Raw genomic sequence first — 65,417 nt, 5'->3', positions numbered from 1 at the left:
CTTTGTGTTCCATTCCGAGCTTCAATGGAGCATTCTCATTTTGCAAACCCTTGCACTATCATACACTTGGTGAACAGAATGAGGGTGGTCTCCCATTACTTTGAGTGTTCAAATGGTAAGCTCAAGGTTTCCTACGCCTAGTTGGAGGTGGAGAGGTTCAAAGCCAAGGCTGAGAAAGAGAAGCTCTGACATTGTATAGGCGTGATGAAGTAGCTGGTGGTGGAAAAGAGCATGACCAAGGAGGAGATGACCAAGGCAATGGAGGAAACACAAGCCCAAGCAACCAAGGAGGCCCAAGTTCAAGCTATTGAGGAATTTCACATGATAGAGCAGTACAAGTAGGAGTTGGATGATTATGCTACCAATTCCTACATGCTTGGATTCGAGCATTGTAAGAGGTGGGTCTCAAGGTTGTTCCTTGAGGTGGCCAAGGCCATTGTAGACTTTGATCCCTTCGCCCTCGATGAATTAGCAACATGGGCCAAGAGGAAAGGGGACGAGGTCAAAGAGGGTGAGGTCGACAACTAGATAGAAGAGAGCAGGCAAGCTGATGGAGCCGATCTTGTGGCCAGGTAGTGAGCCTTGAGATTTTTCGTTGATCTTTTGAAAGTTTTATTCTTGATATAATCACTCTTCTTTTCTTCTAGTATTATGTAGCTCGGCATGCGTATTTCCCTCACTTCTCCTTCTCTTTTCTTTTTCTTTTTAACAAGTAGATAACTCGGTTTTCTGAGCTTTTTTGGACATATAAATTATGAACATTAATAGAAATATACCTTTTGGGTTGAGTATTCTTTTGTTCTTTTTTCCTTTTCCTCTCCTTCTTTGAATTGTTTTCATTTTGAAAAATTGAGGACCTAGTGGGCCTACATAGGTTGAGGACCCTTGACTACGTGCTCTTTGATGAGGGCAGATTTGGCCCTCCAATGGCATTATGACACCTGACACCTCATGAGAACTAAGTGATAACTAACCAGGTAGCTCGCCACTTCCAAGCAGCTCACCACTTACAGGCAGCTTGCCACCATGCAGCACTCGCAGGCAGTAGGCAGCTCGCTACCATGCAACACTTACAAGCACTAGGCAGCTCGCCATCATGTAGCCTGGCACCTTACAGAGCCTAGCACTCACAGGCAGCTCACCACTAGACAGCTCGCCGCCATGCAGCACTTATAGGCAGCTCGCCACCATTCTGCCTGGCACCTTACGGGTAGCTCGTTTCCTAGTCAGACCGACCACCACATGACAACCCGGAGGAGCTCACGAACGTACCCCGCATTTTACGGGATTATGACTTGTAACGACTATACTAACTCACCTACTCCCCGATTCAGGCGGGAATGGGCAACCTCACCAGTTGGTGGCATTATCCCCACCTAACACGAAAACAGGTCCCATCACAGCAGGAATCCATGAACTGCTCCACCAAACCCGCGAGTCCAGTATATAAAGACCTCACCCTCCAAAGGAGGAAATGAAGGGAGGCGAGAAAAGAGATGGTAACCCCTGCTCTCTAGCTCTCTAACTCTCTGATATCATCTTCAAGCTCTCTACTGTGTGCTAACTTAGCCATCGGAGTGTCCCCACTGGGTAAGCCTCCCCGGGTTCTTTGATTCAGCTCTTGCAGGCAACCAGTTCCCGCCATCTACAAAGATGAGCAGATCATCTCCTGCAGGGAGCAGCCGGGTTGCACTACGCCAAGGAGCTCCGCTTCAGCCCCTAAGTCATCGGCCACCTGGGAGCAGATGTGATGACGAGGTACTTAGCCACAAAAAATGATACGTAACCAGAAATGATTACATCATTTGGCGCCGTCTATGGGAATTACTACAAAAAGCTAAGTTCTCATTCTACAAAAGCTAAGTTCTCTTCTTACAAAAAGCTAAGTCCTCTTCTCCTAGAAAATAAAACCTCATCATTCCTCTTCGCGAGGTCCCCTCTATAAAGATGAGCTCTTCGTGGCTTCCGCGGAAGTTGGCGGCCAACAAACTACATGGGTGCCCTTGTTGGTCGAGCCTTCCAAGACTCCCGTGCAAGCTGGCGACCTAAAGTCAATAGTGCTGCCCCCGTTGGTCGAGCTCTTAGTAGCTTCTTGTAGGAGTGGGTGACTGGCACCACGAGGCTGATGCAGTGCAATCATAGCTCTAAGGCACCCACCTGGTGACCTGCGCGCGGCCTAGTAGCCTGTGTACGACCTGGCAAGCTGGCCCAGGCGCGAACTCACAAACTAAAAGGCACCAGCCTCAGAAACAAGTAAGCAAGCTCTAGCTCTTAGATTGTGATTTCTAGCTCGCAGTGTACTATGAGAGTACTAACTTAGCCATCGGAGTGACCTCACCGGGTTAGCCACCCCGGGTCCTCTGACATTTAGTTCCTTGCAGGTCTCTAAAGAGCAACGAAGCTCATCAATCTAGCTTGACACCTAATCAGCCCAGAGCCTCACAGGTAGCTTGGTACCCAGGCAGCTTGACACCTCAAAGGCAGAGACCTCGGTGATACAATAAGACCCATTCGCCTCTTCGGCATGGGCAAACTTCAGGAGTGGACTAGGAGTCGCTCCCCAAAGCCTAAGGGCCACAATACTGCATAAGACCCAGCCGCCTCTTCGGCATGGGCAAATTTCAGGAGTGGACTACGAGTCGCACCCAAAGCCTAAGGGCCACAATACTACATAAGACCTAGTCGCCTCTTCGGCATAGGCAAAGTTCAGGAGTGGACTACGAGTCGCTCCCAAAGCCTAAGGGCCACAATACTGCATAAGACCCAATCACCTCTTTGGCATGGGCAAAGTTCAGGAGTGGACTACGAGTCGCTCCCTAAGGGCCACAATACTGCATAAGACCCAGTGGCCTCTTCGGCATGGGCAAAGTTCAGGAGTGGACTACGAGTCGCTCTCAAAGCCTAAGGGCCACAATAATGCAAAACACCCAGTCGCCTCTTTGGCATGGGAAAAATCTAGTAGTGGACTACGAGTCGCTCCCGAAGCCTAAGGTCTACAATACTGCATAAGATCCAGTCGTCTCTTAGACATGGGCAAAGTCCAGGAGTGGACTACAAGTCGCTCCCAGAGCCTAAGGGCTATAGTACCAAACTGGCAGAGACCTCGGCACCCTACGGGCAGCTCGCTTCCAAGCAACTCCAAGAGCCTAAGAAAATGAATCAGCGCTTACGAGCTCGTCGAATTACGGGCCAAAAGGAGAAATCTACTCCCTTCGCCGAGTTACTTTTAGCTTGGGAGTGGGGGGCAAATGATGAGGGCGGATTTGACCCTCCAATGACATTATGACACCTGGCACCTCATGAGAACTAAGTGCTAACTAACCAGCTCACCACTTACATGCAGCTCGCCACCATGCAACACTTGCAGGTAGTACGCAGCTCGCCACCATGCAGCACTTACAGGCACTAGGCAGCTCACCATCATGTAGCCTGGCACCTTACAGAGCCTAGCACTCACAGGCAGCTCGCCGCCATGCAGCACTTACAGGCAGCTCGCCACCATGCTGCCTGGCACTTTACGGGCAGCTCGTTTCCTAGTCAGACCAACCACTGCATGACAACCCCGAGGAGCTCACCATCATACCCCGTATTTTATGGGATTATGACTTGTAACGGCTATATTAGCTCACCCACTCCCTGATTCTGGCGGGAATGGGCAACCTCACCAGTTGGTGGCATTATTCCCACCTAACACAAAAACAGGTCCCATCACACGGGAATCCAGGAACTGCTCCATCAAATCCGCAAGGACTCCAGTATATAAAGACCTCACCCCCCAAAGGAGGAAATGAAGGGAGGCGAGAAAAGAGATGGTAACCCCAGCTCTCTAGCTCTCTAACTCTCTGATATCATCTTCAAGCTCTCTATTGTGTGCTTACATAACCATCAGTGTGTCCCCGCCAGGTAAGCCACCCCGGGTTCTCTAATTCAGCTCTTGCAGGAACCAAGTTTCCGCTGTCTACAAAGATGAGTAGATCATCTCCTGTAGGGAGCAGCTGGGTTGCACTACGCTAGGGAGCTCCGCTTCAGCCCCTGAGTCATCGGCCACTTGGAAGCAGGCGGGGTGACGAGATACTTAGCCACAAAAAATGATACGTGACCAGAAATGGTTACATCACTCTTAGATGGGTATGGTCTAGTTCGTTGCTTATTTAGCCAAGGTGACCAAGCTCTCATAGCTCCAAGATCACATTATAAGGGAGGAAACCACTCGTCTTTTTCCAAGTGTGGGAACTTAGTTCTACGGGGTTGTGCTTATGAGTCCGTGCGAGGACTTTTCCCTGGATATGTAGTTGAGGCCAGCCATTGGTTCCGGGCTAGCTAGGTGGTTAGCCCTAGTTGTAGGACCAAGGGGTTAGTCTCATTGATCTTTGGCCTTCGAAGGCCGAGCTAATGAGGTGATTGGAAGAATCCAAGTTGGTCGGCCTCAGGCCATTGGTGGTCGATAGGGTCATCCTTTGTGTTATTATTGCTTAGTGTGTGCAGTGCCATTAGTGCTCGAAAATTTCATACATATGCAAGCAAATGAAGAGGACAAAACTTTTATTGCTTGTAAGTGCAAATTATAATGCTTAGGTACTTAGGGCTGCCATTAAGTTTGGTGTCTAATTGATAGTACATTCATAAATTTACAAAGTTCTAGGTGTAGGGTATGGAGATCCCACCGAAGTCTTGTAACTGGTAAGAGCTCAGACCTAATGCTTTGGTGATCTAAAAGAGCCTTCCCAATTTGCACTAAGCTTGTCAACATCAAGCTTGGGTACAATGACCTTTCTCAGTACAAGGTCTCCCACTTAGAATTGCCTACCATAAACCCAAGCATAGTAGTACATTCGTAAATTTGCAAAGTTCCAAGTTCGGGGTATGGCATTCCCACTGAGGTCTTCTAATTAGTAAGATCTTGGACCTAATGCCCTGATGATCCTGAGGAGCCTTCCCAGTTCAGACTAAACTTGCCGACATTGAGCTCAGGTGCAATGACCTTTCTTAGTATAAGGTCTCCCACTTTGAATTGCCTACCGTAGAACCGCGCATGGTACTTCTTGGCTACTCTTTGCTAAGGAACCATTATGATTTGTGTCAATCTTTGGTCTCTTCTAGGAAATTGGGGTTGGCCCAGAGTCCTTTATTGTTCACTTCTTTGTTGTATTTCTCAGTCCATAGTGTGGGAGTACAACCTTGACTAGGATAACTTGTAAACCAAAAGTTAGGATGAAGAGCGTTTCTCCCATGGTTGTCCTAGTGGTTGTACGATATGCCCAAAGGGTGCTTGGAAGTTCCTTGACCCATCATCCTTTAGCTCGGTTTAACTACACTTAAAGTCCATGTAATGTGGTTTGTAACTTTGGTCTAAATGTTGCTCTAAGGATAGTGAACAGCCATGAACTATTTATCTATGTCGAGCTCCTTGCAAAAATCCTTGAACTTCCTATTTGTGAAATGGGTTCTATTGTTTATGATAATTACCCGAGGTATACTGAATAGGCAAATGATTGATTTCCATAGGAACCCCTAGGCATTCTTGGTTGTGACATATTCCAAGGGTTCAACTTTGACCCACTTGGTGAAGTAGTTGATGAAAACAAGAAAAAACTTTTTCTAGCTAACTACAAGTGGGAACACACCAAGGATGTTCGTTCCCCATTGGGTAAAGGGACATGGACTAGTGATGGGTGTCAAGGAGACCGTAGGATGATGAGGTATATTTGAGTACCTCTAATAGCGGTCACACTTTTTGACAAGTGGTGTTGCATCTTGCTTCATGGTTAGGTAGAATACCCTTACCAAAGAGCTTTATAGGCCAGTGTTTGGCTTTCGAGGTGATCCCCATAGATCTCTTCATGCATTCCATTCAAAACATAGTTTACTTTGTTGGATCTAAGTAATTTCAAATACGACAATGTTTGTGATATTCTGTACAAGTCCGTCAATGATGCGATACGAACCTGCCCTGTATGTAGTCTTCCTAGCCTATACTTAGTTTTGTGGAAATGTGCCATTATTTAGATAATTGAAAATAGGATCTATCTAGGTTGGTTGGGATTCAATGGGTAAGGCATGCAGAGGCCCCTCGACGATGCTAAATTAGGGAAGAGTGTCAACACAAACCGTACTTTTGATGTCAGAGTTGACCGAGCTAGCTAGTCAAGATATGGTGGCATCCTAAACATTCTCTAATTAGGTTTGTAAACAAATCAAATTCCAATTGAATCTAGCTAGATTTGAATTTGAAACCAATATGATTCATAATATGCGAATTCGATTCAATATTCGACGGACATCTAAAACTCAAGTTCAAATTCTAATTTGATTTCGATTATTAAGTCAAATATTTGATTCAACCGATTAATTTGACTTTTCAAATATGAATTTGATTCAATTCAAATTCTATTCAATTAACTTCTTTTTACTATTTTATGCCTATCCTATCTAATAGAAAAAAGTAGGTTTCAGTGGATGTTCTAATTCATTAGATTCGATTCAATTTTAGTTCATTTGATAACAGTGCCAGGTCTCAAATGTACATTTAACAATGAGAAACCCATTGGTCCAAATAGGTTTTGTTTTAAAAAATAAAAAATAGGAATTTAATGCAAAGAGTCTTGAAAAAGCCAACACTTTAGAGTGTATAAGTTATCTACTTGTCATTCAACCTCTTGGTGTATCTCTATTCTTCAACCATCTTGTAAGCCTAAAAATATCTTGTACAAATACAAACATTTGATAAATGAAAACGAGATTGACCGAATACAAGAGATGATATAGACATATTTATTAAAAGCAAAAAAAGGATGCTAAGACATAGAGTAGTTGACCTCCACTGGTAAATAATTTGCCTATCTGATTTCCAACTTGAAGTCAAGGATGATGGGTATGTTGAGTGGTAAACCCATAAATCTCTTGAAAGTAATCAACAACTGATTTCATGTTCATTTGTTCATCAACTGAAAAACTGTTTGACGAACAAGACAAATATTTTAATGTTGGATAAAGCATGAGAAAGTGAACCAAAAAGAATCATTCAGAGATATTTGGTACTTTAGTTCTCTTGTAGGTTGTGAGTAACTTCAACTTTTACTCCTCTAAGGGCTTTCTTGGCCTATTCAATGTATCAAAATATTAATGTTACCTTCATTTGAATGAATTGCAAGTTGTAACATAACTTGGATTACTGATATAATGAAATCTTACAATATAAACAAGTATATGTTGTAGTTACATTAATTAAGTAAACAGATGCTTTTTTCTATACAAGAAACAGAAGAGCTCGCACTTGCACAAAATGTAGGAGTGCAACAATCTACCATGTTTACGGCTGGCTCTCCAAGATCATACCTAACATCAGCTAATATGTACAAGAACATGCAAACATTTCTAACATTACTTGTCCTCATTTGGCTAATATGTACAATACTAATTTTCTATATACAAATGAACATTCAGAGGCTAGATGCTAGATGTTTATGTTTTAGGACCTGAAAAGTGAGGTCTAAGTTTTCCTATAATGATTATTGTCTATAGTGCTTCTTCATTTATAAGACACAAGTAACAGTTGATCAAAACTTACAAGGAAAAAAGAATGGAATCATGTATGGCAATTCTAAGTAAAAAAAAATTAAGACATAAAACAAACAAAATGAAAGTTGGTTGCAACAACACATAACCATATAATGAGAAACCCAATGTGTTTAAAAGTGTACATTTCAATGCTCAACTTTGATGATCATGCCTCGGTGTTCATTTGTATATTTATATTTGTGCTTGTAACTATTTTTTTTAAAGACATTTTACGGTATTATTTAACAGTAGAAATCACTAATTGCATATTTAGCTGAGTTTCTTGTGAAAGGAAAGAGGGGGAAGATGAAGATTTCAGCAGTAGAGAATAAAGGAGAAGAAAAAAAGAGTAGGAAGTCAACCAGGATTGTAAAATTAACCCTAGCCACCTACCTCTCATTATATTTATACTTAACTTAAAGGATGAGATATTACAAGGATGCACTTAGTAGGGCGACTACTAATATAGCTGAACAGTCACAATTTAAAAAAACATAAACTAATGGGCCTAAAGCCCAACAACTTCCTAACTAAATAAAAACAATTCGGACCAACTCAACACTCCCCCTCAAATTGGGAGTAAATGTAACACATTCCCAACATGCGTAGATTATGCTCCATCTTATTCTTTGCAACACCTTTTGTCAGAACATCAGCGAGCTGCAGATTAGAAGCAATGTATGGAAAACAAACTTCTCCAGAAGTTACTCTTTCTCTGATAAAATATCTATCCATTTCAGTGTGCTTAGTTCGGTCATGCTGGACAGGGTTATGGGCAATGCTAATTGCTACCTGGTTATCACAGTATAGCATCATAAGTTCTTCTTCCTATACACCAATTTCTTCTAATAGGGAACGGATCCAGAGAAGTTCTGAAACTCCATGTGCCATGGCCCTGTATTCGGCATCAACACTTGATCTTGCCACCACTATTTGTTTCTTACTCTTCCATGTGACAAGGTTACCCCCAAAAAGGGTGCACTCTCCTGAAGTTGATCTCCTGTCATCAAGGCATGCTGCCCAATCTGCATCTATATAAGCCTATAGTTTCAATTGTCCATGATTAGTAAACAATATGCCTCTGCCCGGGTGTCCCTTCAAATAAGCAAGAATCATGTCAACTGCCTCCCAATGCTGGACTTGTAGAGCATGCATGTATTGACTTACTACATTTGCTGCATAGGAAATGTCTGGTCTTGTCATACACAAGTATAGCAGCCAACCCACAAATCTCTGATATCTCCCAAAGTCCTTTACTGGTTCACCTTTTGATGCATTGATTTTATGGTTCTGATCAATAGGGGTGTTGATTGCTTTTGTTCCAAACTTCCTTGTCTCTTGAAGAATATCCAAGACATACTTCCTTTGAGACATAAAAATTCCATGTTTTGATCTTGCAACTTCAATGCTTAAAAAGTACCTCAGTGATAACAATATCATCCACATAAACAATTAGGGCTGACACCAAAGATCCCCTTCGCTTCACAAACAAGGTGTGATCGGATTGAATCTGAGTGTAACTAAAAACAATCAATGCTTTTCTGAATTTGTCAAACCATGCTCTGGGAGATTGTTTCAATCCATAAAGTGACTTCATAAGCTGCATACCTTTCCCTTTTCAGTATTATTGTAAAAGCCAACAGGAAGATCCATATACACTTCTTGTTGCAGATCCCCATTTAGGAAAGCATTCTTCACATCAAGTTGAAACAAGGGCCAAGAGTATGAGGCAACAAGAGAAAGAAGTATCCAAACAGAGGTCATCTTTGCAACTGATGCAAATGTCTCTAAGTAATCAATGCCATATGTCTGTGTATACCCTTTTGCAACAAGTCTTGCCTTGTACCTTTCTATACTTCCACCTGCTTTATATTTTACTATGTAAACCTATCTGCATCCAATGGTCTCCTTGCCTTCTGGTAGATCCACAATGTCCCATATTTGATTCTTAATCAAAGTTGCCATCTCTTCCTATATAGTTGTCTTCCACTCAGGTTTGGAGAGAGCCTCACTAACACCCTTGGGTATAGACGTTGAATCAAGAGATGAAAGAAAAGCACGGTAGGAAGGAGAAAGTCCACTAGAGGATAAGTACTGTAAAATGTAATGAGCAGTACACTTTCTCTTCCCTTTTCTGAGAGCAATAGGGAGATCAAGGTTATTTGTAATAGTGTTAGTAGAATCAATGAGAACTGAAATAGTAGAGGGACCAAGAGGAATACCTGAATCCATGTTAGCCAAATCTGAAATCTCTAGGGAATCGACAGGAAGTGATGTGAGTTTTGATGTAATGGAATCAACCTCCTTGTGAAGTCTTTGTTGTAAGTAATGCTGAGAAGCAAAACACAAACGAGGTGGCAAGGTAGATGACATAGGGTGGTGGTCAAGCATACGGGTAGACATAGGGACTGGAACTGGGAGAGGAATAGATTGCTGACTCACTTCCCCAAAACACTCCCCCTGAGAAGGATTTTTTGAGAAGAAGTACGTGGATTCAAAAAAGGTGACATCCATGGTAACAAAACGGCTCCCAAAGATTGGATCATAGCAGCAGTACCATTTCTGATTCTTTGCATATCCAAGGAGGACACACTTCTTTGCATTGGGATCAAGCTTCGAGCGGTGAGGACCAGAGATATGTGCGAAGCAGACACACCCAAACACCTTGAGAAGAATATGAAACATCTCCCCCTGAGGAAAAAGGAGACTGAATGGGGTGCTAAATCCAAGTATACGAGAGGGCACCCTATTAATCAGATATACTACTATGAGAACTGCATCATCTGAAAACCGAACTTGAACTGTAGATGTGATCATCATGTTTTTTGCAATCTCAACAATTTATTTGTTCTTCATTTCTACAACACCATTCTATTGTGGACTGTAGGGACAACTGCTCTGTTGGACAACATCATATTCTAACATATATGAGGCAATGTGTCTTTCAAAATATTCCCTAGCATTGTCGGATCTGAACACCTTTATTCTTGTTCCAAACTGTGTTAGTACCATCTAATGAAATTGACTCACCAAGGATGGTACTTCATCGAGGGATCTCATAAGGTAAATCCAAGAGTATTGCGAGAAATCAACCACAAATAAGAGAAAATATCGATAGCCTCTCATAGAAGGAGCATGGTAAGGGCCCCACACATCTGAATGAATAACATCAAAAGAAGAAAAACAACTTTTATTACTAGGTTTAACTGAATGTCTACAATGCTTTCCAAGTTGACAACCTTCACACTCTAGATGGAAGTAGAGTGGACTCCACTAGTGCCACCTATACCATGCTGTCCGCTTGTGGCTTAACTGGAACTGGTTGTATCCTACTGGTTCAGAAGTAGCCCATATCTCTCAAGTTCGACCCTTAGTGCAGTAGCAGCAACAAACTCCAGAGCAGCTGTAGTAGGAGGGGCCGAAATGTCACTAGTAACTGCCATGTGTGCATTTTCCTTCTTATTTTTCAATCTAGTCGGCACAAGATGTGGGTGAAGTTTCCAGCAAGTATCTCTTGTATGTTTAGATTTCTTACAATAGTCACAGATCAAATCTCTTTTATCTTTCTTCTAGATTTCACTGCCACCCCGATCTCCACTTTGTTTAGGTTTCACAGCATTACCATGGCAGACTAATCAAGAATAAGGTTTTTCATCATCACATCTCTCCTGCACTCCTCCCCTGATACAAAGGCATATGCCTGGGAGAGAGTAACACTGTCCCTAGAAAGAATGTGTTGTCGTGCAATATCATACTCAGGATTAAGGCCAGCAAGAAATTCAAACACCCTACACTTCTCTAGATGTTTCTGATAGGTAGCTGCAATCTTAGCGGTTTCCCAAGCTAATGTCTCTAAATTGTCAATCTCCTACCACAGGGTTTTAAGGGCTGAAAAACAGGCTACAATAGTTCTATCTCCTTACCTGGTAGAAATAATTTGATTTCTCAAGTGATAAGCCCTATTAACATTTTTTCCATTGTGAATAGGTTTCTGCAACACCATCCCATATTTCCTTAGTGGTATTTTCCCATAAAAAATTTTTACTTATATGGGGCAACATGGAATTACACAACCAAGTCATCACCATATAATTCTCCGATACCCACCGGGAGTTTCTAGTTTTGAGTTTCACCTCTTCACCAGTGATATACCCTAATTTCCCACGAGCACCAATGGCCATCTTTGCATATTGTGACCATTCTAAATAATTTGCACCATCCAACCTATTTGTAGTAATGGTCCCAGCCCCGAAAGGGTCTCCAGCACCTCTTCCCACTGGTCTCATTTCACTCCCGGGCTTATTATAAACTCCGTGGCCCTCCATGCTTCTCAAAAAATGTAAAGAAAATAATTGAAATTGGCAACAATAACACCTTTCTGTTGTCCTAGACTTTCTTTCCACGAAAGATTCATTTTCTGTGGGACGGGAGAAGAGAGAGAAGAGGTAGTCGCTCTCTCTAGAAGCCTCCAAATCAGGCAAGACTTGAATCGCCCCTTAGAAAAAGCTCCACGGAACCCTAAAAAATTAGGGCACCACTTCCTACGTCAAAATTGAAGAGTCCAACAGAAATATGACTCTTCCCCTTTCTCAAATTTTTCCTGATTTTGATGAGAAACCCTAGACTAGCTAGAGGGCACACAGATCCACCCAAAAATCCAAAAACTGGGCTTACCTGAGAGCTACGATCAACCTCTTAAATCACCATGCAGTCGGCCTATCTAGGGCTGCATGAGAGAACAACTTCAAGGAACCTTCGGCCCGCTCTGATACCAAGTAGAAATCACTAATTGCAGATTTAGTTGAGTTTCTTGTGAAAGGAAAGAGGGGGAAGATGAAAATTTCAGCAGTAGAAAAGAAAGGAGAAGAAGAAAAGAGTAGCAAGTCAACTAGGATTGTAAAATTAACCCTAGCCACCTACCTCTCATTATATTTATACTTAACTTAAAGGATGAGATATTACAATGATGCCCTTAGTAGGGCGGCTACTAATATAGCTGAACAGTCAACTTAAAAAAACATAAACTAATGGGCCTGAACCCAACAACTTTCTAACTAAATAAAAACAACTCTGACCAACTCAACATTAACATTTAGAACACTTTAACAAGTATTAAATCATTTCTAAGAAAGTAATGGTTTTCTCTAAAGCGCCTAATATTCACAAGTCCTTTATGTAAGCATTTATTCATATGTAAGCATTCCTTGAGCTTCACCTCAAATCACAATCCCAACCAAGACTTCTATACTAGAATGTGCATGCATGCCTCATAGATTAATTAGATATTCTCTATCAAATCTTACTAGACTTTTAGATATATTAGGCATCTTAATTGAATGCAGCAGTTTAATTTTTCAAGTTATGCCCCAACCATATAATGGTTCATAGGAATAGAGAGTGAAGGACATTTTCTCAAGCACTTTAAAAATAATTTTGGCATCTCAACTATGTAAAAATGGGTTGTAGTAGGTCCCTGAATACCACAACAAACCACAAAAGAAACAATACCAAATAAATTGAAAATGTGCCCAAAATGTCATGTAATAATAGAGAATAAAAATCATAATTATCACATGACATAAGCACAATTATAAAATGAAGCTTACATTGTATTGATTCAAGTACTTGAATGGTAGCTTGGCCATGTAATGATTGGCTTTAACTATGCATTTGGTACTAGCTTGACCATAGCCATAACCAGGCCTACAAAATTAAAACCTAATTTATAAAACTCTTTTGAAATTATACTCTGAAAAAAATAAACATAAAGACGTCAAAATTATTAGTTGTTCATTGTTTCCCATATTAATCAAAACATTAACTATCCAACATTTCAACGAGCATAAGCAACAAAGGAGAAAAGGATAAACATAAGCTACTTGATTACTTTAGATTATAGTCCAAGCCATATTCGTCAAAGTAGAAAAAATAAAAACTCACTTTGCCACATTAAACTATCAACCAAACAAAACCAAAAAGGAAAAAAAAACTGGCATATATAAAGTTTAGCTTCAATTTCAAATAACCAATTAGCTATACAATCTCTACAAAAAAAGTTTAAAAGATAGTTCAAGGCTTTAAGCCTCCAAGGCAGCCTGCAATCCCATTCATAACTTATTAACTTGTCCAAAGGCTCCAAGCTATCCTTCATGCAAATGACCAATGTTAAAGTCTAGAAAAGAAAAGAAAGAATAAGAAAACCTCGTATTGCTCAAACCATGGAATACATCAACCATAATTCATAAATATTTAAAAGATTGAAAGTTATTTTCAATCTTAAATATTCTAATCGGTTGCACCACTTGAACAAGCACCCTCATTTCCATCAAAATTTGCACTTGCACTTCCACTTGGGTTTGAGGATGCAGTCAATGGACTTTAAATAGATTTACCAATAGGATGCATAGAAGAATAAGGTACTTCATCAAAAGAAAATAAAACATGCAAAGAGAAACAAAGAATAAAAATAATACAATCATTTAAAAAAGAGGAGAAGCTTAATACGAAAAAATAAAGATAATTACTTACATGGAGCTTTTGGTTTAGCAGGATCTTCAATCAAATCTTATACACAAACCAAAGCCTCCACTATTTCTAGAAGCAATGAACATCAATTAGGATCCAACACTCTACCACCTATTTTGAATGCCAAATTTAATGCTACAATGGTTGCTTGAATTGTTAGGACATCACGGGCCATTCTTGAAAGAATTTTAAACTTAGAAGAGTCAATTGACTACTAATTTAGCACAATAAAGTTTGGCATTTCTGGAATTAACGATTCCTCCAAGTATTAGTCCAATTTTAATTCTTTTTTGTAATAGAACATTGATGTTGTTGTTTCATCACTTGTGCACTATTTTTTAAAGCCTTTGAGATACTTCTTTTCACTTTCTTGCATCACACCCGAAGTTGAACTTGTTAAGGATGAATCAATGGGACTAGTATCTTCCTTAGGAGTGGAAGAGGCATTGTGATTTGCATAATCTATACTACATTAATAAGTACGAATAGCCTCAATAATATTTCTAGATTTTTTTTGGACAAAATTTACCCCTCCATATTTAAATTTATTGATAAAAAAAGAGTGCAAATAAGATAATTGGTTATTGATATTAAATGACTTGAAAATATGTAATTTTAATATATTCAATGCATTCAATTCCCAATCAATAAATCCAACATCTAAGGTATTAACTTGCATACCTTCATTGAATCATATATTTTGGGCATTTTTGTTTATTCTCATCATTAAATTCTATTAATTAAATTCATATATAATAAATTAATAATTATAATATCACAAAAACTTATACTTTTAAAATATACCTTCAAAAAAAGTGTTTTCATCTAGGTTGTGATATGAAATTAAATCATTTTGGGTCAAACGAGACAATCCTTGTTGTCACAATTAAATAATAAAATTTAAAAATAGATAAAATACAATAAAAATAAAAAATTAAAAAATGGGAAAATTTTAAACATTATATATTCGGCGTATTAAACAAGAATAAGTATGATTAGTAACAAATGATTTTATTAATGATGGCAATGGAACGTAAAATTTAAAACTAATTGGAAATAAAACTATTTTCCTATTACTGATTAAATATCATATCTAAGGTTTATTATCTCATTAAATTCTATACTTAAGATATATTTTTCTCATCATTAAATTCCACTAATTAAATCCATAACGTTAATTTTAATAGTATAAAAATAAATATTTGAAAAAAGGAATTGAAAAACAAAACCATTTTCTTCCCTCCTGTTGGTGAGTAAGCAACTCTACAATATAGGGTCAAATGTCATCATTCACACATGAAGCGAAGACATAAATCCTAAAACCCCAATTCTCTCCTTTAAACCCTTCTCTACATAGTGTATATCTTATCCACTCCCCTTACTTTACAGTAGGAAGGAGGAAGCAGAAATAGCATCTCTCTTATCCTATGCACCTTTTTCCTCAAAATGAAGAAAACAATATAAATTATAGAAAAAAAAACAAAGAAAAACACAAAAAAAAAATTACAAAAATATAGAAAATCATAAAAATTTCTATACCATACTAAAAAATGAGAATGTTGTCTATACCATTTATAAAAATGAGGATGGTGACAATGTTTCACGAAAAAGCCTGATTTTCACATTCCATTTTTACCTTTTTAGTTTTATTTAATTAATGGTTAACACTTGTAATTGGATAAAACAAATAAAATAATAATAGTTTTTTTTTATTTTTCCAATTTTATTTAGTTAACGGTTCACACTTGTAACAAATAAAATAATAATAAAACCACTATGGAACCTACTCCTCTCTCTCCCCTTAGGCCTTATTTTATCTTCTCCCCAATAGGGCTGCAATCGGATCGGATTTTGATTGGATGTAGCAAAATCTGCATCTGATCAGAATATTAAGAACCTACATTCAAATTTGATCCAAAATTCGATTGGATTTAGAGACTCGGATTCGAATTTGAATCCTAACAAACTCATATTGGATTTGGATTTAATCCAACTCCACTTTAAATTCTCTAAAATACCAGCAAAATAAAAAAAATATTTATTTTTCAACTTTTATATATAATTAATTAATATAAAATATAACATACTGAATTTATTATATATAAATTCATATATAATATAATATTTAAAATATATTTTTATAAATTTTAATATAATTATATAGAATTTATAAATTAAAATTAATAAATATTATAATATAATCATATTCAAATTTTAATCAAATCATATTGGGTCAAATCCAAATCCGATTTGATTATTAATTGGATGTAGATTATATCATCTGAATTTGATCCGATTACATAAATACGTAATCTAAATCCAAGATAATCAGATTGGATGTCGAATTGGGCCTCCGATTTTTGGGTATCATTGATAGGCCTACTCCCATTAGGCCTACCTGACGAACCTCTTCATTAATTAGAGCCAACATGTGTCAAGTATTGGATGGTTTGCCCAAAACCCATGAATTCAAATTGAAGGGAGGAATTGATTTTTCCAACCTCTCTATTTTCATCATCGAGCAATCAATTAGATGATTAAATGAAGCCTTTTTTTTTGTTTTCTTCATATTTTTTCAGGTATTTTTTTCCCATTTCCCCTCTATTTCGATTGTCTCCATTAACAAAATAAGTTGTATTGGATCGAGAAATGCTTTCAGGTTCATTTTATTGATTTGTTTTAGCGTGTTTTTTTTTTCTCGACGATCATCAAGCCAGTCCAATAATTTAACACCCTACCAACGTAATACCGTAGGGTTTTGGCACTTGGTAGGGTCATAGGGGTTTGAAATGTGTTTTGTCGGCAGGAGATCCGGACTCATTTACAAAAATCGGAGGAATGTTCAATTCAAATCCGAATATAAATGAATCAAGATCAACCTATATCCAAACATTAGCCGTTAGATATGCAAATAACAACCCCACCATTGACGAGCAGAACAACATGATGCAAAATGCCAAATATTATTATTCACACATGAAGCGAAGAAATAAATTCTAAAACCCAGTTCTCTCCTTTGAACCCCTCTCTACATAGTGTATATCTTATCCATTCCCCCTACTTCACAACAGGAAGTAGGAAATAGAAATGGTGTCTCTTTATCCTATGCACCTTTCTCCTCAAAATAAAGAAAACAATATAAATTACAAAAAAGAAAACAAAGAAATACACAAGCATTTACAAAAAAAAAATAGAAAATCATAAAAATTTCTATACCATGCTAAAAAAATGAGAATGTGAAATACACAAAAAATTTACAAAAAAATATAGAAAATCATAAAAATGTCTATACCATGTATATCTTATATACTAAAAAATGAGAATGTTGCAATTGGTTTGGTCAAAAAACCCTGATTTTACTTTCCAACTTTACTCTCAACTTTCTATTTTTTCCATTACATATTGTCACTACAAAATAATTATGAAAAACATAAAATAAAAACAATATAAATTACAAAAAACAAAAAAAATACATTGGAAATTTACAAAAAATGTAGATAATCGTAGAAAAATATATATCATATTTTTTCCATTACATATTTTCCAACTTTACCCTCAACTTTCTATTTTTCCCATTATTTATGTTATTGCAAAATAATTATGAAAAAACACATAAAATGAAGAAAACAATATAAATTATAAAAAACAAAGAAGTACATAGAAAATTTATAAAAAAAAAAGAAAATCATAAAAATTGAAGAAAATAACATAAATTATAAATCTATACCCAATATATAAAAGCATAGTCAAATATCACCATCAATATCAAATACCCCATGCATCGCACGGGCCATTCCACTAGTTTGTCAAAAAAAAAGAGAAAATTATAGTAAGAGTTATTGTACATTTAAATTTAGACTGTAGGTTGGTTTAAAAACCAATAAAACTCTAACAACCGGCTCTACATTTCACATTACAAAAATTCCCACCATGTCATCGGAGGCTTATATTGTTGGTGCCAACATAGGACTCTTGATCCATATTGAACACAGTAAAAAGCCTATACTGAAATTTCCATTAATGTTGGGTGATTTGAAAATAAACAAAAAGGGTTTTCAATTTATCTCCCTCTCCTTTTGTCACTCAATCTCCCTCCCACTCTTTCATTCTCATAGTCATCATCTCTCTCTATTCATTGATTGTGTGATTTGAAAATAAACAAAAAATGGTTTTCGATTTCTATATTTATGCTATCTCTATTCATTTCTCTCTCTCTTTCTCTCTTTCTGTTAACCTATCATTCTGCCTCAACTTTTGTGATATTCTGTACAAGTTTGTCGAATGATGCGATATGAACCTACCCTGTATGTAGTCTTTTGAGCCTATACTTAGTTTTGTGGAAATGTGCCATTATTTAGATAATTGGAAATTGGACCTTTCTAGGTTGGTTGGGATTCAATGGGTAAGGCATGTAGAGACCCCTCGACGATACTAAGTTAGGGAAGAGTGTCAACACAAACCATACTTTTGAGGTCGGAGTTGACCGAGCTAGCTAGTCAAGATAAGGTGTCGTCCTAAACATTCTCTAACTTGGCTTGTAAACAGATCAAATTCCAATTGAATCAAGCTAGATTTGAATTTGAAACCAATTATGATTCATGATACGCGAATTCGATTCAATATTCGACAGACATCTAAAACTCAAGTTCAAATTCTAATTTGATTTCGATTATTAAGTCAAATATCTGAATCAACTGATTAATTCGACTTTTCAAATATGAATTTGATTCAATTCAAATTCTATTCAATTAACTTCTTTTTACTATTTTATGCCTATTCTTTCTAATTGCAAAAAATGGGTTTTAGTGGATTTTCTAATTCATTAGATTCGATTCAATTCTAGTTCATTTGAGAACAATGATAGGTCTCAAATTTACATTTAACAATGGGAAACCCATTGGTCCAAAGAGGTTTTGTTTTAAAAAATAAAAAATAGGAATTTAATGCAAAGAGTCTTGAAAAAGCCAACACTTTAGAGTATGTAAGTTATCTACTTGTCATTCAACCTCTTGGTGTATCTCTATTCTTCAACCATCTTGCAAGCCTAAAAATATCATGTACAAATACAAACATTTGATAAATGAAAACAAGATTTACCGAATACAAGAGATGATATACATATTTATTAAAAGCAAAAAAGGGATGCTAAAGACATAGAGTAGTTGACCTCCACTGGTAAATAATTTGCCTATCTGATTTCCATCTTGAAGTCAAGGATGATGGGTATGTTGAGTGGTAACCCCATAAATCTCTTGAAAGTAATCAACAACTGATTTCAGGTTCATTTGTTCATCAACTGGAAAACTGTTGTGGGTTGTAGATGTGGTACAATGCCGTTTCCCTTTATGGACGGCAATGGGAAGGTCAAGGTCGTCTACAGGAGGTGAAGTGGCAACAGTGGAAGGAGTCTCTGTGGGCCCTGGGACTGTGATACTTGGACTTGGAGCCGCAGAAGAGGTTGAAGCTGGCTTGGATTGCTGATGACCGGGATCAACCTGCCTGCATCGCCTGTGATAGACTCTCAACTCCTGATCCCTCTGACCACCCTCACTATTGCAGCCCTCATCACCCAATGGAATAGGAAAGGGAACAGCCCCAAAAGTATTAACCCTACCCTCACTGCACTCTCCCTGAAGAAAAGGACCCAAATCCCCACTCTCACTGCTCTCCCCCTGAGGAGAAACCCAAGAATAATAGGGTGTCTTAAAGAAAGTGACATCCATGGATACAAACTTCTTCCCTGAGATAGGATCATAGCAGCAATAACCCTTTTGAGTTTGTGCATAGCCAAGAAAGATGCATTTGAAGGCCTTTAGTTCGAATTTGGAGTGATGGGGTCTGAGAAGCTGAACAAAACAGGTACAACCAAATGTTTTAAGGGGAACAGTAAACAACTCCTCATTTGGGTATAGAAGGGAAAAAGGAGATTTCATATCAAGAACGTAGGAAGGAATTCGATTAATAAGATATACCACCGTGAGGATAGCATCACCCCAGAGCAAATAGGGATATTGAAGGTAAACATAATACTTCTAGCCACCTCCAAGATGTGCCTATTCTTCCTTTCTGCAACCCCATTCTGTTGAGGTGTATGAGGGTAAGCACTCTGGTGGATAACCCCATGATTAAGAAGGTAAGAGGCCAATGGCTTAGCAAAGTATTCCTTTGCATTATTAGATCTAAGAACTTCGATCTTGGCATCAAACTGGGTTAGGATCATTTGGTGGAAGTTTTGGGTCAGGGCGGGAACCTTATCTCATGAACGCATAAGATAAACCCAAGAAAACCGATGATGGTCATCAACAAATAACAAAAAATATATGTACCCACCCATAGAAGGGATGTGATATGGCCCCCAAACATCAGTATGCACAATATCAAAAGAACTATTACTCCTTTTATTACTCAATGAATAAGATTTTCTACAATGTTTAGCAAACTCACAACTTTCACATTTCAACTGGGACAACTCAATAGACTCAAACAAAGTAGGAAACAAACTCGTTAAGGATCGAAAAGACAAATGACCCAATCGGTTATGCTTTGGCATAACTGGACTCACAATCTGAGAAACAAGTGACTTCTTATTCACTGACTCTTCTCGACGAGAACTCTCCCTGAGCAGATAGATCCCATTCGTCTCATAGCTAGTCCCAATCATCTTCTTCGTCTCCAAGTCCTGAAAAATACATCGGTCAGGGAAGAAAGTTACTAAGCAGTTCATATGTTTGGTAATACTACTAACTGAAAGAAGGTTAGTATCAAGCTTAGGAGCATGCAAGACAGAAGACAAGGAGATTGTATCCGATAGCTTGATGTCACCCTTGCCAGAAATGGGGACAAGAGAACCATCAGGAATTTATACTTTATCCCTACCAGAAGACAAATGATAAGTGGTAAACAATGAAGGCAAGCTAGTCTTATGGTCGGATGCACCTGAATCTATTACCCAACAGGGTTCAGTAGTACCTGGAGCTGAGGCATGGTAGGCTGAGGCTCGAGTACCTGAATGTGCGAAAGCAGATGTGGCAGGGGTCTGATGGTGACTGTGGTGGCTGAGCTGAGTTCCCAACTTCCTTTTCCAATTGTACTAAAGCAGCCCGAGCTGCAGCTAAGGTCTCTGGTCAATATCTGTTGCCGCACAATATCATACTCTGAATTCAGACCTGCCAGAAACTCAAACACCCTGTTTATCTTGACTTGCTTTCTATGGGTATGTGCATCTTTGGGACTCTCCCACTCAAGAGTCTCTAAGTGATCAATCTCATGCCACGGGGACTTCAAGGTAGAGAAGTAGACCAAAACCGGTTTCTCTCCTTGTTTAAGAGTGTTCACTTCACATTTCAATTCATAAGCTATGGCAACATTAAGGGATTGGGAATAAGTTTCTTTCATAACATCCCATATCTCCTTGGCTGTCTTTGACCACAAGTAATTTCAGCTGATATGAGGCTGCATAGAATTACACAGCCATGTCATAACCAAGTAGTTTTCTTGGACCCACTTGGTATACATGGGGTCTCCCTTGGAAGGTTCTTTCACATCTCCCAAGAGATACCCTAATTTACCCCTTCCCCCAATAACCATCATGGCTGATTAGACCCATTTCAAATAGTTTGATCCATCAAATCTTATGGTTGTAATCTGAAAACCTATCTCAGAAACATTACCATAACTGTTGTTCCCAGAACTGCCTTCTGTCTGATTTTTAAACTCCATCTCGTTCAAGAACCAGTAGTCTCAAAAATTAGGGTTACTACAATCGAAGAACAAAACTTGGACTATCAATCACAATAAAAAATCAGTATAGAACTAATCTGTATTCACGGTATATGTGCATGAAATCAATATAAGTCTAATCTAAAACAAACTAGCAAACACAATAGCATCAGTTCGTACAGTTTTCACTCCTTAAAAGAGTTTGAAACCCCAAAAAAGATCCGAATACATTTTGGAGAATGATCTGATATGCTGAAGCAGAATTAGGGTTTTAATCAGTCCTTAAAAAATTCTCAGCCACACATTCCAAGCAGTACCATACAGATAAGACTTGTAGTAGGGTTAATATGAAACCCTAAAACTGATCAATGCTGAAAAAAAAAAAAACTTAAGAAGAGCTTCACAAGTAGATCACAAGGCCCGACCCAGCAGCAGGGTTTGCAGCAAGATTAGTAGGGTTTGCTACAAGGTTAAGACCAAACCCTAGAGAATAGAAAGAAGAAAACCCTAGAATGGTTCGACCGCCCTTTCTATATTGGTCCAACCTATCTTCTCTGATAGTACTTCTCTTAGAAAATAAAATAACTTACAAGAGAATGTTGTTTGCTGCCTTCCAAGGTTACCCAAACCCTAGTCTTCTCTGATTCTTCTTGATCACCAACACTTTGCAACCGTGGCAAGTCTTCAATAGCTGCTAAACCCTCTGGCGATCTCCAAGAATCAGTCAATGAACTCTACTTTCTCAGCTTCCAGCCCTAGATGGTTCTCATGTGGTCGGTTGGATTAGACTCACATGAGAAACCCTAACCTTGCTCTGATATCATGTAGAAGTTCAAGACTGCTATCAGCCTTGAACCCTAATAGATTTCAAGTTCAAAAATAGAAGGAAAATGTAGAGAAGAGAAGAGGAAGAGAAGAGAAAACTATAGAACACAAAGGGTTGAAAGGAGGGACAAAATCTTAATGTTCTGCCGCCGCCACTTCTATTTAGTATTTATAGGTTATAGTCATTACATGGAAAGGACAAATCTGCCCTTAGTATTTACATAACAAATAGAACAAAATAAAACTGAAATAACCGATAGACCACCAGCTAACCCTAGGATGACTAGAACACATTCTACCCTACGAACACAGTGGGACCATAGATGTGGGGCCCACATCAGTGTTCTCTACACTGATATAATGAAATCTTACAATATAAACAAGTATATGTTACAGTTACATTAATTAAGTAAAAAAAATGTTTTTTTCTATACAAGAAACAGAAGAGCTCGCACTTGCACAAAATGTAGGAGTGCAACAATCTACCATGTTTACCTCTGGCTCTCCAAGATCATACCTAACATTAGCTAATGTGTACAAGAACATGCAAACATTTCTAACATTACTTGTTCTCAGTTGGCTAATAACTACTTGACTAATTACAATATTAGTTGTCTATACACAAATGAACATTCAGAGGCTAGATGCTAGATGTTTATATTTTAGGACCTGAAAAGTGAGATCTAAGTTTTCCTATAATGATTATTGTCTGTAGTGCTTCCTCATTTATAAGAAACAAGTAGTAGTTGATCAAAACATACAAGGAAAAAAGAATGGAATCATGTATGGCAGTTCTAAGTAAAAATAACTAAGACATAAAACAAACAAAATGAAAGTTGGTTGCATAAAACACATAACCATATAATGAGAAACCCAGAGTGTTTAAAGTGTACATTTCAATGCTCAACTTTGATGATCATGCCTCGGTGTTCTTGTACATATTAGCTGATTTGTGCTTGTAACTATTTTTTATTTAAAGACATTTTAAGGTATTATTTAACAGTAGAAATCACTAATTGCATATTTAGTTGAGTTTCTTGTGAAAGGAAAGAGGGGGAAGATGAAGATTTCAGCAGTAGAGAAGAAAGGAGAAGAATAAAAGAGTAGGAAGTCAACCAGGATCGTAAAATTAACCCTAGCCGCCAACCTCTCATTATATTTATACTTACCTTAAAGGATGAGATATTACATGGATGCCCTTAGTAGGGCGGATACTAATATAGCTAAACAGTCACAACTTGAAAAAACATAAACTAATGGGCCTAAAGCCCAACAACTTCCTAACCAAATAAAAACAATTCGGACCAACTCAACACTCTCCCTCAAATTGGGAATAAATGTCACACATTCCCAACTTGCGTAGATCATGCTCCAGCTTGTTCTTTGCAACACCTTTTGTGAGAACATCAGTGAGCTATAGATCAGAAGCAATGTATGGAAGACAAACTTCTCCAGAAGTTACCCTTTTCTGATAAAATGTCTATCAACTTCAATGTGCTTAGTTCGGTCATGCTAGACAGGGTTATGGGCAATGTTAATTGTTGCCCAGTTATCACAGTATAGCATCATAGGTTCTTCTGCCTGTACACCAATTTCATCTAATAGGAAACGGATCCAAAGAAGTTCTAAAACTCCAAGTGCCATGGCCCTGTATTCGGATTCAACATTTGATCTTGCCACCAGTGTTTGTTTCTTACTCTTCCATGAGACAAGGTTACCACCAACAAGGGTGCATACTCTTGAAGTTGATCATTTACTGCATAGGAAATGTCTGGTCTTGTCATACACAAGGCAGCCGGCCCACAAGTCTCTGATATCTCCCAATGTCCTTTATGGTTCACCTTCTGATGCATTGATTTTATGGTTTTGAACAATAGGGGTGATGATTGCCTTTGTTTCAAACTTCCTTGTCTCTTGAAGAAAATCCAAAACATACTTCCTTTGAGAGATAAAAATTCCATGTTTTGATCTTGCAACTTGAATGCCAAAAAGTATCTTAGTTCTCCAAGATCCTTAATTTCATATTCTTTATGTAGGTTCCTTTTCATGCCATCAATTTCACTCAAATCATTCCCGATGATAACAATATCATCCACATAAACAATTAGGACTGACACCAAAGATCCCCTTCGCTTCACGAACAAGGTGTGATCGGATTGAGTCTGAGTGTAGCCAAAAGCAATCAAGGCCTTTCTGAATCAGTTAAATACTCTAGGAGATTGTTTCAATCCATAAAGTGATTTCTTAAGCCTGTATACCTTTCCCTTTTCAGTATCATTGTAAAAGCCAGTAGGAAGATCCATATACACTTCTTCTTGCAGATCTCCATTTAGGTAAGCATTCTTCACATCAAGTTGAAACAAGGGCCAAGAGTATGAGGTAGCAAGAGAAAGAAGTATCCGAATAGAGGACATCTTTGCAACTGGTGCAAAGGTTTCTAAGTAATCAATGCCGTAGCTTTGTATGTACCATTTTGCAACAAGTCTTGCCTTTTACCTTTCTATACTTCCATTTGCCTTATATTTTACTGTGTAAACCGATCTGCATCCAACTGTCTCCTTCCCTTCTAGTAGATCCACAATGTCCCATGTCTGATTCTTAATCAAACTACCATCTCTTCCTGCACAGTTGTCTTCCACTCAGGTTTGGAGAGAGCCTCACTAACACCCTTGGGTATAGACACTGAATCAAGAGAGGAAAGAAAAGCAAGGTAGGAAGGAGAAAGTTCACTATAGGATAAGTACTGTGAAATACAATGAGCAGTACACTTTCTCTTCCCTTTTCTGAGAGCAATAGGGAGATCAAGGTTATCTGTAACAGTGTTATTAGAATCAATGGGAACTAAAAAAATAGCAGGACCAAGAGGAATACCCGAATCCATGTCAGCCGAATCTGGATTCTCCAAGGAATCGTCAGAAAGTGATGTGAGTTCTGATGTAGTGGAATCAACCTCCTCGTGAAGTCTTTGTCGTAAGTAATGCTGAGAAGCAGAACGCAAATGAGGTGGCAAGGTAGGTGATATAGGGTAGTGGTCAAGCATAGGGGTAGACATAGGGACTGGAACTGGGAGAGGAATATACTGTTGACTCACTTCCCCTAAACACTCCCCCTGAGAAGGATTCATTGAGAAGAAGTACGTGGATTCAAAAAAGGTGACATCCATGGTAACATACCGGCTCCCAGAGATTGGATCATAGTAGCAGTACCATTTCTGATTCTCTGCATATCCAAGGAAGACACACTTCTTTGCCTTGTAATAAAGCTTCTAGCGGTGAGGACCAAGGATATGTGCAAAGCAGACACACCCAAACACCCTGAGAGGAATATGAAACATCTCCCCCTGAGGAAAAAGGAGACTGAATGGGGTGTTGAATCCAAGTATACGAGAGGGCACCCTGTTAATCAGATATACTACTGTGAGAACTGCATCACCCCAAAACCGAATTGGAACTATAGATGTGATCATCATGTTTCTTTCAATCACAAAAATGGGTATGTTCTTCCTTTCTACAACACCATTCTGTTGTGGACTATAGGGACAACTGCTCTGATGGACAACACCATATTCTAATAGATATGAGGCAAAGTGTCTTTCAAAATCTTCCCTGGCATTGTCGGATCTGAACACCTTTATTCTTGTTCCAACCTGTGTTACTACCATCTGATGAAATTGCCTCACCAAGGATGGTATTTCATCACAGGATCCCATCAGATAAATCCAAGAGTATCATGAGAAATCATCCACAAATAAGAGAAAATATCGATAACATCCTATAGAAGGAACATGGTAAGGGCCCCACACATCCGAATGAATAACATCAAAAGAAGAAGAACATCTTTAATTACTAGGTTTAAATGAATGTCTACAATGCTTTCCAAGTCGACAACCTTCACACTCTAGATGGAAGTAGAGTGGACTCCACCAGTGCCACCTGTACCTTGTTGCTCGCTTGCGGCTTAACTGGAATTGGTTATATCCTGCTGGTTCAGAAGTAGCTCATACCTCTCAAGTTCGGCCCTTACTGCACCAATTACAACAGACTCCAGAGCAGCTATAGTAGGAGGGGCTGGAATGTCACCAGTAACTGCCATGTGTGCATTTTCCTTCTTATTTTTCAATCTAGTCGGCACAAGATGTGGGTGAAGCTTCCAGCAAGTATCTCTTGTGTATTTAGGCTTCTTACAATAGTCACAGATCAAATCTCTTTTATCTTTCTTCTAGATTTCACTGCCACCCCGATCTCCACTTTGTTTAGGTTTCACAGCATTTACCATGGCAGACTGATCAAGAATAAGGTTTTTCATCATCACATCTCTCCTGCACTCCTCCCCTGACACAAAGGCATATGCCTGGGAGAGAGTAACACTGTCCCTAGAAAGAATGTGTTGTCGTGCAATATCATACTTAGGATTAAGGCCAACAAGAAATTCAAACACCCTATACTTCTCTAGATGTTTCTGATAGGTAGCTGCATCCTTAGCGGTTTCCCAAGCAAATGTCTCTAAATGGTCAATCTCCTATGCCACAGGGTTTTAAGGGCTAAAAAATAGGCTGCAATACGTCTCTCTCCCTACCTTGTAGAAATAATCTTATTTTTCAATTAATAAGCCATAGAACATTCTTCCTCTGTTAATAGGTTTCTGCAACCCCATCCCATATTTCCTTAGCTGTATTTGCCCATAAAAAAAATTTACTTATATGGGGCAACATGAAATTACACAACCAAGTCATCACCATATAATTCTCCTATACCCACCGGGAGTTGATATTTTCGGGTTTCACCTCTTCACCAGTGATATACCCTAATTTCCCACGAGCACCAATGGTCATCTTTGCAGATTGTGACCATTCTAAGTAATTTGCACCATCCAACCTAACTGTAGTAATGGTCCCAGCCCCGAAAGGGTCTCTAGCACCTCCTCCCACTGGTCTCATTTCACTCCCATGCTTATTTTCAACTCTGTGGCCCTCAATGCTTCTCAAAAAATGTAAAGAAAATAACTGAAATTGGCAACAAGATCAAACAAAACACTTTTTGGAAAGAACAACACCTTTCTGGTGTCCTAGACTTTCTTTCCACAAAAGATCCCTTTTTCTGTGGGACAGAAGAAAGAGAAGAGGCAGCCGCTCTCTCTAGAAGCCTCCAAATCAGGCAAGATTTGAATCTCCCCTTACAAAAAACTCCAAGGAACCCTAAAAAATTAGGGCGCCACTTCCTTGGTTAAAATTGAAGAGTTCAACAGAAACATGACTCTTCCCCTTTTTCTAGTTTTTCCTCATTTTGATGGGAATCCCCAAACCAGCTACAGGGTACACAAATCCACCAAAAGAAATCCAAAAACTGGGCTTACCTGAGAGCTTCGATCAGCCTCTTAAATCACCATGTAGTCGGCCGATCTAGGGCTGCATAAGAGAACAACTTCAAGTAACCTTCGGCCTGCTCTGATACCAAGTAGAAATCACTTATTGCAGATTTAGTCGCGTTTCTTGTGAAAGGAAAGAGGGGGAAGATGAAGATTTCTGCAGTAGAGAAGAAAGGAGAAGAAGAAAAGAATAGGAAGTCAACTAGGATTGTAAAATTAACCCTAGACGCCTACCTCTCATTATATTTATACTTAACTGAAAGGATGAGATATTACAAGGATTCCCTTAGTAGGGCGGCTACTATTATAGCTGAACAGTCACAACTTAACAAAACATAAACTAATGGGTCTAAAGCCCAACAACTTCCTAACTAAATAAAAACAACTCGGACCAATTTAACATTAACATTTAGAACACTTTAACAAGTATTAAATCATTTCTAAGAAAGCAATGGTTTTCTCTAAAGCACCTAATATTCATAAGTCTTTTATGTAAGCATTTATTCATCAGTAAGCATTCCTTGAGCTTCACCTCAAATCACAATCCCAACCAAGACTTCTTCTACAAGAATGTGCATGCATGCCTCATAGATTAAAAAGATATTCTCTATCAAATCTTACTAGACTTTTAGATATACTAGGCATCTTAATTGAATGCAGCAGTTTAATTTTCCAAGTTAGGCCCCAACCTTATAATGGTTCACAGGAATAGAGAGTGAAGGACATTTTCTCAAGCACTTTAAAAATAATTTTTCCATCTCAACTATGTAAAAATGGGTTGTAGTAGCTCCCCAAATACCACAACAAACCACAAAAGAAACAATACCAAATAAATTGAAATTGTGCCCAAAATCTCATGTAATAATAGAGAATAAAAATCATAATTATCACATGACATAAGCACAATAACAAAATCAAGCTTACATCGTATTGATTCAAGTACTTGACTGGTAGCTTGGCCAGGTAATGATTGACTTTAATTAAGCATTTGGTACTAGCTTGACCATAGTCATAGCCAGGCCTACAAAATTAAAACCAAATTAATAAAACTCCTTTGAAACTATAAAAAAATAAACATAAAGATGTCAAAATTATTAGTTGTTCATTGTTTCCCATATTAATCAAAACATTAACTATCCAATATTTCAACAAGCATAAGCAACAAAGGAGAAAGGATAAACATAAGCTACTTGATTACTTTAGATTATAGTCCAAGCCATATTTATCAAAGTAGAAAAAATAAAAACTCACTTTAACACATTAAACTATCAACCCAACAAAACCAAAAAGGAAAAAAAACAAAAACTGGCATATATCAATTTTAGCCTCAATTTAAAATAACCAATTAGCTATACAATCACTACAAAAAAAGTTCAAAAGATAGTTCAAGGCTTTAAGCCTCCAAGGCAGCCTGCAATCCCATTCATAACTTTTTAACTTGTCCAAAGGCTCCAAGTTATCCTCCATGCAAATGAGATATGTTAAAGTCTAGAAAAGCAAAGAAAGAATAAGAAAACCTCGTATTGCTCAAACCAGGGAAAACATCAACCATAATTCATTAATATTTAAAAGATTGAAAGTTATTTTCCATCTTAAATATTCTAATTGATTGCACCACTTGCACGAGCACCATCATTTCCACTTGGGTTTGAGGATGGAGTCAATGGACTTTCAATAGATTTACAAATAGGAGGCAAAGAAGAATAAGACACTTCATCAAAAGAAACTAAAACATGCAAAGAAAAACAAAGATAAAATTAATACACTCATTTAAAAAAGAGGAGAAGCTTAATACAAAAAAAATGAAGATAATTACTTACATGGAGCTTTTGGTTTAACAGGATCTTCAATCCAATCTTATACACAAACCAAAGCCTCCACTATTTCTAGAAGCAATGAACATCAATTAGGATCCAACACTCTACCACCTATTTTGAATGCCAAGTTTAATGCTACAATGGTTGCTTGAATTGTTAGGACATCACGGGCCATTCTTGAAAGAATTTTAAACTTAGAAGAGTCAATTGACTACTAATTTAGCACAATAAAGTTTGGCATTTCTGGAATTAACAATTCCTCCAAGTATTAGTCCAATTTTAATTCTTTTTTGTAATAGAACATTGATGATGTTGTTTCATCACTTGTGCTCTATTTTTTAAAGCCTTTGAGATACTTCTTTTTACTCTCTTGCATCACACCCGAAGTTGAACTTGTTAAGGATGAATCAATGGGACTAGTATCTTCATTAGAAGTAGATGAGGCATCATGATTTGCATAATCTATACTACTTTAAAAAGTACGAATAGCCTCAATAATATTTCTAGAATTTTTTTAGGACAAAATTTACCCCTCCATATTTAAATTTATTGATAAGAAAAAGAGTGCAAATAAGATAATTGATTATTGATATTAAATGACTTAAAAATAGGTAATTTTAAGATATTCAATGCATTCAACTCCCACTCATTAAATCCAACATTTAAGGTATTAACTTCCATACCTTCATTGAATCATATATTTAGGGCATTTTTGTTTCTTCTCATCATTAAATTCTATTAATTAAATTCATATATAATAAATTAATAATTTTAATAACACAAAAACTCATACTATTAAAATATACCTTGAAAAAAAGTTTTTTCATCTAGGTGGTGGTACGAAATTAAATCATTTTGGGTCAAATGAGGCAATCCATGTTGTCACAATTAAATAATAAAATTTAAAAATAGATAAAATACAATAAAAATATAGAAATTAAAAAATGATAAAATTTTTAACATTATATATTCGGCGTTTTAAACAAGAATAAGTATGATAAATAACAAATGATTTTATTATTGATAGAAATGGAACATAAAATTTAAAACTAATCAGAAATAAAACTATTTTCCTATTTTCACTGATTAAATATCATATCTAAGGTTTATTCTCTCATCAAATCATATATTTAAGATATATTTTTCTCATCATTAAATTCCACTAATTAAATCCATAATGTTAATTTTAATAGTATAAAAATAAATATTTTAAAAAAGGACTTTAAAAACAAAACCACGTTCTTCCCTCCTATTGGTGAGTAAGCAATTCTACAATATGGGGTCAAATGTCATCATTCACACATGAAGCGAAGACATAAATCCTAAAACCCCAATTCTCTCCTTTAAACCCTTCTCTACATAGTGTATATCTTATCCACTCCCCTTACTTTACAATAGGAAGGAGGAAGAAGAAATGGCATTTTGGATTCGGATTTAATCCAACTCCACTTTAAATTATCTAAAATACCAGTAAAATTTAAAAATTATTTATTTTTCAACTTTTATATATAATTAATTAATATAAAATATAACATACTAAATTTATTATATATAAATTCATATATAATATAATATTTCAAGTATATTTTTATAAATTTTAATATAATTATATAGAATTAATAAATATTATAATATAATCATATTCAAATTTTAATCAAATCATATTGGGTCAAATCCAAATCCGATTTGATTATTAATTGGACGTAGATTGTAACATTCGAATTTGATCCGATTACATAAATACGTAATCTAAATCTAAGATAATCAGATTGGATGTCGAATTGGGCCTCCGATTTTTGGGTATCATTGATAGGCCTACTCCCATTAGGCCTACCAGACGAACCTCTTCATTAATTAGAGCCAACATGTGTCAAGTATCGGATGGTTTGCCCAAAACCCAGGAATTCAAATTGAAGGGAGGAATTGATTTTTTCAACCTCTCTATTTTCATCATTGAACAATCAATTAGATGATTAAATGAAGCCTTTTTTGGTTTTCTCCCTGTTCTTTTTAGGTTTTTTTTTCCCATTTCCCCTCTATTTTGATTGTCTCCGTTAACATAATAAGTTGTATTGGATCGAGAAATGCTTTTAGGTTCATTATTTTGATTTGTTTTAGGGTATTTTTTTTTCTCGATGATCATCAAACCAGTCGAATAATCATACACCCTACCAATGTAATACTGTAGGGTTTTGGTACTTGGTAAGGTCATAGGGGTTTGGAATGTGTTTTGTTGGCGGGAGATCCAGACTCTTTTACAAAAATCAGACGAATGTTCAATTCAAATCTAAATATAAATGAACCAAAATCAACCTATATCCAAACATTAGTTGTTAGATATGCAAATAACAGCCCCACCATTGATAAGCAGAACGACATGAGGCAAAATGCCAAATATTATTATTCAGATATGAAGCGAAGAAATAAATTCTAAAACCCTAGTTCTCTCCTTTGAACCCCTCTCTGTATGGTGTATATCTTATCCATTCCCCCTACTTCACAATAGGGAGTAGGAAATAGAAATGTTGTCTCTTTATCCTATGCACCTTTCTCCTCAAAATAAAGAAAACAATATAAATTACAAAAAAGAAAACAAAGAAATACACAAGCATTTACAAAAAAAAATAGAAAATAATAAAAATTTCTATACCATGCTAAAAAAATTGAGAATGTGAAATACACAAAAAATTTACAAAAAAAATATAGAAAATCATAAAAATTTCTATACCATGTAGATCTTATATACTAAAAAATGAGAATGTTGCGATTGGATTAGTCAAAAAACCCTGATTTTACTTTCCAACTTTACCCTCAACTTTCTATTTTTTCCATTATATATTGTCACTACAAAATAATTATGAAAAATATAAAATGAAGAAAACAATATAAATTACAAAAAACAAAAAAAAATACACTGAAAATTTACAAAAAATGTAGAAAATCATAGAAACATATATATCATATTGAAAAATGAGAATGATTCAATTGGTTTGGTCAGAACACTCTAATTTTATTTTCCAACTTTACCCTCAACTTTCTATTTTTCCATTATATATGTTATTGCAAAATAATTATGAAAAAACACAAAATGAAGAAAATAGTATAAATTATAAAAAACAAAGAAATACATAGAAAATTTATAAAAAAATAAAAAATACCCCATGCATCGCACGGGCCATTCCACTAGTTTATCAAAAAAAAGAGAAAATTATAGTCAGAGTGATTGTACATTTAAAATTAGACTATAGGTTGGTTTAAAAACCAACAGAATTCTAACAACCGGCTTTACATTTCAAATTATAAAAACTCCCACCTTGTCATCGGAGGCTTATTGTTGTTGGTGCCAACATGGGACTCTTGATCCATATTGAACACAGCAAAAAGCCTATGCTGAAATTTCCAGTAATGTTGGGTGATTTGAAAATAAATAAAAAGGGTTTTCAATTTATCTCCCTCTCCTTGTGTCAGTCAATCTCCCTCCCCCTCTTTCATTCTCATAGTCGTCGTCTCTCTCTATTCAATGATTGTGTGATTTGAAAATAAACAAGAAATGGTTTTCAATTTCTATATTTACATTCTCTATGTTCATTTCTCTCTCTCTCTCTCTCTCTCTCTGTTAACCTATCATTCTGCCTCAATGTCTCCCATTCTCTTTCTCGACCAATCTCTCAATCTTGCATTCTCTTTTTCAATTGATCTCTCCTCCCTCAATCTCTATTGTTCTCTCTCAGTCCCTCTCCCACTCCCTCTCTCATTCTTTTTTTTTTCTTACACACTTATACCATATAAAAAAACATAAGACCAACTTAATAAGGTTCTAAAATCATCACGACAATTTGATAAAAATTCAGAAGAAGCTCTTGGCTATGAAATTTACACTAACTTGATAAAAATTTATAACTTAATTGTACAAGTGGCTGGTCTCTTAACTAATTTAATAACTTACATGGTATTAATTAGATTGTATAAATAAACGAAAATACCAACTTGATAAAATTCACAAATCAATATACAAATTCGACAAAAAATACAAGAAACTCTTAACCAACTTGGTGCAATGATTTTAGAGCCATACCAAGTTGGTCGTATGTTCTTTTATATGGTTTGATTAATACCGTATAAGTGTGTAAGAAAAATAGAAAATGAACGAAAGAGGGAGTGGGAGAGAGATTGAGAGAGAACAATAAAGATTGAGGGAGAAGGAGAGAACGACCAAGAGAGAGAATGATAAAGATTGAAGGAGAACAAGATATTGACGGAGAGACAAAAGAAGAGAAATTGATAGAGAGATTGACTACAAGAGAATGATTGAGATGAGAGATAAGGGAAATATAGATACTGAAAACCCTTTTTTTATTTTCAAAGCACATAGTCAATGAGCAAAGAGAGATGACCGTGATAATGATAGAGTGGAAAGAAGATCAAGAGAGGAGGGGCTAGGAGAGAAACAAAAAAAAAATAAACCCTTTTGTTTATTTTCAAATCACCTAGCTCTAATAGTAGTTTTGGTTTAGACATTTTGTTGTGCCCAGCATGAATTAAAAGTCCCATGTTGGCAACAACCACATAAGCCTTTGATGACAAGGAGGGGTATTTTACAGTTTGAAATGTAGAACCAATTGTTAGAGTTTTGAAGTTTTCTAAACCAACTTACAACCTAATTTTAAATATACAGTTGACTATATAACTATAACTTTCCCTGAGAAAACACCCATTTCAAAGTCTGGTACCACAGGTTCCTACCAACACATATGAATTTCCCAAGTGAGCATAGATCTTGTTCAAAATTTCAAAATTGGGATCTACTTCCCCATTTTAATCACAAGATGTTTGATTGGATTGTTAACAGGTCAATTTGGTTCAATTACATTTAATTTTGTAGACTTAATTGAAGTAGTCTGGTTGATTTCAAGGCCAACCAATTAAGAGGGTAAACCCATCTCATTGTTTTTTGCTTTGATTCATGTGAATTTAATCCCAACAATAGCAACTAGGGTTCCTTTAAACATGAAAGTCCTAATTCCTTTAAACATGAAAGTCCTAAACTGATTGATTGAATTGTTCATTGGTTGGTTCAGTTTAGTTGCAATTAATTTTGTACCTATTGGAAGTAGTCAAGTTGACTTTGGGATTAACCAACACCAACCAACACGGAGGGCAAACCCCACCTCATCTACTTTTTTTTTTTGCTCCATAATCCCAATAGTAACAAAAAGGATTCTTTTGTACACAAAAATCCTAGATTGATTGATTGGATTGTTCACGGGTCAAGTTGGTTCAGTTACATTTAATTTTGTAAACCTGACTGTAGTTGGATTGATTTTGAGGTCAACCAACACAAACCAACAAGGAGGGTAAACCCCACCTATCTTTTTTTGTTTTGCTTCACATCAATTTAATCCCAACAGTATTAAAAAGGATTCTTTTGCACACAAAAGTCTTATATTGATTGATTGGATTGTTCATGGGTCGGTTCAGTTTGATTACATTTAATTTTGTTTTTATTTGATTTTTTTTTTAAATTATTTTCATTGCATTTTCATTTTAGAATATATTTTGTGATTTCATTATGTTGATCATTTTTATGCGAGCCAAAGTTTCTTATTATCAATATAAATGTTCCATTCATATAATTAATTAAATTACTTGATTTTTATTTACTCGTGCATACCTTAAGATTCATTTAACCATCTATACCCGTCCAAATTGTATTCAAATAAAGCACTTTTGCCTCATAAATCCTCTAAATCTGTGCCCAGTGCTCATCAGTGATTAGTGATTGGTGCAAAGTTCAAATTTTCGATATATATCTGACTGTATCGATTGATACATATCATATGGGTGGCATTTCGATATGCCTTCATGGCGGTGTTTCAGGGTCTGACATAATCCCTCTGAACCTGTTTAAAAAATAAATAAATAAAAACGAACCAAAATACGGTACGATACCTCAATCGATATTTTGAACCTTGAATTTTGATCACCAAGTTGACAATAAATCTGATGAGACACCACAAAAACAAACAATCCACCGTAATGGTTAAAGTTATGCAATGGGATCAATCATTATATAGATGCTTACGCAATACATGATGTATTCATATAAGGTGCCATAAACTGATGACACACCACCACCACCACCTATTATCAAGATGCTTTTTTGGCAGCACTTAGCATTATATACGTAGCGATAAGATTCAATGTTGAAGGTGAAAAGTGATGACACGTTATGCTCTAAAAATCCAAACTAAGGTCGGTGAGTATTTCTCCATTATTTAATTAGATCATATCAAGCTAGCTTGATTATAAACCAAGGGTACTACAAGACCAGCTGTCTTGCTGAGCAGATCGATCAGAAAGAATGGCCGAGACTGGGAAGGTTACTGATTTCGGCAAAGGCGATTGCTGCAGGTAAGTTGATGAATTAATTACCCCAGTACATAAACTCTAATTATCGGTTGGAAGATGTACATGTACACATGAGACCACAGTGATTATCATAAGAAATCTAATAAAGTATAGCCTTATGTTTTGCTAGTAGGTCTGTATCGGGAAGCAAAAACATCAAAGTTGAGTATACGCTTTGCAGTATTGACAGCCCAAACAAGTCTACAACTGATAAAATGGAGTGCCCCAGCACTGGCGAGGCGTTCTGCGAGTGTGGACAAGGATGGAGTTGTGTCATCACCAAAACCGAAGGCCTTGATAGTGGCAAGGCCTTTTTCAAATGCGGTGAAGGCTGCTGCACCTGCACGGCGGGTGCTAGTTGTCCAGTCAAGTTAGCGACGTGTCCCGGCGTAGGTGAGGTGTTGTGCAAGTGTGGAGAAGGATGGACTATTGTCGTCACCAGGACTGAGGGACCAGCTGATAGTGCCAATGCTTTCTTCAAATGCGGAGAAGGCTGCATGTTTGTCGCACAAGCTTGTTGATCAATATTTTTGTTATGAAAGGTTATGATTAATTTATTTATACTTAATTCTTATCTATCTATAAACTATATATAAATTGATATTGTCTAAGTTGAGGTGGATGAACAACAGATAAACGTCTTGATAAGCTCGACAAGTTGAATCTGATCTAATGATGACTTGAAAGAAGAGAAGGCCAGAGGTCCTGGCATGGTTTCCCGTGGAGAAACACTCTGATGTTCAAGTCAATAAGAGGATAAAGACGTCGGTTAGGCCGAGCTGGTCATAGCTGAATTGTGCTAGAAAGTCTAAAGGGCTAAAGAGAGAAAGTTAAAATGCCAGAAAGTGGAGAGAGAAGTACCTTGGATGGTGTGCCCATAAATACCTCAGGGGAGTGTCCTTGTGCTCCTCATGTGGTAAATTAACTTTATCCCAATATTTCTTGAAATTTCCCATGATTTTTATAGACATTGCTTGAATATAATCATGCTTGCTCAGTAGTCACTTATCAATCTGCATACGAATCTTACAAATATCGTTGGAAGTTAGATACGTAAGTCCCTGAAAATGCATTAGTTGCGTCATAAAAATATTTCAAACATTCACAAACAACATGACCAATATTCTATTCTTCGGAAGATGGACTAAATTAATATTTTTTATCAATTTATTCCAATTAAGAAATGCATCCCTATACTCCAGTGCAGTTTTGAGCCTATCATATGATGTATTCCACCTTGTAGGGCAATCTAAAACCAACTCCTTTTTACAATGAATATTCAATTGATTTTTTGCCATTTCAAATTTCAGATTTATTTGGATTAAAGCTTGTAAATATTTGATTGATTCTCTTATTTTTCCCGTCAAGTGCCTAACAACCTGTAACCCATCTTGCACAATGGGTTCAAAGTATTTGTTGTGCATCACACATGGAACAATTCACCTGACAAAAGAAGTTTACCTTGCCCAGAAAGCCATTTCTTCATGTTTCTAATTACAACATCATTCATAGAGGCATTATCAATAGTGAAAGCGATCATTTTACCATCAAGGTTCTAATGCAAAATAAGATATTTGATGACTCTAGTAAGGGTTATAATATCATGCTTCTCTTTAACAGCTCGCAAACCTATAATATTCTTTTTTAATTGCCACTCATCATCAATGTAATGTGTAGTTAAACAATAATATCCAATATTTTGCCATAATGTCCATATATTAGTAGTGAGACTAACTTGGGAATCAATCTTATCAAGAATGTCATAAAGCTTCTCTTTCTCATCCTCGTAGATTTTCATGCAATTATTCCTAATTGTGTTGCATAAAAGTATTTTAAACATAGCATTAAGACCAATAGCCCAATCTCAAGAAACTCATGTTCGGCCATGCTAAATGGTTGGTTATGTTTGAATAGGTAAATTGCAAAGTCATATCCACTCTTTATGGGATCATATCTCCACCCCTTAAGTCTACGGGTTGATTCACTTACATTTTAGAAATTGTCAACAATTGTTGTTCAACATTTCTTTGTCATTTTCGTAATCTTTGTGGACCTCTTGAAACATGATTAGTTAGATGAGTGGTCCTCATAGCGCTTGTCGCATTAAAATCTTGTTTACAATACTTGCAAACAACCCTTTTCTCATTTTTTAGCATTCATGATTATGTCATAATGCACCCACACTTCAGATGTTCTGCTTTTTCTAGAAACTAGTGGGGGCAATGAAGAACTATGACTATTAACATTTTCACCATTCTCACTATTGGCATTAGGTCCACTAGTATATTGGAAAGGATTAATTGTTCTAAACATACTTAATATTTTCCTCAAAAGTAAAATGGAAGCTAAACTAAGATTACAAAATATAAAATAAAATGACTAAGAAGTGAGAAGCAACAAAGACTCACAATATCATTTAGGAATTAGGACAAAAAAATCCGCAACATAATCACTTCTCATTTATGACAGAGAAGCAATAAAGATTCACAATATCATTTAAGATTAGGACAAAAAAAATTGTAACATAATCCCTGACATTCCAATTCCATGATAAAATTTTTAAGCTTCCTATATAACAAAACCCCAAAACAAATCATTCTAACTTAAAGAAAAAAAAAAGAGAACCATGTGACTATTGGATTAGGTTTTTGTGTTTCAGATTACATGAGAAAGGGGAAGAGGAAATAATCACCTCTTTGCACTAGAGTGTCAAATTAAAAACCCCATATCTATAGTCCGAAAAATGGCCTGATGCCGGAATAGGTGCACTGGTGTGAGTGCGACGACAGTGGTTGATGACTAGTGTTGGACGGCTGGACTACTAGAATGGTGGTTTCTTTGCTTGAGTTGGGCAGTGGTGAACTAGCAAACTGGCGAACGATTAATCGAGAGAGACTCAAAGAGTAGCATGACAAAGGTGGCCGGTGACTGGTGTTGGACTACTGGCGCTAGTGGTGGTGTTTGCTTGAGTTGGGCAACGACGAAGGGTTAGGAACTAAGGGTTTTGGAAATTTTAGAGAGAAATATAAGAGGGTGGAGAGGTAGGGTGAATCAAATGGAATGACTTAGTCGACATCCTAATTCCTAATTTGTTTTACCTCTATACACTTGTTAATTAAATAAATGCTTATATATATTCAATTATATATACATATATACATATATATATATATATATATATATATATATATATATATATATATACATATATATATATTCAAATTTGATTTGATTATGTTGAATCTCAAATTCCAATTTAGATTTTCGAATACCATTTACAAGTTTATCTCTAGCAGAGAATCTATTGTGTAGTGAAGTGCTTTAATCTAATGATGATTTCTTTGACTTCTATAAGTGGCATATCATGGTGGTATCACGAGCTTCAAATTCACCATTAATTTGGTTTATGAAAGGCTAAGAAGCATTGAAGGATTCCCACATGCTCTGCTCTAATCTCTTATGCTAATTGGATACATGCAATGAGTGCTTAATACTTTGCCTCATTGTTGGAGGCCTTTAACTCAAATCTGAGTGTCTACTCAAGGATAGTGTCCTTCGTCTCGAGGAGTAATAGGCTGGCACCATTGTCTTGTTGATTTGATGTGTTGTTCACATGGAGAGTCCAAGTCGGTGAGGACTCTTTGGTGTGCACCAAGGTGAAGGAGCACTAAACAATAAAATCAGCCAACACCTAAGCTTTAATGGTGGATTGAGGCCTGTGCTCAATGTCAAACTCATTGAGCTCAATTTCCTATCTAACCAATCTACCCAAGGTTTCAAGATTCTAAAACACTTGCCCTATGGGTTGTCGGTGAGAACAAGGATGTGGGCCTAGTAGGCTTAAAGCTTGCATGCCAAGGTCACAAGGGTTAACACTACATTTTTCAGGTCCAAATACCTGGTCTCAACATCTTGCAACATCTTGTTGGTGTAATATATGGGCTTCAACATGTCATCTTATTCTTTGATGATGATTAAACTAACTCCCACATCTTTATCGGAGAGGTACAGGAGCAACTTGTCATTTGGGCTTGGTTTGGTTAGTAGAGAGGGTGAGCACAAGAGTTGCTTCAACTACCGGAATGCTTGCTCACACTCTTCAGTCCATAGGAAACCCTTTGCTTTTTTGATAACTTTGAAGAAAGGCAGGCACTGGTCTACAGATTTTGACATGAATTAGTTAAGAGTGGCTATCTGGCCTGTAAGGCATTGCACACCCTTAATAGTCCAACGAGAGGGCATATGTAGGATGGTTGTTTTTTTTTTTATTGGATTCATTCCACTATTAAGTCACCATGAACCCTAAGAATTTACCCAAGCCCACACCAAAGTAACACTTGGTCAGATTTAACTTTATCTAGTAGTTTAGAGGAGTTAAAGACTTCTTCCAGTTGGTTAGGTGTTGCTCGGCTTTGAGGCTCTTCATTAGCATGTCATCTACGTAGGCCTTGACGTTCTTATTGATTTGGTCCTTGAATATCATATTCATCAGTCACTTATAGGTCATGCCCGCATTCTTCAAGCCGAAGGGCCTCACCTTGTAGAAATAAAGCCCTCGGTCAATGATGGTTGCATTTGGATCTAGTTGTTGCCCAAGAATCCATCCATAAAGCTGAGCATCTTCTGGCTCGAGGTGGCATCAAAGAGTTGGCTTATCCTCAACAAGGGGAAGCTATCTTTTAGGAGGTCTTGTTCAAGTTGATGAAGCTATTTTTAGCCTTCTTCACCAATTAATCTAAGTATTCCACTTCTCGGATGAAGTCCATGGCAAGGAGATTGTCAACCTCCTCCCTTATCACTTGTCACTTTTCTAGTATGAAGCTCCTCTTCTTCTACTGCATAGATTGGTTGTGCAAATTGATGATGAGTCTATGGGTCATAATCTAGGGGTCAATTTTGGGCATATTTAAATTAGATCATCAACAAGCTTGTCACATTGTGTTTATAGTTCATCCCTAAGGCCTATGCCATTAAAGGCAATGGCTTCTTAAGAGGTCATCTTTCCCTTCAATGTTGTGGCATGGCATTGTTGAGAACTTCCTCGAATAGTTCCAATGCCATGCTCAATTGGCAACTTCAGTATGAGGTGGTATGTGGACATTGAAGCCTTAACACGTTCAACATTGGGCTGTTAAGGATGACATTGTATGGAGATAAAATTTTCACTACTAGGAATCTATGAAAAATGTGGTTTTCTGTTTTCCTTCCCCCTTCATGAGCAATAGGGTGTGATGCTTTCCTTTGGCCTCGTAGTGTTGCTAGAGAAGTTGACTAAAGGGGTATTCACTAGATGCAAATACTCTCACCTTATCTTCATTCTTTGCAAGGCCTTATTGAAAATAATGTCAATTGAGCTCCCTATATTGATGCAAATCCAACGCACTCTAAAGTTGGCGATGTTGGCTGAGATCACCAATGTATTGTTGTGAGGCATTTGAATTCTCTCCAGATCGCCCTCGGTGAATGTGGCAAGAGAGTCCACCTTGGACTTCTTATGAGGTTGGCCTTCCACTTGGTTCAATTGAGCATAGGCCTTTCGAGTTGAGGAGATCTCCCCTTAGTTAGGGTTAAAGCTAAGGTTCATATTTAGGTTGGCCCTTAACCTAAGCCAATCCATCTAATTAACACCCCTACTTTATTAGATAGAGCTAAAAAAGATTAAAAGAGATTTTAAAAGGAAAAGAGGGATTTAACGGGGAGGGGAAATGTTACAAATATTGACTATTAGTGTGTGTGTGTGTGTAAAAGAGAGAGAGAGAGAGAGAGAGAAAAGAATGGTGTTATTAAAGAGTAAATATAGGTTTTATGACAGTCAATGAACTTGCATGAAGGTTTTAATTTTGCCTTGTTATATTTTTAATGATATTATTTAAAAATAAAATATGCACATGTGTGAGAAAAGGAGAGTAGGAGAAGGCACACGCAAGCTAGCTCTGTGGAACAGCACACTAAATTGACAAGAGATCATAGAATCATTTCATGAAATTGAATATTTTTGAGCATTATATTATCTCATTCAACCAATATAACATTCCAGCCTTGGTTCCAACAACAATGAAGACCATAGTAGAGGGCACTAACTTTAGCTTGCATTGATGCGCAATGGCCATAAAGCGAGTATGGTGAGAGGTTTCATAAAAAGAAGGGTAAATTACTTATACCTCCCTCCATGTTTTTGACAAATTTTAATCCTCTTCTAAAGAAGGGTAAATTACTTATACCTCGTTTCTGACAAATATTAAACCTCTTAAAAAATTTAACATAGACAAATTTATTAAACTAATCTTATGGTTTAGCTAATTGACTAATTCTATCCTTATTATTTATATATCGTCTTAAAGTATTCCTACTATTTTTTTACTATCAACATTGTTATTGTTAAGTGCTAACTGAAAAAATGAAGTGTCAAATTTGCCTCCACCATTCCTCAAATTTTTAAAATAAAACCTAACTAATGAAAATTTTAAAAACCACCATTGCTACGAGTTGCAACAGTAGTCGTGAAAAACAGAGGTGACAAGAACGGAAGGTAGCACTCACAACAACAGTATTAGTAGTAGGAGCATTAAAGAGGCACCCATGCTCAATGGCAGTGGACAGATCGACATTAATTGTCGATGCCAACCCCGGTACGGCAATTTCCATGCCTTCCATGTGGACTGTATTTATTTCTTGTTAAAGAGATCACTCGTCTCGGAAAAAATTAAAATCGATGAGGAGGAAGGAGGGAAATAAAAAGGAAGAAACTTGGCGGTGGCAATGACGAACACAAGAGAAAAAACTCTAAAGTCTCCATTCTTTAACAGTTAGCGCTAAATATTTCTAACTTGGTGGTGGCAATGACGAGCTTCTCCGTCATGAAGCTTCAGAATACAAGAGAAAACATGGTTTTTATTCAAAATTCAAATCCACGACCATCTGCAATGTGAACTCCTACTCCTCCTCCCATTTTTTCTCAATCGAAAGCACCTTTCTGTTTCTACAATTCAAGCTCCAATCTGAGCTTCCACTACATATTTAAAGTTTGTTCATTCAAATGAGAGAATCACCACCGCTGGTTCAATGGTGATAGAGGTACACGGGTCCCGCTCCCGGGTTGCGATGCCATAAGTTCTCTGTGACAAAAGGGTATTTTAAGGATTGTTAAAAAATATATCAGTCACGTGATGCTACATGTGAATGGTTTATGATGAAGAATTAACGGTAGGGGAGGTTTTAGACATTTATCATAAATAATAGGGATACTTTAAAATAATATGTAAATAGTAAGGATAAAATTAAGGGTTTTCAGATAAAGGCAACTTTTTGCCCTGAATATTAATAAAAGATAATATTTTTATAAAATAACCAAAATAAAATAAGATAAAATTTTTTGAAAAATATCAAGAAAGGGCAATGATACTGTTCATTGTCTTCCTCTGCCCTTCATTCTTTGCTTTCTCAGTCACTCGCACTCAGAAACCCAAACAAAAAAGAGAACAGAAACACAGTGACAATGCCATTTCTTTCTGTCTCGCTCTCTCAGTCTCTCGCCGTCGCAACTTCTTTCTGTCTCTGTGTCCTACCTCGACGATCTCTACCAGTACAGGGATGCCACCTTCATCGACCAAAGCGATTTTCGCATCCTATACAGAAACACAGTGACAATGCCTTTTCCTGCGAGAACCACCGCTAATGCATTGACCAACTCGGACTTTGATCTCCTTCACCGAACACAACGAATAAAGAGCCATTAATGCGTCCTTTTTTCTGCGAGAACCTCCATTCTCCAATAGGTATACTAGAAGTGGGACGATGCCATTTCCCGTGAGAACCACTGTTAATGCATCCTTCACCGAGGTGTGTCAAATCCTATGTATTCGGATGAATATAGAGGCAGAGGAAGGCGATGAACAGTATCATTGCCCTTCCTTGATATTTTCCAAAAAAAATAAAGTTACCTTATTTTTGTTATTTTATAAAATTATTATCTTTCATTGATATTCAGGGCAAAAAGTTGCCCTTATCTACTAGCTAAACCACAATGATAGTTTAAAAATTTTACCCATTTAAAATGGATTAACTTTGGCTGTTGAGGGCCAACAGCATAGGCTATTGACACAGTTGGACAGTTCACCTATTCACACCCATGCTTTTGTTTTTAGTCAAAATAAATTAAGATATAATTATTAATTTACCCATTTTCATGGTAATGTGGCATTCTCAGAAATTCTCTCAATAACATAGCCTGTTGCCCTTAACATCTCAAAAAAAAACCTTTGATGACGTTTGGGGTAAACTATACTTTTTGACCCCTTTTTACTAGTTTAATATTAGAAACCTAACCAAAATTGATGAGTTCATGCTTTAAAAGACTTTAAAATCCCTAATTTACCTAAGGATGATGTTGCATTAAGGGAAATTATAAGAAATAAAACGTAAAACAAAAAAAATAGTGGAAAATGACAAAAACAAAATAGAAAAATAATAAAAATAATTGAAAACAAATTTAAAATTGAAACAACTAAAATAAAGTAGTGAAACAAAAGTAGAAGAAAACTATAAAAAAAAATAAAAAACAAAACATAAAGGGTTGAGTTTTTGTAAATTGAATTAAATATTTCCTAAGGTTTTCAAGTAGACTTAAATGCACCTTGTGGCCATTAGATATAACAGAATTTAACTGAAATACTTTTTTACCCTTCACCATTCTTCGAATTTTCAAAGAAAACCAGAAAGACCCAAACTCCAATGACCGCCACCTAACGGGCCAAACCAAAAGCAATGTCTTCTCCACCATTGTCCCCTCTGTTAGTGCTGCTATTCACCCAGAAATAGAACATAACCACCTACACCTACATGGCTACATTCCTCTCTCTCCCTCTTCCGATGATCGTTCATTCTTCACACATATTTGAACAACATACCGTTCATGCTATTTAATTCATCCAATTAAAGATTGTGTTTGTTTACCTTGCATTAATTACGTGTCAGTAATGAGCATTAAAAAAATAATGAAAGCACTTGGCTAGCTGCTTGAGATGGCAGTTAAACGATGGACTTGGTTCATTTGATCATTGATTTTGTTCTTGACTTCTATATCAAACGATGGACTATGCTATTGTGTACAGGTTGTGCAGTTAAAAGTTACTTAAAACTTTGGCAATTGAACGTTCTCAACTAGGGGGTGTGAATCTACAGGTGGCCACGAGCCGAGTTTTTTTATAAGCTATTTGAATTCTGTTAATGTAAAGCTCGATTCAGTTCGATCTAAATCGAGCTTTGAAACAAGTTCGAGCTTAATATTAATATATAGGTCCGTTTGCTAATGGAATTAAGCTCGAGCCTAATAAAGCTCGGTTCATAAGGCTCGCAAGTTTAATCGAGCTTTTACATATACATACATACGCACATACATACATACATAGGGATGCAAATGGATCGGATCGGATTTGAAGTAGGGTATATTCGATTTCGATCCGACATTGTTCATTACAAATCCAATCCAATCCGAAGATCCGATCGGATCTGATAGGCAAGGATCTGAATTTGAATTCGATCGGGAAGTCGGGTATTCGAATCTAATCCAATTTGATTTGTTTTCTTTAAAAATTAATAAATTATTAAAATAAAAATAAAATATACCAATTTAAATAAAGAAAAACAAAAAATGCAAGTATTTTTTTAATTATTTTCATCATATATATACATGTTTTTATACAAAATAAATAATATAACAAATTTACAAAAATATAATATAAATAATATATTTATAAATAAATAAATAAATAACATATATATGTATTATATATATTTATATAAAAATATATATAACATATATATTGGATCAGATCTTCTCAGATTGGATAGGGGGTGATTCGAATCTGAATCCAATCCGAATATCCAAATAAGGGTGATCCAAATTAAACCAAATAGGATCGGATCATGATTTGATCCATTTGCACCCCTACACACATATATATAATATAAAAATATTATACATAATAAAAAGTATTATATAATATATATATATATATATATATATATATAATAATAATAATAACTAATTTTTATAAAACTTTTGGCTCACAGTCAAGCTCGAGCCTAATAGTTTGTTGGCAAGTCAAGATTGAGTAGCCAGATGTTCAACTCTGCTCAGCTCGAATCCACTCTTAAATGTGATCGATGTGCTATAATACAAATTATATTGTGTGGACAAACAAAACTTCTTGGAGTTGAGAAACAGAGCAAGAAAGGAGGCATATTCTTTTAAAGGGGCCAATGTTTACAAAGGGTAAAATAGGAATTTTAGAAATTAAAAGAAGTTAATGAAACGACATATAACGTTTTATCAAATGGGGATATGTTTAAGTCGAGTGGGATCAGACCACAAGGTACATTTTAGTCTATTTGAGAAACTAAGGGAATACGTAAGTGAATTCGAAAAAAACTCTAGGGTTTGTTTAAGTCTTTTACTCAAATATACATTAATATAAATAAAATGAAAAATAATATACAACAACCATATGAGTAATAGGAAATTGAAAAGACAAGAGAAAAAATAATAACAAACAAAAAAATGTTTTTTGATCAGTAATAAACAAGAAATGTTCAAGAAATAATACTAATAACAATGAAAAGTTAATAGGAAATGATAAGGGTAAACCTGTAAATTTAGCTCTCCACCATATACTCAAGTTAACGGAAGGGGTCAGTACGTATGTTTTACCCAAACATCAGGGGAGGTTTAAGTATTGGTCAGAAACTTCAAGGGGTATAAATAATTTACCCTTAGAAAAGACTTTCCATCGATAGAAATTCTCTTGATACTTCGAACCTTGCTCTTGAAGACCAAAACTGTACTATTTTATGCCCATCCACGTTGTACCAATGTATCAGATTGATGTGCTATATCATGATTGGATTTGTATTATTCTCTTGAGGGAGGATTTGAACAATTTGGGGGTAGTCTTGGTAGTGATGTAATGAGGACATAGTCACATTGTTTCAGCTATTGATTAAGGGCGTGCCCAGTAAGCTTACTACACCAAACCATCCTGTTGGTTGGATTTATTATATACAAACATTTTGTACTGCTTTTTGTGTTGTGAAAATCAATTTTATAAGAAACACCATTCAGACATTTACCGGGATAGAATTGTAAAAGCAGGCCTTGATTTATATGCAAGCCTACTGTTGGGGGAATTTCATTTTAGCGCTTTCCCTCAAAGGGTAGGCATTTATTCACTGTTTTGTTGATGTGGTGCCTAATGGCATATAGTGGATAGTGACGCTTAAGTGTCAATAAACGGGTTTATTATTAGTTTTTTCAGTTTTACAAACAAATCAAATACAAACGCTTAGCGAATAAATGCCCCCATGGTTCCAAACACATATTTATAATAAATAGTAATAAACAAATCTTTAGAATTCTGATGAATTTCCCATAAAGAGTGTCCCACACATGCCCCACAAGGTCACACACATCCCAACCGTGAATTGGAAACATCTCCATATGACAACTACAGAATATGTTCAGTTGTTCACAAATCACAATGCATACTGAGATGCATTGTTTTGAAAACCAAACCAGACAGGATGGTTAAACCATTTGACCCAGGAACCGGTTGTGTTTCTGGGTCCAGTTTTGGACAGGGCCGCTTTTTTAAAGAAAACATTGAATTGGTCAGAAAACCACTGACCCGGACAATCGAACTGAGAAACCATTCAATTTGGGCAGTGGTTTCAAATTTAATTAAAGTTTATTTATTTTTTATGATTATTATAATAAAAAAAAAAAGAGAATGAGAGATGGAGGGACTGAGACAATCTTAGATCTGAGATCAGAGAAAGAGAGCCATTGCTGTTGCCATCGCTGTCGCCATCATCATCACCGGTGAATGTCGCCGCCGCAATCAACGCCGGTGAATGTCACCACCGCTACCTCCTCCTCCATATTCTTCTTTTTTTCTTTCCCTCCTTTTCTTTCCTTTTTTCTTTCTTTTCCTTTTTTTCCTTTCTTTCTTGTTTTCTCAGCCCACAGCCTCCTATCTCTTTTTTCTTATAAAGGAAGAGATGTGTATATGTCTGTCTATCTAATACTCTAATCTAGGGGTCGAACCACTTGAACCGTTCTACTCAGACGGTTGAGCCTCGGACCCAAAAACTGATGATCAGAACAATTCCATTTCTTGGTCGTTTTTTAAAACCTTGCTGACATGTACAAGTGGGATGCATTCAGTGTGGAGCCGATCTCAAACTCTTTTAACGCTTTATGCCCAACCGATTTTCTTCCCAATTTCCAATGTTTTTATCAAATACAAACGCAACATCTGTACAACACCATGGTAGCAAACACAACCCAAGTACAATCTACTGCCCGTCCAATAGGAATTTGTAGCTCTAGCATGTACAAACCATAATTACAGCAGCACTTGCTATTTGGAAATAGCTTAGGCTGCGTTTGGTTTGAAGGAAAAAGTAGGGAAAGGAAAGGAAAGGTGGAGAAACCTTTACAAACGTTGTACGAGTTTCCCTACCTTTCCCTTCCTTTCCCGTTTTTTTCCTTCAAAACAAGCATAGCCTTAATAAATTGCAGTTGTATGAGATATTGAGATCAACCTTAGTTCTTCGGTCTTCGGTTAGAGAAAAAAATGAATGCAGATGAAGAAACTCAAGGAAACATGTGAAATGCTAAATTATAATACGTTCTGGTACTCTTGAAGTCTCAAATGGTGTCAGGAAGAATTTGGCAAACACCTCCCTCGGTATGGCACTTGAACAGAAAACTTGAGTACATCTCGTACTTCTTCCACAATTCAAAAGCAAATTATAGAACAAAAAATATGAACAGAGGCTTTCTTCTAGAATGTAATTTCCGCCATTAAATATTTTTCTTATTAGTTCGTTTAGTTCTCATATTACTGGCAGTAATGAGATGGTACTCAGATGGAAGCATTTCACTCAGCTTGCCAAACCTTGCACCATAAAAGTGCCAAAGCTCTGACCTGCTCAAAAAAAGGTACCCACTATTAATCTGGAAAAGGTAGAAAATCAATCACGAAATGAGGATGAGAAGAAAGAAGAAACTCAATAACTTTTTCATGACCTACCAGTATGCTAAGAACTGGAATGGTGCGTACCCACCATAGATCTTTTCAACATCTCTATGAACACTTTGAATGGTGGATTGTCTTGCATGGACCTGCACAAATAATGTCAAAAGTACGAAGTACAATTGTTATAAGAAACCATAACAGGGAAGAAACAAAACAAACCTGTTTTAAATGTCTAATAGTTTCACTATCAACTGGAATCATTTCATAAAATCCCATGCACATTAGGACATTGGCACAAGTGAAAGGACCAAATCCATCTATTTCCCTAAACTTATTGAAAAGCATAGCATAGAGAGATGAGCTTTCTCCATTGCAATCCTCTTCAAGTTCTCTTAGTTGAAGTTTGCCTTGCACAATACTCTGGGCAAGTTTCAGTATGCGACTTGCACGATAGCCAAGATTGCAACGTTTTGCCAAAAGGGCTTCATTAAGGCCTGCAATTTCTCTTGGGTTAGGAAAATTTCCAATTTTACCGTTAGTACCAGATACTTTATCTTCTGAAAACTGCAGATCCAAAGCTGGATTAGCATCAACTTTAACTTTGGTACACTGTTTATTATAGCAGCAACGCTCTTGTGACTCATCTCCCTCCAAAGGTGAGGCCAAGGTTGCACCTATTTTCTCTTTCAATTGTAGACATTGAGCTGGATGATCAGAATTGGTCTTCCCATACACATCTTCTTCCAACTCATTTTCAGCCTTCTTAAATTTGCTATCTAAATTTAAGGAGATTTTGTGCACTGCACTCCTTTTCTTTGAGTCTCTCCCTATGGGTGTCTTGGGAAAAAAATCCTCATATTTGGCTTTTGAACACCTTGAATCTAGAGAACTTCCTTGGGAATCTGAGCATCCTAATGAATCACACTTTAGATCTGATTGAAGCTCACAGAGTGCTTTTGCCATAGCCAAAGTCCTCGGCCACCTGTAAGAGGAAGTAAACTTTTAATGTAAAGTAGAAAGGCTGAATTTGGAAACTCCTTAAACATCTGAAACATCTTATGTCATAGCTTGTTCAGAAATTGTCTACTGCTCACTTACATTGTGAGCTCCTTAACATTTTGGTTAGGTGGAGTCCATGGTGTCAGGGTTGTCATATTTGTTGCTATGCCCCCAAGAATGTGTTGGACAGTGTATGCCCTCAGAGTCCAGTATTCTTGTATACTGCTTTTATTATTGAATAAAATTAGTTTATTATGCATTTTGTGTGCATAATGGGTGGGCAGGATGCAGGTTGAGAACCAATCCACACATATTGATGGATCCACTAACCCATTTGCCACCCATGTTTGTTGATGTTAATTGGTCACAACCCACCCAGACCCTGACCTACCCAATGACCACTAATCCAAAATTCGAGTGCGAAAAAAAAAAACCATAGAAATATTTTGACTAGAAACACAAAAACTGATAAAAAGTTCAAAAAGATATTTTTCAAATAAAAAATAATAAAAGGATAACACAGAAAATTGCAAAAAAGTAAAAAAATGCAGGAAATTGCAGAAAATAACAGAACTATAAAAAATGTAAAATTTGCAAATAAAGAACAAAAACAATACAGGAAAATGGTTTTATGAGTGCAAGATCTTTAGAGTGAACTCTCTTCCAAGCTACTTTCCTCTATCCACTTGCCATATCAATGTGAAGCCCATATAGATGTTTGTTTGCTGCTCCTCTTCCAGCCTACCTTGCTTTTTCCCTTTTCACTTCTTGGCTTCTACATGTTACCACACAAGGCATCCAAGACGGGCAACCTTTCTCTATTTATACCCACACACCAAAGACCTGAAACTCCATTTCATTCGACCTAAGTTCTTTGCCATTCATTGCAGGCAGCTAGTGGCAAAAAGGGGTGAGCAGTTGTACGAACAAAGCATAGACATTTTTTTTAATTAATTTTTTCTCACTAGTCCCCCCACATCCCCCCCCCCCCAAATATTCCCCTCTCCTGGGTTTTCTCCCCTAACCACTCTCCCTCCTCTCTTTTCCCCTGAATTTTTCTCTTCCTGTTTTACTTTTCCTCTTTCCCACAAGCTCTTTCCTTCTATGGACCAAATCCCATCTCAAGGGCATCTAAACCTAAAATCTGTAGCATGAACAACCAACATCGAAAACCTAGCTAGAGTCTTTAGTTTCAAGGTTCCTAGCATCACTGTTATATGTTTAGTCTTGGACAAGGAAACGTTCTCCTCTCCATAAACTTTGTTCTTATCAGAACTTTGGATCATGATTTAGATGGACCATTATGCTCACAGGTTACTAAGGAGATGGAGATCTTCATTCAGGCAAACTAAGTGGAGAAGAGTGATTAAGATGGAGAAGAAGAGAATCCTTCTCGAGAAAGAGAAGTCTGAAGATTAGGGAAGATAAAAGAGCAATGATTGTCATGGAGAAGGAAGCGCTGAGCTGGTTCAAGAGCTTTGTGGATGGATTAATCTTCACTTAGAGAACACAATGTTGGAGGAATGAGTTGGCAAGAGGTGGCAAAAAATTCCTGGTAGAAAACAGGTGGAACAAAAATGGTTGGGTTGGAGAGAGTCCCCATAGTAATAGGTTCCCTACTATTTATTCACCATCAGAAAACAAAAGGAGAGTGATCTCTTCAGTTTTTATTGATAATTCTTGGGACCTAGGTCTTAGGAGAGGTCTAAGGGAGTCGGAAACGACAGTGGTGGATGAATTAGTTATCCTTTTAGGATCAACCTATCTGGATCAATCCTGTTTGGACAGTAGAATTTGGAAACCTTCCCCATTTGGTGTATTCACTTATTCCTCCTTCTTTTATGCCCTCATTCAGTCAACAAACCCTGAAAGAAACTTTCCTTCAAAGGAGGTTTGGTGTCGGCAGTGATTTAAAAGGCGTGCCTAGGTACACAGGCAAGGCGCATTTTAGGGTAGGTGCCTCGCCCAAGTCCTAGGCACAGTCCTTTCAAAAGAAGCACGCCTGGTGTGCCTAGACCTTGCGCCTCAGCCCAGGCGTGTGCCTTTTGAAAATTTGACCCCCTATTTGATAATGTTGTCCATTCATTCATCCTAATAAAATATCTTCTTAAAAAACAATTAAAACTATAAAATCATTATTTTTTATGTGAAAACTAAGAACTTAAGACCCTAACATGGACTTTTTTGGGCTTGCCTCGAGGGGCGTGACACAAAGGTGGCTCATAGAATTAGGAATGTAATATGCCACATTAGCTACTTGAAGTAATGTAATTGAGAAAAAAAGAGATTATGCGTTTTATACGCTTGAAAATGCTTTATATGTTTGATTTTATTTTTAAATTCTCATTCGAATATTCTTTACATGTTATGTTTATGTATTTTAATTTTAGATAATAAGTTTTTTAAAACATTTATTTTAAATTTTAAGTTTATATTTTTTATGTTTTATAATTTTTTATTTTTTGGCTTTTCTTTAATTTTTTGGCTTTCTTTTTATTTTTTTAAATTTTTAGCTTTTTTTATTTTTGTGCCTTGCTTAAAAAGGCGTGCGTCTCACTTTGCACCTTGCACCTCAAGCGCAAATTAACTGTTGTGCCTTGCGCTTTTAAAACATTGGGTGTTGGTTTGTACCTCAAAAAATTCGGGCTTTTTGTTGGGAGGTGGTTCCCAAAAAAAATCAATACTCTAGATATGTTGCAAAGAAAATGGCCAAATTTTTGTCTGTCACCTCATGTTTGTAGCCTTTGCTTGGGTTCTAGTGAGGCAATCACACACCTATTAATTTCTTGTCCATTTGTGTGCTTTCTTTGGACCTAGTTCTCTTCTATCTTTGGTTGCAAGTGGACAATTCCCTCAAACATGGTAAGCCTTTTTGACCCAAGCTCTTTTAGGCAACTAAAGAGCTGTGGAAGTGTAATGTGGAGGGCCAATCTGGGAAGAAAGAAACAATAGGATCTTCAAAGGAGTTAAGAAATCCAAGGAGGAAACTGTAAAAGGAATAACCATTATGACTATCAATGGTTGAAAACTTTGGATTTATTTAAAGACTTCTCAGCTGAGGACATTTAAAAGAATTGGGGAGTGGTGGCATCTACAACCTCCATAAAACCTACTATGTAGGAGTTGTGGTCCCCACCAACACAACAAAGAATGAAATTGAACTTTGATGGAAGCTCTAGGGGTAACCCTGGCCCTTCAAGTATATGGGGAGTATTTAGAGATGAAAATAGCAGAATTATGGCTATGTTTTCAGGGCCAATAGGAGTGGGGGACTCATTTAGAGTGGAGGTGATGGCCTTGCTTCAAAGTGTAAGATATGCCAAACAATTGGGGTTACACCAAGTTGAGATTGAGGGAGACTCTAAATTGTTAATTGATTGGCTACAATCATGTAAGTTGGGAGCCGGGATTTATAGACAACCCATAAGGGAAATCCTCAATATAACAAGGGAGATTGGTGCAACTAATTTGTTTACTTTAAGGGAAACAAAAACAGAGCTGGAAGTTACTAGATGCAGCTTTGGAAGATGCTACATTAGAGAGAGAGGAGACAGTGAAAACAGAACAGACTATCTCAGAGAAAGAAAAAAGAGGAGTATCTAAGCAAGGTGGATGTCTGAATGCTACTTTAGATGAAAAAGAGCTAAATGATAAAGTTGGGAATATAGTGTTAAACAAGGGACTGTGAGGGAAAGTATGTTCTAGGCAATTTTGTAATAAAGATTACTAGGGACTCAACACCTGGTTAGGGGTGGACAGTTGTACTTAATTTTGTATTAATGAAGTAACCATTTCCAATAAACAATGAAATGGTTGGTTCATTACATTGATTGAGTTTTTGGGGAAAGGAAGCAACTAATTTGTGTACTTGAAGAGAAACAAAAACAGAGCTGGAAGTTACTAAGTGCAGCTTTGGAAGACGCTACATTAGAGAGAGAGGAGACTGTGAAAACAGAACAAACTATCTCAGAGAATGAAAAAAGAGGAGTATCTAAGCAAGGTGGAAGTCTGAATGCTACTTTAGATGAAAAAGAGCTAAATGATCAAGTTGGGAATATAGTGTACTCTCTACTGAAACTTGTTCAAAAGTAATGTGGGAAGGCTTAATCAAGTTGTTTGGGAATGCTGTGAATGCGGAAATCCTTGCAGTCTTATAGACAGTGGAGCTTGCTAGAGAGTAGGGTTTCGGCAGATTGCTAGTTGAAGGTGACTCTCAATTGGTAATTGGGTGGCTAAGGAAACCAGAGAAAGCGCCTTGGTCATTTAGGGGGATTTGCAAAGATTTAAATGGCTAACCACAAGCATTGAAGTAAGGTTGAAGATTGGCGAATGGGGTGGCAGATTGTTTAGCTAAGCAAGGGGTACACAAGAATCAGTTATTTGGGCACAGTTTTTTTTTTTTTTTTTTTTTGATATATGAGTTATTTGGGCACAATTGTGATTTGCTTTTCACTCCTTGAGGCTGCAGCTCGCGCCTCTTTGGTGGTAGTTTTCACCTTGTACCTTTCTCTTGTTATTCTTTAATTTCAAATCAAATTTATTGATTAAAAATAAAATAAAATTTTATATCTTATCAAAAAAAGAGGAAGGTAGTAGGTAGTGAAAGTAAAAGGTGGAGTGAAGGTAGTAGCAGGAAGTATTCGAAGTGCTGGTGGAGAAGCTTCAGTTAAAACAAAAGGTCTTCCTTATTCTGTTTGATGAGCAAAGTACAATCCTTGATGTAGGGGATTCCCAACTGGTTGCGAGGTCCTTAAACACAAAACTTGGTTAGGTTCTGGTAAAAACTGGTCACCCTCTTATAATAAGAAGGCTCTCCCACAGAGTACATTCACGATTAAACTCCTAGGGCAACTGTTCAACCTTTGGCAGGAAAATTTCTTCCACAAAGTTGCAGTGATCTGCAGTGGAGTCTTGGAGTTGTTTTCCATGCAAGATCTTTGAGCAACTAAAATCAAGGTGGTTGGTGCAAGAGCAGAGAATATCTCCCGAGTAGTGGAAATATTTGCAGATGATAACTGGAGAACAACCTGGAGAACAAAGTTGCAGTGATCTTCTCCAATCTGCATCTGAACCCTCACAATAGTCACTGTCTTTCTCTTTCTCAATCTCTTCTGTTATTTGCTTCTCTGTTCTTTCTTTCTTCCTTCACCTTTCCAAATTCTGTTTTCAGCAACAGAACCTTAACAGTAGCCATCTCACCCACTCTCTTTTCCTCTCCTATTGTTCCCCTCTCTTTTCCCCCATCTTCCTCTGTTTCAACTGACTAAATAAGAGAGGTCAGTCAGTTTCCATCTTCTATTTCTTTCTTCTTCTTATCACTCTCTCTCTCTAGTCTCTTCCCGCATCCTTCTTCCCATTTTTTTCTCCCTCCTTCATTCCTCCTTTACAGCAGCTACAAGGCAAGGACCACTGAAACAGACTAGACACTTTTTTTCTCCTGTCCCTCCTCTTCTTATCTTTTATCCTCTCCTATTGTTGCAGCTGAATAGTTCACAGTCAGCACCGTGGTCCCCATCATTAATTTCTGGTCATGTATCTTGCTCAACTTAACAAAACTGACTTGGAATTAAGCTGCTGTGTTCGTCTCTGCAACTGAATCAAGTTACATCAGAATACGAATATAGAAGGCCCTCGTCTTCAGCACTGCTATTTGCCAACAGCACACATTCCTTCAAGAGAAACCACAAAAGTATTTGCTATAGCTGAATCTAGGAATTGGTCACCAGCCCGAAGGATCGAAAATTCAGTTTTGGCCAGAATTCCAGGAGATACATCACAGGTTGAATAGGAAGGTAATTTAGGGCCCTCAAAAAGGTATATCTTCTCCATTTGGATTTTGGATTAATTCTTATAAAGTTCAGATCTGCACCAGTATTAAGTTGAGAACAGCAGTAGAAAGAGGTTAGAAGAGATAGAAGAGAGAAGAAGAGGAAAATAGAGGAGAAGAAAAGACTGGTTCGAGCAAGACAGAAAAGTCACCTCTCTCTAGTCATCCAGGTTATATTTATAGTTTTCTATAATAAAACATCTGTTGTGTCCCTACTTTAAGTATGGGGCACATTACTTAACTTAAACATTACACCTTACACTAAACATAAATAAAAAGACTAAACTGCCCCTATACAGTCGACACTAACAGTCCCCCTCAAGCTGGTGAGTATATATCATATAGTCCCAGCTTGCTACATACATAATCCACTCTTCCCCGACTCAACCCTTTGGTGAACAAGTCTTTCCATTGACTTTCTGTGTTAACATATGCAATACTTATCACTCTACAAAGTACCTTCTCTCTCACAAAGTGGCAATCAACTTCTATATGTTTTGCTCTCTCATGAAAACCTGGATTAGAAGAGATGTGGAATGCAGCTTGATTGTCACAACAAAGTTTCATAAGAGTTGTCAATCGAGTACCCCATCTCCTGTAGGAGGTTTCTCAACCATGGCTCTATATTTAGTTTTTGCACTGCTTCTTGCCACCACTGTCTACTTCTTACTCTTCCATGTCACCAAATTACCCCTAAGAAAGGTACAATAACCTGTAGTGGACCTTCTGTCAGATACAGAACCAGCCCAATCAGCATCGGTGTATCCCTCTATTTCATGATTTCCTCCACTCTTGTATAACAAGCCACAACTAGGAGCTCCCTTCAAATACCGTACAATCCTTAGAACTGCATCCCAATGTGGAACCTGAGGATTTTGCATAAACCGACTTACCACACTAACTGCAAATGAAATAGTTGGCCGAGTAATGGTTAGGTAGTTTAGCTTACCTACCAACCTCCTATACCTTCCGGGATCTTCAAACTCCTCACCCACATCACTACTCAACTTGGTATTTGATTCCATAGGTGTTTCAACCGGTTTGGCACCTAACAATCTTGTCTCCTCCAATAAATCAAGAAACATACTTCCTCTGACACAGATTAATACCATGCTTAGACCTTTCTACTTCTATCCCCAAGAAATATTGTAATTTACCAAGGTCCTTCATTTGGAAGTGCTCCCACAGAAAAGTCTTCAACCTATCAATCCCCAATCTGTTGTTGTCGGTAATAACAATGTCATGTACATATACCTCCAGTAAAATCTTCCCAACATGTGAATCATAGATAAATACTGAGTGATCAACCTGGCACAGTTTCATGCCAAACTTCTTTATCACTTCATTGAATCTACCAAACAATGCACAGGTGGGTCCATAGTAGCAGGTTGCAGCACCTCGACCGGCCAAAACTCAGTCCTTGAGCTGATCCACAAAGAGGAGAACCCGCAAAAACGGCCACGGGTTAAAGAGGTCATCTACTTCACTAAGGATGATGCATGACGCCCTCGTAGTCAAACTTGTTATCCATGACTTCGAGGTAAAGCAAATTCTTGTGCACTATGGCAGCTTGGCAAACACCTTGTTCTTGGAGGCCTTTGAGCAGATGGAGTTGTTGAAGAAAGACCTTATTCCGGCCGACGTATCCCTGGTTGGCTTCAATGAAGGGGTGGTGCTACCTCTCAAGAGGATAAACTTGTCAATGACAATGGGTTCTGCACCAAACAAGGTTCACTTTAATCATGACTTTCTCGTAGTGGCAACCTCCTCTCCCTACAACACGATCTTGGGCCGTCCTATCTTGCACACATTGAGAGCAATGGTATCCACTTACTACCTGGCAATGAAATTCCCCACCGACTACAGAGTGGAAATAGTGCACAAAGATCAACTAGAGTCGTGCATGTGCTACATGGCGGCCTTGAAAGGCAAAGGAAAGTAGGTCGTAGAGGTAGACTTGGAGCCGCCTCCGAAAAATAACAAAGAAAGAACTCGCCCCATGGAGGATACTATCCTAGTGCCAGTCTCAGATACCAAAGGAAAGCAGGTCGTAGATGTAGACCTAGAGCGGCCTTGGTACTTGACTACAAGAACCACTGTTCTTTGAGCTGGTAATTTTTTTAATTTCTAATTTAGATGTTTTTTCTTTGTCAGCTGCGGACATGCCCAACATAGACCCCTCTGTCATAACTCATAAACTAGAGGTGGTCAGCTCGGTATTAATCCAAGAGGTGGACAGAGTGCAGGGACTTGTCTATTACACAAGTAAAGTCTTGCATGCTGCCGAGACTAGATACCCTAACATCGAAAAGCTAGCCTTCTCCTTTGTTTTAATAGCTCGCAAGTTGCACCCCTACTTCTAGGCCCATATGATCGTCATCTTCACCAATAAGCCTCTGAGGCAAGTGTTCCAAAAGCCTGAGGTATCAAGAAGGTTGACGAAGTTGGCAATCGAGCTTAGTGAATACGAGATTCAGTTTGAGTCTCACCCAACAATAAAGGCCTAGGTCCTGGTTGATTTTGTCATGGAGTGCACATTCAACTCGCCAACCCCTGAAATTGGAGAACCTGTGACCACCTTGGAAGCATCAACCAGTGTAGCACCTGTCCCAACCTGGGATGAAGAGCCCTGGATCCTCCATGTGGACGGTTCGTCCAATCAAAGAGGAAGCGAGGCCAGACTGATCCTCCTCGGACCAAGTGAGGTCAAGTTAGAGTACTCTCTCTAATTCGCGTTCTGAGCATGGACAATGAAGCGGAGTACAAAGTTGAGCAACTCGAAGAGAATAAGCCGAAGACCGAATCTAAGACAATAAACTTGGATACTAAGAATGAACCGAAAGAGGTGTTGATTGGGTAGACTTATCTTATGAGTAGAGAGTAGTTTTGATACGATTATTGTACGAATACAACGACATTTTTGCCTAGTCCTACAAAGATATGTCTGGTTTAGATACAGACTTCATAGTTCACAAGATTCCCACTTATCCTGATGCGAGGCCTGTCAAATAGAAGCTCTGCAAGCTTAACCCAAAGTGGTCACTTTAGATGCAAGAGTGAGTTAAGAAGCAGTTTGAAGCAGGGTTCATAGAGGTAGCCACTTATCTAAAGTGGCTTGCCAATGTTGTTCCAATGCCAAAGAATGGAAAGGTCCGGATGTGTGTTGATTTTCGGGATGGATTTTCAGCATATAATCGAATAAAGATGAATGAAGTAGATAAGGAGAAGACTACTTTTATTACACCTTGGGGAGTCTTTTGTTACAAGGAGATGCCTTTTGGGTTGAAAAATGTCCAGGCAACTTATCAACGAGCTATGACCACTTTGTTCCATGGCATGATCCACATAGGGGTGGAGGTTTATGTAGATGATATGATAACAAAGTCCAAAAGAGCAGAGGGCCATCTACGGGATCTCCGCAAATTGTTCGAGTCATTTGCCTAGTGGAGTCGCCAATCTGTGAACATTAGAAAAAAGTGGCAACTCACTTCATGGTTGAGTAGATGGAGTTGCCACTCATCAAAGAGCATAATGGGGAGTGCTGGCCATTCCGGTTTTCCCGACGTTCATGCAGTGAACTACCGGTTTTCCCGATGTTCACAGTAGTGTTTATAAAATCCTTGCCAAACTGCTAGCTCTAAGGTTAAGGAAAGTGATGAGTTCTCTAATATGCAAGTACCAGAGTGCTTTTATTCATAATAAGCATATCCAAGAAATGTGTTGATTGCAAATGAGCTTATTGACTCAAGCAAAGAAGTGGGAAGCAGGGGGTAGTTATAAAGGTTGATTTAGAGAAGACATATGACCAAGTAAACTGGGCCTTCTTGGATTACATTATGAATAGAATGAACTTTGGGCAAAGATGGAAGAATTGGATCAAAGCGTTGAAGAATTGGGGTTACACAAAACTTGGAGAAGAAGCTTTGAGGCATATCTAAAGACGTTGTCTTTAGAACGTTATTTGGCCTCACTTAGTTTTACTGAGTTTGTTGTTGGCTTACTGGAAAATTCATTCCCAAGATACAACAGAGCCTTGGGTGAAAAGCTACAACCAGCAAAGTTGAAGATTCTATGAGGAACACTTTTGTGAGACAGTAGCAGATCAGAATGAGAAAAACAAGTGTTTTTGTTGTGAGAAGTGAGTGAAAACTTGTGTAAAAATTGGCTTAGTTTACATCCTTTTATAAGTTCTGGAGGGTCACCACAAAGAGAGGTGTGTTCGTCTGAAGAGGTCCTTTGTACAATCACCAATTCAAATTTTGTGACTGTTCACAGAACATTAATGGTTAATGACCGTTATCATTTGAATGATGTCTCTTGATCACACCCAATCAAGTCATGAGACTCATGACCATTTGAAACTTCTTGATTTTAGACACAGAAAGACACTCCTTCAATGTCATCCACCTCCTTCTCCCCTTTCTAGTCTATTGCTCCCTCCAGCCAAGCCAACCAAATTCACATTTCCCTTTTCCCTCTCTTCTTCCCTCATTTAAAACTCTCCCTTTTGCCTCTTGCATAAAAGAATTAACTTTTTGCACAATCTGAAAACAACAAAAGAGGTTCTTGGATGACACTGCTCACCACCTCCATCACCACGAACTAAGATTCCTCAATCAACAAGCAAATGGGCACCACAGGAATAACTTTATCGAGTTTATGATCACTGATATGGTATCACATCTCTCAACCAGATAGCCTCCTGTGTCCTGTCCCAACACCAACATCCTTATTAGCTTCACCAAAATTCTCAATAGATTGACAACTAACCTAAAAAACCATGCCCTAAATTTGCCACTGTCACCTCTGAGTTACACCTTGCAAATGCCTTACTCAACTCTCGTCTCAGCCTCCCCTGTCAACATTCATGCAATCAACCTCTGGAGTAGTGTCGAACATTTCCTTCTCCAACTCTTTGTCTCTATAGATGAAACTTGTCGAAGACTAGCCATGGTTTCCCCTGTTTTTACATGAGATATCTTCAGCAAACAAGCCCTTCAAAACCCCTCTCTCATTTCGCAACCTGAATTGAGAAAGCCCATCATCATTTCTAAGACCATTCAGTTTGGCCAACACCTTACCTGATCCAGCTTCCCCACCACTATTTAGCCTAACGAAAGTGGGCCTGCCCCGCCCAACCATGTCATTAACATGTTGAGAAAGTAGAAACATTTGTGGATCCCTTATAATTAGATCGAACTGGCCCAACACCCCTGGCCTTATTTAACTGGTTTGATCCACAAATGCAAACTCTGTGGTTTACCTAACTTCTCACAACCCTTCATCTCCTAACATTAAACATTGAACAATAAGAAATTCTATTGCTGTTTGTTCCCAATCATAAACTTAGTCTTTGATCACACACTCCATCTAAATACGTTTTTTGTACACCCAGTAGTTAGAGTTACTTTGTTATATCTAGGCGTATTCTAAAATTCAAGATAGAAGTACTCAATTCTTTTGTGGATAATCACCTATATACATGTATGAATGCTGAATTCAGCAGACATAAATTTCTTTACTTGACATACATTTAATTTATTCTTTTTAAGTATCATTTTCTGAACTCAATGGCCACAAATCTTTTCAGAATCATCTAAGTGAATACCTATATTTAAAATTTCTGCATATTTCCCTCAAGACCTTTATAATTCCTTGTTTTATTCCCCTTTATTTATCTCGGACCTGATTTGAATTTCAGAATTTCAATCCACATATTCATTTATTTTATACTTTTTTATCAATATTCATTTATTTAATACTTGACTTTGAATTAGTAGTGAAGTTCTACAATTCACAAAGTTTTAGGTCTATATCAATTGCAAAATTTCAAGTCTTTATTGTTCATTTTGGACTTGACCTATCATTAAACTAGAGTAAGTGCTGTTGCCATTACCCATTATTTTTATTTAAATATTTATTCCTTATTTTGTAATTTCATTTCATTAGTGAATTTTTATTGAGATTTTACCTTGTTATTTTGATCTCTGTGAAATTCATTTTGTGACTCCATCCCTGCAGTGAGTTACTTTTGTTACTTAACTTTCTGTTATATCTTTGTTTCTATTACCATCATAGATTTCTGTAATTTCAAGTTTGATTGAGAATAAATCCTCTGCAATATCATATGGGTCCTAATGAGTTGAAAACAAACTTCTTGAATTTGCTGGTATAAACTCAACTTTTTGGGTATTAGGCTCTACCCAATGATTTATAAAGGCTTGGACTTACTTGTTATCATCCCATCATGACTCATGACAGCCACTCAAATGTCTGTAAGCTCAGTTTGGAAGGAGTACAAATACAAATATGTAGAGGACAAAACCTTGTATTTTGTATACTGTACATATTTGCATTTGCACTCTTTCCAAACTGACCCTAAAAATCAATAAATTCCTTTATGTCTTTGTACTCTTAACACAACCAATGAAACAATCAAATCAAAGGCATGTCTATCGAATGCCCAAAGAATACTATGACATAAACTAGTTCTAATTCTCATCAGAAAACCTGCACTAGTGTGTGGAGAAATAGAAAGGAAAAGAGTGAGAGAGAGAGAGAGAGAGGAGAGACTGACTGGCAGTTACAGAGGAGAATGCACTTGACCATATCTTCGAACAGGGTCGGGGAGCGAAAAACTCGGCCAAAACCCCTTTCCTTGGCTTCATGGTGGATCTTGTGAAACTCCCTTATATTCCTTTCATCACTGTCCGACAATCGCAGCATTCGGGTTACCTGAGCCTGAAATTAACAATCACACGCTAATAAACTGAATGAAGAGAAAGAAGAGCAAACACTGAAAGTAGGTAGATGGTTGAGTACCAGCAGAACTCGTTGATCATCGGGAGAGAGGAAAGCGGTGCCGAGAACGCGGACATGGAGAGAAGGGGAATTGGGGGGATGGGAGATGCGGACAAGGATTGAAGTGGTTTCATCAGAGAGTCGCAAGGGGCGTTGGAAGGTCTTAGTCGATGGGTCCCACTGGTTCGGTGCCATCATGAACAGCCCATGGCTGCAGACGGCATTCTCCAGACTGAAGGTCGAAACCGATTCCCCAAGCGGCAGAGTGAGCAAACACGACAACGACGGTGACACCTCCAGTTCTTGTTGCCGGTGGCCATCTCTTCTGTCGTCGGACTTCTCCGTAGAATGCTCCATTCTTGCTTATTCAGCAAGGGAAGGCGAGTCTGAACTCTGAGAAGAGTGTAGACAGTGAAGAGACGGAGATAACCGTTGACAGACTGCAGTGTATACTTTTAAAACTTTTCATGTTCCCAAAGGAAAAACCGAGGAAATTAACCCTCGCTGTTGATTTGTCGTGATTTGTTTGATGCCCCACCAAATCCTACAACGGTTGCAGAGATTGTCCAACTTCAATGGAAGGGGGAGAGCTCGCATCGTCTGTTCCGCTAGGGACAATACTCATTTTTTTAAATAAAAAACTGAAAGAAAAAAAAAGCATTTTTCGATAAATCATCTCTATTTGGGGAAAATCTATGATATACCAATCAACATTCAACTTTTTGTTTGGGTGAATACGGGTTATCCCAGATAACCAGTTTTAAAAATAACTATTTAAATCACATTTCAAAAAAATGTCACCTTCCCCCTTTTCTCTTTATCTCCAAATTCCAACTCCATGCCCTGCGTTATGCCAACCTTATTATCAAGAAGCAATCGAGTCCCGCTACAGAGAGAGACAACCTTTATTGCTGATGGAAAATGGCTTCCCAGCTGCAATCGAGTCCATTGTCATCTTCAAGAGACCATACAACCTTCGCTGGTAGAAGGTAATAATTAATTAATTAAGCTCTTTAAATACTTATTATTCTCCACATTTATAGACTGTAGTCTATAGGAGATGAGAGGTGTATTTTTCTGCATTTTGTTATTGACCAGATTCCTTTTTTGTAGGATTCTGCCATCAAAGAAGAGTTCCACAATGCACATATCCGTGGGCAATTGCCGAGGTGGTGAAGTAGCTGAATTGTAGCACTAGAGATTGAGTTAGTTTTTTATTCATGGGTGAGTTCATGAGGGTAAGATCAGTTTCTTCTGTTCACATTGCTATAACTACTAATTCGTATAATACAGCATCGTACTGGTAATAATGGTCTTTCTTGGTAGAACTCTAACTCCAACATAACAAATCGTAACAAAACAAAATATGAAAATCTCTCTAGCTGGTAACAAATTCAGAAATATGTCCAACCCAGAAGAAAATACAACTCAATTACTTTTTACCGACTGACCAAGTGTTTCAGCTTCTTTGTTAGCATTCAGTTCCTCTGAAAATACAACTCAATTACTAGTTCCCTGTATGTGCTTATTTTCAACTTCTCAAAACATTTTTTCACTTAATTTGGTAGCCATGTTATCTAGGAAGAATGATAAACAATATTTATGTTTTGGGGGTTTTAATATTGTTGCACCAGTGCTTTACAATTCTTGCCTTGTCATGCTAAATCTTAGATGTCTTGGCATGTTAGTAGAGGTTAAGCGCTATAAGGATGACAAGATTATTTTGAAACAGTATGCATAAAATGATTAGGTTGTTGACAATGGAAAGGTGATCAAAGTTCAATCTGAGATTGTTCCAGCTTTGTCTAATAACCATCAAAGTTCAAACTGTGGATTTACAATTTCAAAAGGAGAATTTGGACGAGAAGAGGGAACTCGAAGGAGATAAGAATGGGTAACGAGGAATCGGTTAACGGATAAGTTAAAGAGTGTTTTAAATTTTAATTAATATATAAAAAATAATTACCCGATACTTAAATAAATTTGGTAACTGTTAATAGAGGTTTTAGATATGGTATGGTTTTTCATATCATAGTCGGACCCCTCTATTTTTAGTCCTTTCTGTTTGTGTTTTGCGATGAAGAACAATGAAGAGAGCATGTCAATGGGCAGAAAACTAAATGGAATTTGGAGTGGGCGGTGGAAGAAAACTTGAAGGATGGTGATAGAAAAGAAGGTTTTCCACAAGTTCTATATCCTTTATTCTTATGATGGAAGACATAGATTGATTATTCTCTCTCTAGGTTTTTGGGTGAATGGATTTAAATAGGGTGAAACTTATTTTTTGAATGGGTTATAGACTTTTAGGGTGGAAGGTTTTTAACAGGGTAAAATTTCATAAATAATTGCTTGAGTAAGAAACTTTTATGAGACTTTGAACAGAGTAAAACTTCTATTAGATTTCAGAGATCTTCAAAGACAATCAAAGGTTTCATGTATAATCTATTGGAGTATAGGGGTTTGTTTTAAGCAAGAAAGACAAGAAACTATCAGGGATTATGGAATTGGCGTGATATTGTTGAATATGGTCTGATTAAT

The 65,417-nt window shown here is 37.2% G+C and overlaps 1 protein-coding gene and 1 long non-coding RNA gene across 3 annotated transcripts; one reads left to right on the top strand and one right to left on the bottom strand.

Annotated features, from left to right (window-relative positions):
* The first annotated feature begins 36,080 nt into the window (after positions 1-36,080).
* LOC148853047 (uncharacterized) lies at positions 36,081-37,227 on the top strand. Its single transcript, XR_016099278.1, has 3 exons — positions 36,081-36,218; positions 36,346-36,757; positions 36,848-37,227. It is a non-coding gene; the product is annotated as an uncharacterized LOC148853047 (long non-coding RNA).
* An 11,640-nt stretch (positions 37,228-48,867) lies between these two features.
* Positions 48,868-63,889, bottom strand: LOC148853046 (uncharacterized). Of its 2 annotated transcripts, XM_088943255.1 has the most exons (6): positions 63,681-63,889; positions 62,901-63,520; positions 62,656-62,819; positions 49,472-50,234; positions 49,307-49,398; positions 48,868-49,201 (listed from the first exon to the last, which is right to left on the bottom strand). In XM_088943255.1, exons 2-6 carry the CDS (start codon positions 63,234-63,236, stop codon positions 49,078-49,080), a joined length of 1,479 nt encoding a protein of 492 aa, XP_088799381.1. In that variant the 5' UTR covers positions 63,237-63,520; positions 63,681-63,889; the 3' UTR covers positions 48,868-49,077. The 2 variants fall into 2 exon arrangements, with proteins under 2 accessions (XP_088799381.1, XP_088799382.1); XM_088943256.1 differs by having other exon boundaries at positions 62,901-63,714.
* Between the last annotated feature and the right edge of the window lie 1,528 nt (positions 63,890-65,417).

The sequence above is a fragment of the Nelumbo lutea genome, chromosome 5, assembly GCF_056320005.1.
Source record: "Nelumbo lutea isolate HS-2025 chromosome 5, American lotus-T2T, whole genome shotgun sequence".
Taxonomy (NCBI): Eukaryota; Viridiplantae; Streptophyta; class Magnoliopsida; order Proteales; family Nelumbonaceae; genus Nelumbo; species Nelumbo lutea.
The sequence above is the reverse complement of the archived record's forward strand: the minus strand, read 5'-3'. Positions and strand labels throughout refer to the sequence as shown.

Coding starts and splice junctions, on each gene's coding strand:
- LOC148853046 (XM_088943255.1), bottom strand. CDS start 63,236: ATGGAGCATTCTACGGAGAAGTCCGACGACAGAAGAGATGGCCACCGG. Junction 62,820..62,900: donor ATGATCAACGAGTTCTGCTG/GTACTCAACCAT, acceptor TGTTAATTTCAG/GCTCAGGTAACCCGAATGCT. Junction 49,399..49,471: donor CTATTAGACATTTAAAACAG/GTTTGTTTTGTT, acceptor TTATTTGTGCAG/GTCCATGCAAGACAATCCAC.